Genomic DNA, 72,089 nt, shown 5'->3' with positions numbered 1-72,089 from the left:
GGGTCATCTCTTAGAATTTTCCAATTTTTATGTATGATGTGCTTGAGTTTTTTGTGATGATTACCATATTGACTAATAAAGGACCATTCTAGTTTGGTGTTTTTTGCATTATTTACAATCTTTTCTTTTTCAATCAGAAGAGAACTTCTCTCTACTTTTTCCAATTCTTTTTCAGCAGTTTCAAGGGTTTGTTCTTGATATCCCTTTTGTCTGAAACGATTTTTCGTGCCATTTATTTCACCTTCTAGGATGGCTGGATTGGCACAATTTATTTAACCATTTAAATTGCCCTAGAGGTATATTCTCAAAAAGTTTCCAAATTAGTCTTGTCCCCTCCCCAAATAAAAAAAGATATCATCAATAAAATACCACCAACACACCAGGTTTGCCCCACATGATCTAAAACCATCAATAGCACCTGTTTACCAGTACGCCATAAATAAATTGGCATAGCTTGTGGCAAACCTGGGGCCCATGCCGGTCCCCCTTATTTGAAAATAAAAAAAAAAAACATTAAAAAAAATTATTGGTTAGGATTCATTTAATACCCTCCATTTTTTTTAGTTCCACAGAATATTCACTTTTATCTAAAAAGCATGTGACAGCTTCAAGGCTTTTTCACTTTCTATTATAGTATAGTAAAGTGTACTCACATCAGCCGTAGCAAGATGGAGTGAGGGTTCCCATTTACAAGTTCCCAGTTTTCTGAGAATATCACCCTTGTCTTTAAATGGGAAGTCAGGAGTAAGGAAGAAACCCGCCTGGCTTTTTTTCTGCGGGGACTTCATTCTTAGATACCACGATATATCACTTCCGGCCTTAGGCGGAAGCAGAAGTGTTCCCAGATGCAGGGGATTTCACCTAATTGAAAGGGTTTATAAGCCCTAACCTTCAGAGTGATGGCATTCACATCAGAAGAAGGATTTATTCATTCAGAAACATGTTATGAGGATGCCATTACGCTGATGGGAGGACTTGATACCATCTGTTTCCACCTTTATTCAAGCCTGTGCTGTGGTGCATTGCACCTAGCCTACTGCTCCCACCCTAAATGGTGAGATACACGTTTGGACACCCCCTGTCTTCAATGTCATTTTTGCATGAGATTGTCCTTGTTGTTTGCACTTCCACTTTTATGTGCAATATATTTGAATATTTTTATTCTAATAAAAAAAAATTATCTGGTAAACTAAGTCCCTCATATGGGTCCAGATTGTTAAGCCATATCATCTGTGGGTTCTGTGCGCAATTTTGCTGACCACTTTCCTGTTTGTAGAAATGTTAATTGGTGTAGACAAGACTCTCAGTGAAATGGTACAGCACTGACAATATAAGACGTTCATTTTATTAGAGATGAGCTGTTCAGATTTCGAATTCCGAACTGTGGGATCTCGCATCACTTTAAAAATGCCCCATTAAAATCAATGGGCACCTGTTGATTAGCTAAGATGACGCCTGTCACGGCTCTCAGCCAATCATTGGTTCCCTATTTACTTTAATGTGGTACCGTGAGGAAGATGACGCCCCCCCCCCCCCACTCTCACTGGAACCTCCGTGAAGCCAGCAGCCCTGCACTGACACAGTCAGATGCCTGCTCTGAGGACACTGCCTCCCCCCCCACACACACACAATGCCGACATAGCTGGCAAACCCGTACTGAGGACACTGCCGACACTCCTGCACTGCTGACACAGCCAGACCACCACTCTGAGAACAAAACTGCCCCCCACACTGTCAACACAGCAGGCAACCCCGCATTAAGGACATTACTGCCACTCCTACACAGCTGGCACCCCTGCTCTGAGAATACCATTGGCACCCCTGCATTGCCACCCCCCTGCATTGCCACCCCCCCCTGCATTGCCCCCCCCCCCCCTTGCTCTGAGGTCACTGCCGGCACCTCCACACTGCAGACACAGCCAGCAGCCCTGCTCTGAGGTCACTGCCGGAACCCCAACACTGCTGACACAGCCGGCAACAGGGGGGAGAACATTCACAGTCACTCACCACTGCATGGTTTTCCTCATCTGTAGCTCCAAGTAAGTATAGATTTACTCTGCAATCACAGTGAGGTGATGGAGACCACTGCTGACATCAGCAGTCCTCCCTCACCACGACCGAGCCCAACTGCATTTTAGGCGGCAAGCCAAGAAAACACCTGAGTTCCTACCAATTCCCCCCCAGCTGTCAATCACCTTGCAAACAGGCAGCGATGGCTATCCATTGATCGCTGTGATCGTGCCCATGCGCGGTCCTCCAATAATCGTTCTGGCTGCATCCCAGCAAATGGGATTGAATTAGCCCCTATAACCAGTCCGCACTGTATCCAATCCACACAGTATCCCACACTGTATCCAACCCACACTGTACCCAACCTGCAGTATGGGTACAGCTGCGAATTTGCACAGTCAGTGTTCAGTGAAGATGCCACCCCGCTATAGTGAAATTGCACCTTGTGAATCAATGTTCTCCCTGTACGAATGGATGTGTAATAGACCCACCATCAAATGATTTTTAGACTAGCCACAAGTCATCGCAGGTGATGTGTAGCCTTGGACTTACTCGGCAGCTGCTATGAAACCAGTCGTATCCGGCCTGTTGCTGGCGTCGCACCCGCCCACCTCTCACAGCTTGACCCGAACCTTCCCCACCAATGCCAAAATCTTACCCCTGTACCCCACTGCCTATCCCTAATCCCCTTTTCTAAGTGCCTAATTCTAACCCCACTCCAGTGATGGAACTTATGCACGGCAGTCCCAGGTGCAAGTATATCATTTGGGCCCCTCCTCTAACCTAAAGTAAGAAGTCATTGCTGGCCTGGGACGCAATGGGTTCCTCAACCTCAGGGGCCCCAGTGCAATGCACAGGTACTTCCACCTCTGCCCTCCCCTCCCGCAACCTAGCCATAACCTTCCCTTCCCCACAGCCTAACCCTAAGACCCCCCCCCCCCACTAATGCATAAACCTAATCCCCCCTTCCCAGCCTGACCATAACCCGTCCCGGCACACTTACTGTACGTTTGGAATTCCTGCTGTCGGGATGCTGGTGTTGGCACCATGATGTTTTCAATGTTCTAGCACCAGGGTTCTGACTGTGTGGGATTCCAGAGTAGGTATATGCTGGCATCCTGACTTCCGTATATTGGGACCATGCTAACCCCGTCATAATATTTCCATTGGAAAAGCAATTTATCCTTTTGACATCTTAATGTATTTAAGTCAATTTTCCTTATAGTTCAGCATTTAAGTCTCCTCCAAATGTCCTTTATTTTATTTTTTTATACTAGAGAGATTTTTGGTGCAATTCCTTAATGTAATCGAGCAGCGTTGTCTCCTTGCAGGCAGTCCTATGCCTGAAACTCTTCTGTGAAGATGTCAAGCCTGTCATCTCCATTCCCTGCCATCACTCTCAGAGACGTATGATCACGTTTGTAGGTCAGTTTTTGGTGATTCATTATTTTTACTACTTTAAATGGTAGAATATTGCAGCTTAGACAGTTCTTTCTTATCCCATAAAATGTGTCAGTTTAGCTGCACTGCCTTTTAGCGTTCCTCTTCCAAACTGTAAGATAATCAAGCGTGTTTCAGAGTCCCATTCATCGGTGTGTGCCCGCGATTCAATTACACCAACTGGAAGGAAACCATCTTCATCACCTACTGCATACCGTTAGACAGTAGAGCTTGATCAAATGTGTTTGCATGTGTGTTTGGGGGGGTGAGGTTAAAGGGGCACAAACTGTAGTCCCCTAGAAACTTTTTCTGGTCATTTTAAAGCACAAAATGTACTTACATTCTGGACCATTTGGGAATCTGACCATCAAGATCCCGCTGTTCAGTGGCATATTTATAATGGGTCCAGTGTGGGGGATGCACACAGGCCCCAGAGTCCCAGGGGGGCCTGCGCTGCACAATTTTTTTTTATAATTATCCACCAGAGTCCCTTGACAGCGGAAGCACAGCTGCAGAAGTCACCAAAAAAATGGCCATCAGGCCATTTAACAGATGATCTGCTCATGGTCAGAAGAGTCTTAGAACTCCAGTGCTCAGAATCCACAGCGCTGCAATCAGCAGAAATGCGCGCCACCAGAAACATGTCCACCACACCATTTTTCTGGAGATCTGCACATGTTGCACATGCAGAGTAGGGTCTGTGCACTCTAGCTTTCAGACACTACAATGCTGAGGTAATGCCAGGAGAGAGGAGGATGCACACTGGCCTCCTCTCCCTGCACCTAGTCCATCCCCCAGCCTGTATCAGTAACAGGGCTGGGTCATCCAGTGGGCAATCTACAATGCTGCCATAATCAGGGGTGGTACTAGACATAAAGGGGTTAACACAATACTGATCTGGCTAATAAGCCAGAGAACTTTCTTCAAAACACTTGTGTGTATATACATGCCCGACAGTGCCAGCCTGCGCACATGCCCTACAGTGCCAGGCTGCGCACATGCCCTACAGTGCCAGGCTGCGCACATGCCCTACAGTGCCAGGCTGCGTACATGCCCTATAGTGCCCAACTGCACTCATGGCCTATAGTGTCCAACTGCACTCATGGCCTATAGCGCCCAACTGCACTCATGTCCTACAGTGTCCAACTGCACTCATGTCCTATAGTGCCCAGCTGCACTCATGTCCTATAGTTCCCAACTGCACTCATGTCCTGTAGTGCCCAACTGCACAAATGTCCTGTAGTGCCCAACTGCACTCATGTCCTATAGTGCCCAGCTGCACTCATGTCCTATAGTGCCCAACTGCACTCATGTCCTGTAGTGCCTAACTGCACACATGTCCTGTAGTGCCCAACTGCACAAATGCCCTGTAGTGCCCAACTGCACTCATGTCCTATAGTGCCCAGCTGCACTCATGTCCTATAGTGCCCAACTGCACTCATGTCCTGTAGTGCCTAACTGCACACATGTCCTGTAGTGCCCAACTGCACTCATGTCCTATAGTGCCCAGCTGCACTCATGTCCTATAGTGCCCAACTGCACTCATGTCCTGTAGTGCCTAACTGCACACATGTCCTGTAGTGCCCAACTGCACAAATGCCCTGTAGTGCCCAACTGCACTCATATACCATAGTGCCCAACTGCACTTATGTCCTGTAGTGCCCAGCGGCACACTTGCCCTATAGTGCCCGACTGCACACATGTCCTATAGTGCCCAGCTACAAACATGCCCTATAGTGCCCAACTGCTCAGCTTTCCTTGGAGTATTTTAATAAAGACACCCTCTGATCTATGTAAACTCATTGCAAAGAGAGGACAATGGCCAATGGGCCTTATTCTAGTTCACTCTTAGAGGCAAATTCCTTCTCAAATGGACAAAACCATGTGCACTGCAGGCGAGACAGATGTTACTTGTGCAGATTGAGAGCAAGATGCCCTTCGCTGACATAATTATCGCATATGCTCTAACATATGCAAACATATGCAAATACCCGGAAGAGGATTTTCAGTGCAGGGAGGAGGAGGTCACAGGTCCTGGCAGCACAGCGCTGTGCTTCCCGGACACAGATGAGGGGGGGGGAGGGGTCGGTGGGGGTCTGTGCGGGGTGGCAGGGGTCCCTTCGGGATGGCAGTGGGTCGCGGTAGAAGCCCATAGGCTTCTATGGGGCATCGCCAGCTTCTGTAACCCGGTAACCCGGCGCGGGACTTTAGTGCATCCCACAATGTGGTAAAAACCCTGATAACAGGGTTTTTACAGTATTTTTGGTTTAGAGAATTCCGCCCAGAATTAGATTTGGGTGGGGTTTTTCTTCAAAGTGAGATCTATATTGCAGTGTAGAAATAAAGCAGCCAGTATGTGTGCATGGCTCAGATGTAGTCATAATTATATGCAGATGAAACCTATCACTTACAACAACAGTACTAGCATTATATACTTGCAGAGCCTCTTCCCGGTGACATGAGAGGTGACGGAGCACTTTACCTTAGCTGACTCCCGTGTCCCTGTAGCTGCGGTATATCATTCATATTGCTGATGAAATCTCCAGTTTCCTGACAGGTTATCCTGTAACAGAAAGTACAAAACAAGCATCTTCCCTGAGCCGCCAGCACCCGGTCCTCCATCAGCTCTGCTTCCAAGCCACAGTCATAGGCCCTTATTCTGATTGGTGCGGATATTCCCGCATTCTTACGGAGCGGTCCGCACGCCACGGTGTTCTGCCGCGTGCGGCCATCGTCCGTAGAAACGCCCACGGGTCCTCCGCATTCGGACGGACTCACTCTTTAAGAACAGGGCGTGTTTACGGACGACATACAAACCATGCGTGTGCGGGAGAAACACTCCGATTCTGCACGGTATTACAGAGTATTACAGAGTATGCTCGGGAATACCGCATCCGAACGGGAGCCAAGCGGTGCTACCGCACGTAAGCGGAGTTTTTACGCCAAACAACCCACTATTATGTATCTTCTGCAATACATCACATGACCCACTTATTCAATTACCTATCCTCATAAAAAACTTCTTATTTGGAATTGGAATCAATTAGATGCCAATATATCCTTACAAGCATGCCTAACACATGCATTGCACACATTAACCCTTACAGCAATTGAAGTGCAATGGTTTCAATTAAAGCACTGACAAGCGTCCTATTAGTGAGTAATGAGTAAAGGAGTCGATTCTATTGGGTTCAGGTGTTAATGCTTGTAGTCATTAGGCGTACGTTCGCCTACCGCATGAACGAGTGGTGTCCGCAAAGCAATAGTACACTTGTGGACACCGCACATTTCTTCCCTTTTTGATCGCGTGCATTCGGAGTGGTATCCGAATGTACGCCCCCCAACATAAGTGTACTCCCCCGTGTCCGCCCATGTTTCCGCCCCGTTTTGCCCACTTTGAAACTACGCCCATGTGTCATTCCGCATGACGCCCATAATACGCCCATATTTCCCGACTGATTGCGGGGAACAGTTTTGGACGGGATTTGGCCGAACAGGTACGGAGTCAAGGCGTGGCACATGCGCGTTGCGTTCTCCACGCATGCGCAGACGCCGTAAAGACGCGATCCGAAAGTATGCGGTAAAGTACGCGTCAATCAGAATAAGGGCCATAGTGTGGATATACAGGGGACACGGCCGCTACGCCGACTCTACCAAGGTCTGTACATTAGGTCAACCACTAACGGTCTACAGGGCTACAGGTAGACACATGAAATAGGTTGACATGGCTAAGGTTGGCAGGGTCGGCAGGTCGACACGAGCATTAGGTCGACAATGGGATGGTCGACAGATTGACATGACTTTTTCATGATTTTTTCCAAGACAGGTGCTATTTCATACCCTACCATCCACTAGGGCAGGGATCGGAAAACCTTTCAATTCATATGCCAGCATGCAGGGCTGCCATCCGAAATTGTGGGGTCGAGGACTGACAAAATAGGAAGCCCCCCCCCCCCCATTGTTAAAAAAAAATACATATATTTTAGTCAGATATTTTGGCCAAATATTATCAAGCCTGCCACCTAGTCAAGGTGGACTCTCTAGACAGGTCTCTATTATTTATATTTTTGTATGCCCACTGCCACCAATGTTTATTTATTTAGACACCACAACCCACCAATGTTAATAATAGGCGGTAACATATTCATTGCTGGCCTGCACCAGTAATCTATATGTTACCACCTATTATTAATAAACATTGGTGGGCAGTGGTGTTTAAATATATATACATTGATAGCAGTGGGCATATAAATATATAAATATTGATGGGCAGTGGGCATATAAAAATATATCATTGGTGGACAGTGGGTGTATACATATATAAACATTGGTGGGCAGTGGGCATATAAAAATATATACATTGGTGGGCAGTGGACATATAAAAATTCATAATTGGTGGACAGTGGATGTATACATATATAAACATTGATGGGCAGTGGGCACACATTCCCCTCCCCCCCCCCCAACCCCCGCCCTCTGCTGGGAACTTTTAATGAATTAAGTTTTAGTACCTTCAATTCTCATTTCTCAGTTTAGAGACTCTCCAGTCCAGTCCATGCAGGGGGGGCTGGGGTGGGCTGGGGTGGCTGGCAGCTCCTCTCTCTCCAGGCAGCAGCATGCAGCAAGGCTCGTGACTGCTGCGCTGCTCCTTGTTTGTCACTCCACGCGGTGTGGGCTTCCGGTGTGGAGGCTCCGAGTTCCTGCAGGATGTCACAATGTGCCGCGGCCCGCAATGAACTCAGAGCCGGGCGGGTTCACTGCCATGCAGCCTGCACACTGGACGGCGGATCATGAATAAGGGGACGGTGGATCATGAATGAGGGGACGGCGGATCATGAATGAGGGGGCTTCACTGCTACCACTGCTGGTCCCAACCACCGGTGCCTGTGCCCACTGGTCCCGATCGCCAGTTCCGACGCCTTTGCAGCTGCGGAACTGGCGCATGTGGAGTAGTTTCTTCAGGTTCTTCGAGTTGTCCCCCAGCCTCTATGAGCTGCTTTGGTAGCAGTCCATAGTAACATATTCATGGTCCTGGGTCCGGCGAATGCACAGTATTGTCCTCGGTACTGCACATGCGCAGAACCCATTTTTGTGGGCTGCACCCGCAGCAGCCCATAGAGCAGTGATTTTCAAACCTTTTACCTTGTGGCACACTAAATAAGATTTTAAAATTGCCAAGGCACACCATGAGATCCCCACAGGGCAAAACACATTGGCCCCCACAGGGGAAAAAAACAAACCTATTGGCCCCCATATATAAAAAAAAAAAATCAAACTGTTCCCCACAGGTAACAAAAATAAAATACATTGGCCTGAATACATGAAAAGTAGAGACCAGTAAATAACACTTGAACTGGTGGAGGCTGTAAACTGGTTTGGGCATATCTAGTTCTGGGGGCACATTGAGAACAGCTCAAGGCACACTAGTGTGCCATGGCACAGTGGTTGAAAAACAGAGGGAGGGAACACCTCCCAATGGACTGCTTTGGGTGACTGGCAGGTCGGACTTCCAATAGGAATTCACTGCCAGTCACAGTAAAGCCAGTGCTTTACCTGGGGGGCTGCAAGCCCTGCAGCCCATAGGTCAAACCCGCCACTGTTCAGATGGCAAGGTACAGGAGTTAGGCACTAGCAGTAGGGGGTTATGATTAGGCAGCAGAGAGGATGGGGGGGGGGGGGGGGTTAGTGTTTGGCTGTCAGGAAGGAGATTTGGGGGCGAGAGGGGGAAGGTAAGTGTGCTTACCTGACACCTGTCAGTATTCCCTCCATTGGGATGCCGATGTTGGTATTCGGACTGCAAAAGCGTAATATTAATATCACTGTACCTGGCAGACTTCATTGTAATTCAGTAAGCATAGTGTAGCTCCAAACCAAATTATACTTGTAGAGAAGAACAACAAGAAGATAAGTTACATCTTGTGTGCAGCTCTACAAACCTCTCCTCCGACTGCACAGCACACTACGTCCCCTCGTTTCAGCACTTCAAATAACCTTTCAGCTAATTTGGTACCATTCTGTTTTTGGTATAAATTCTAATTAATAACATTTTCTCTTCAGTTTTATTCAATAAAAGCAGCTTTTCTACAAATACAGTATCACAGACCATTATGCTGTAGGCATTTGTTTCATAAAAATAAATTCGGAGATGCACATTGCCAGCGCGGAAAGAGATTAGAGTGCAGCCATATGTAGATTAGCAGTGTAAATTTACGGCTGGGGGCTAGATATTTCCTGATTTTATTTATACGAGGCAGATGGGTACTGGAAAACATTTCCTCTGGGGGAATATTTATATGCAGTGATGATAATTGGAACATACAAGCAGATACATACAGTACTTGCAAACTTATTTTACATGCTTATAATGCAACTGCAGTAAGAAAAAAAAAGCAGGTTTAGGACAAAATGCATTCTGCCAATACAGAGAACGGCTACCAAATCTAGGATCATTGGAACACACTGCACAGGAAGATTAAACAGACTGGTGTAACAGATTGAAAATAACTTGCTTTTTTTTATCGCACAAGTTGCATTTTAAAATTCAGGTCAGTGTCAGCTGCCGAGGTATGTGCGTCATGTAGATGTTGTAGCACAGTTCAACTAAATTGCTGTCCTGTACTAGTAACCCCATAAGTGACAAATGTACAGTGTGTGTGTGTATACTGTGTGTGTATATATATATATATATATATATATATATATATATATATATATATATCAGGTTTGTATTTCCCTTGAGAGGAAAAGAAATCTGCACACCACAATGCATAAAACGCTTTCAATGCATCTTTATGAAAAAATACTCTGCATGAGAGGTTGTAAACACATGGCTATATATTGCATGAAAAAAACTGGGGTACTTATCCAAACCGGGTAGGTGACAGAGTGCCCGTGGACCCCCATTCTGGTCCCTTCACGATCAAGCTTGATGGTGAAGGGACCAGAATGGGGATCCACGGGCACTCTGTCACCTACCCGGTTTGGATAAGTACCCCAGTTTTTTTCATGCAATATATAGCCATGTGTTTACAACCTCTCATGCAGAGTATTTTTTCATAAAGATGCATTGAAAGCGTTTTATGCATTGTGGTGTGCAGATTTCTTTTCCTCTCAAGGGAAATACAAACCTGATGTAATTGATTTATATGGGATCTAGCACCCGCCCACTATCTATGTAAGTGGTGTGCGGATTTTCTTCTTCCATCTATATATATATATATATATATATATATATATATATATATATATATATAATCTGTCATGGCTGAAAGACCTGTGTGAGGTCGTCTTCATTGGTTGTATGCGAGTGCCGGGCAGAGGGAGTCACATCCCATGACAGATTGTATAGGACCAGCCAAGGCACCCCTTTTTCCTGCAGCTGAAGTGGAGTACCGGATCGCCCCTTGGAAGTGTATATATATATATATATATATATATATATATATATATATATATATATATATATATATATATATATATATATATATATATATAGTATGTATATATATATATATATATATATATATATATATAATATATATATATATATATATATAATATAGACAGTGGGATGGCGGCACTCTACTTGAAATAACAGGACACAGGAGACCTTGTAGTTCCCGACATTTTAAGCCTGTAGCAGGCTTTTTATCAAGGTGCAAGAGACCTTGATAAAAAGCCTGCTACAGGCTTGAAGCGTCGGGAACTACAAGGTCTCCTGTGTCCTGTTATTTCAAGTAGAGTGCCGCCATCCCACTGTCTATGTCCACAGCCCGTCTGGTACCGGCTGTGTCTTACGGAGGGCACCTTATCTTTCAGCTTGGGTTGCTAACTTGGAGTGCTGCCCGTATGCAATTGTCTATATATATATATATATACATATACTAAAAAAGATGAGAAGACAGCGCTCTCTAGTGTGTCTAGTGTGGTAAGTGGGTCTCCACAATTGAAATCAATATATATTATGTGTACCATTTAGATATCCTGTCCTTGCGGGTTGCCTGGGCATATCGATTTGGCCTCTCAGGGCAGGGTGCCCATAGGTTCAGGTAGGGTCCAAACATCAGTGTCACGTAGTGATATGGAAGGAAAAACTCCAATTACAATTTTTAAAGTGGAGTTTAATAAAGTGCATAAGGGGAAAATAAAATAAATATAGCTTACATAAAAAAGGTGCTGTAGTAGATAACAGATAGCTCTCAACGCGTTTCGTCGCTCATCGCCTATTCCATAGGCTGGACTTCATCAGGAGTGTATCAGATAAAGTCCAGCCTATGGAATAGGTTGTGAGCGGTGAAACACGTTGAGAGCTATCTGTTATATCTGAGAGCTATATTTATTTCATTTTCACCTTATGCACTTTATTAAACTCCACTTTAAAAATTGTAATTGGAGTTTTTCCTTCCATATCACTACGTGACACTGATGTTTGGACCCTACCTGAACCTATGGGAACCCTGCCCTAAGAGGCCAAATGCACCTTCCTCAAAGGGAAAAGGGAAAAATCTGTCTGGCAGACAGATTTTTCCCTTTGAAGAAGGTGCATGTGGCAAAAAAACGGTCCTTGCAGATTGCACTTTACACTCTTGTATGCTTTGGCAAAGGAGCGCTGTAGCCCCAGGGTATGGCACTCCAATCGACCTGTTGTGAAGTGGGTCGGTGCCTTCACAGCAATCTCCAATTGCAATATATAGACCCAAAGGTGCGGCACTCGTAACTGCTTTATAAAGAATGTGATCCGGGAACCGGTTACTTTATCAACGTTTCAGATTTTATTTCATTTGTCATTAGGATAAAAAACAATACACACTGACCTCAATATATACCCCCACACCACGAGGAAGACACTCCGGACTGGTCGGGACAAACACCCGCCCTTCCGTCGTCAATGTCTGACGTCATCAAGACGTTCAGAAAGGATAGCGTCCCGTCACCATGGAAACCCCATAGTATAAACTATCAAAGGAAGAGGCCTGTCAAGAGAATATAGAGCATCATAAATATCATGTAGAAAAAGAGAACATGGTAGACATCATAGCAGTACTGATCAAACTCAAGCAGATTATCTAAAAACAGAAAAAGACATCTGTTCATTCAACCCACGGGGAGACATTACGTCTAATCGGTGTATCCACAGTTTTTCTTTCTGAAGCAACAGGGGAGACCTGTCGCCTCCTCTTTTGGTAAGAGGGACACAGCCTATCATCCTATACCTAATCGATGGCTTGGCGGATAGAATAACGGTGCTGGGTCATCCGTTCTTTAAATTTGCATTCGGTTTTGCCGATGTAGCTCAAGCTACAAGGGCATATTATTTGGTAGATGACATATGAGGAATTGCAAGTAAATTTATGCTCAATTTTAAACAGTTTCCCAGAATGCGGATGTGTAAAGTTGTCACCTGTTAGGAGAAATTGACAGGTGACACACATGCATCTGGAGCACCCCAGTCGTTGATCATTCAACCAGGAGGTAGATTTATCAGTTTTCACTGAAATGTCAGTTTTTACCAATAACTGTTTAAGGTTGCGACCCCTGGAGAAGCACGGCATCAGTCGCTGATTGGCGAATGGCAAAGATTTGTCACTTTGGAGAATGGGCCAATTGCGTTTAACAGTGGTGATGATGTTATTGGATGCCGTATTGAAACGGGTTGCCCAGGAAAGAGTATTTGGGAAGAGGCTGTCTTTCTTAGATTTACTCAATAGGGAATTGAGGTCCAATTTGAGGACTCAATCTTTACACCTTATCAATTCTGTCCTATTATAACCTCTCTGTAAAAGATTCTCTATGAATTCATCCAATTGCTGATAGCATACAATGTCACTGCTATTGATACGTCTGTAGCGTATCATTTGCGAGTAGGGTAAACTGTTATTGAGTTTTTTTGGGTGGCAGCTCTGGGGTTGTAACATTGTGTTACGATCTGTTTCTTTTATAAACACACTAGTTACCAATTCACTATTTTGCCAACTTATTTTGACGTCCAAGAAATGGACGCTATGAAAGTCGATTTCAAAAGTGAACTTGATTGCATGTGGAATTGTATGCTTCAATAATATTTTTAAGTATCAACTGATCCACCCGCCACAACACAAACAGGTGACCTGTTCGTGTTGTGGCGGGGGGATCAGTTGATACTTAAAAATATCATTGACCCCCCCGGAGCAGCGGATATGCCCCCCTCCCCCCCCACTTGGAGCAGCGGGTATGCCCACTCTCCATCATAGCGGCGGTTCTGCACGCAGGGGGGTCAGTCCCGCCGCTCCAGGTGGAGGCAGGCATACCCACTGATCCAGCAAGGGGGGGTGCGGGCATATATGCTGCTCCAGCGAGAAGGGGAGGGGTGCGGGCATACCCACTACTGCGGCGGGGGGGTTGGTGGGGGGGGTGCAGGCAGACCCGCTAATGCAGTGGGTGGGGGGCATGCTCGCAGACCCGCTGCCCAGGGGGAGGGAAGGGGGGCAGGCAGCGTTTTTGGCAGACCTGCGGCTCCAGTGGGGGGGTGCAGGCAGGCCCGCTGATCCAGGAGGGGTGGTATGCGCGCAGACCTGCTGCTCGGGTGGGGGGGGCGTGCTCGCAGAGCCGCTGCCCAGGGGGAGGGAAGGGGGGCAGGCAGCGTTTTTGGCAGACCTGCGGCTCCAGTGGGGGGGTGCAGGCAGACCCGCTGATCAGGGGAGGGTGCAGGCAGACCCGCTGATCCAGGAAGGGTGGTATGCGCGCAGACCTGCTGCTCGGGTGGGGGGGGGGCGTGCAGACCTGCGGCTCCAGTGGGGGGGTGCAGGCAGACCCGCTGATCAGGGGAGGGTGGAGGCAGGCCCGCTGATCCAGGAGGGGTGGTATGTGCGCAGACCCATTTGCGGGGGGTGGTGTGCAGGCAGACCCGCTCAGGGGGGTTCATGTAGACCAGCTTGCAGGGGGGCATGCAGACCCGCTGGTGGGGGAGGGTGTGCAGACCCGCTGCTCGTGGGGGGGGTGGGGTTGAAGGCAGACTTGCTGCTCGCGGGGTGGGGGGGTTGCAGGCAGACCCGCTGATCGAGGGGGGGTGGTATGCGCGCATACTCGCTGCTCGCTTTAGTGGTGTGCAGGCAGACCTGCACATGAGGGAGTGGGGGGGGGGCGGCAGACCCGCCCACGGGGGGGAGGGGCAGACCCGCCGATGGGGGGTTCTGCAGACCTGCACATGCGGGAGTGGGGGTTTGGGGGGTGGGCAGATCCGCTTGGGGGGTGCGGGCAGACCCGCTCGCGGGGGTGGGGTGTGGACATACCCGCTCGCGGGGGGGGGGGGTGCGTTTTAGACACGCTCATGAGGTGGTTTGTGTGTGTGTGCGTCTTAGACCCGTTCGCGTGGGGGGGGTGCATTTTAGACCCACTGGCGGGGGGCTTGCGGGCAGACACACTTGCGAGGGGTGGGGTGCGGGCATACCCGCTTGCGAGGGGGGGGTACATTTTAGACACACTCCGGGAGAGTGCGTTATAGACCCACTCACGGGGGGAGGAGGGTTGCGTTTTAGATCTGCTCACAGGGATGCGGGCAGACCCGCTAGCGGAGGGGGGATGCATTTTAGACCCGCTCGCGGGGGGGGTGCGGGCATTCCCGCTCACGGGGGAAGTGGGGTGGCGGACAGACCCACTCACGCGGGGGAGGTGTTTTCCAAGGTGGTGGGGATGTGTATAACGCTGGTCTTTTCCCTAGGTGGGGGGCGGGTTTATATATATATATATATATATATACACACATACATATAATTACAAGCTTATTCCATGGATATCCGTTAGATAATTCAACATTGTCTAGGCCAATAGTCAACAAGTCAACATCATATTGTCAACATGGATGATAAAGTAAAGGTTGACACGATCAAAAGGTCAATGTGGCAGTGGTCGATACATTAAAATGGTTGACATCATCTTTTTTATATTTGTTTTCCATCCAAGTGGACTCCGAATGAGCGACGTGACTCATGCGAGGGGACACAATGAGGTACATCTGCAAATTGACACAAAAAACATGAAAAATGAATGTTGACCTTTTAACGTGTCTAACATTTCCATATCAACATTATGTCTATGTCGACCATGTCTGCGTCACCATTTAGTTTCGACCAATTGACTGTTGACCTAGAAACCATCAACCCTTTAAACCCTAACCTATTTCTTGTTGTTCCTATAAAACTACAGAATTGCATACGGCATTTGATACATACCATGTCAGTATATATACATATAATATTTGTTTGGAAAATAGACATTACTTATTCCCTAAAATAAGCCATTTAAGTCTGAATTGATTACAGGAGTAAATGTCATCTTCACCACATGAGGGCGCCCGTCTCATGAGAATGAGGCCCACTGATACACAAGGAGCCAATGACCTCACTTATGTCGTACAGTATACCGCTTTAGTGTAATGAATTCGCCCATTGTATATAGATGACAGGTTAAATTAGTTACAGTGAATCCATTCCTGTCAATTGACAATGCAAGATCTCCCTTTAAAATGCTAACAAACATATATATTGAGGTCCACATTTATTATCTTGACAGAATAAAGATGTTTCCCATTCTATTTACATATGATGGATTACTCAAGAGTAATGGGGAAGCTATTGTTCTCTGTTACCAGTCATTTTATACATAATATTAGTGCAGGCTTCAAAGATATATATTAATGCAGCACTCGCAAGCAGTTACGTTATTTGCACATGCACAGACACCAAATATCACTTGCCCGTGCCAATGTGCGGGGGAGCATACGGCCCTCCCTCCCAATGGCAGGGGTATGCCTGCATTTTCTGGGGCACTCCCAGAAAATGTTGCGTTACCTCCCTCAAATGCCCACAGGGTGTCAATCACCCTGCAAACAGCTAGCGAAGGTGTTCGGAGAGAGGCCTTTGCTCATGCGCGCTGCATACCATGTGCCTGCGCGGTCATTCCATAATCGCCCAGGCTTCAAATTGGTAGCCCAGTAAATGGGTCTGAATCGGGCCCCACATGTAGTGTATAGGGTGCAGCAGTCAAATGCAAATATTTGCAGCAACTTTTATTAGCAAGTGAGTAATACGCCTTCCACACGATTATCCCAGGTCTGACCTGTGTTACTGATCATGGTTTTCTGCTGTGGCCAGCTGCATACAACTGTGTTCTATAGTATACCAGGCTGGAACAGGGTTACTGCTGGGTCCTCCCCGTGCCAACGCCGGTGGTCAAGCTCTCTGCATACTTGTAGCATGCCCCGGGTTGGATGATCTGGGTCCTGATTTCACACTGAAGACTACCTGGGTCAGTCCCAGGTTCAACCCTGGAATTCGATTAGGGTTGTATTCCCAGGGCAACGAACCTAGGTAGTCCCATTTACTAAAAAGCTATTTCCCAGGTTATCACCATGATGACCTGGGTTAGGCCTCAGTGTAAATAGCCTCCCAACCGCAGCGTTGCGACACCCCCAATTTGAAGGACGGCATTGGTCACTGACCTCATTCTGCCTCACCATCCTTACTGCATGACAGGGGGCTGCAAGTGACATTGCAAGACCCATTTCTCAAATGTGCTGCTACGCAGTACGGCTCTTGCTCCTTCAAAGACCCCCAAACATCGAATTTGTTTGCAAACTATCCGGTTTGCTTAGGAAAATGAATTACACCACTGGTCAGTAAGATGCTATCTTTACCTTGGCTGCATTCGTGCTGTGATGCATCCTGTGAGCCTAATTGTTATTTCATATTGAGAACCAAATGTAATAGGGTGTGTTAATCAGAAAGTTAGAGATTTTGGGTGAGTTTTCCCATTTTTTTAAAGTGGCAATCATTTACATGGCAAAATCAACCCGGTTTTTCAGTGTAAATGATTGCCTCTTTAAAAAAAAATGGGAAAACCCTCCCAATGGGCCAGATGTATCAAGCTTCAAAAAGTGATAAAGTGGAGAGTAATAAACAGCCAGCCAATCAGCTCTTACCTGTTATTTTTCAAACCCAGCCTATGACATGGCAGGTAGGAGCTGATTGGCTGACTGCTTATCACTCTCCATTTTATCACTTTTGAAGCTGTATACACCTGGCCCAAAATCTCTCACGTTCCGATTCTTACACAGGGTTGCCGACTTTTGTAGTCTCCTCTCCAGAAGAAGACTTTCAGTAGGACTTTGGGGGCGGGGCTTGAGTGTGACGTCATTAAGCCCCGCCCCCATGATGATAAATGGCCGATTTGCTGAGCTCCGTGGATGGAGCAGGGCTAAAATGACATGTTATGACACTTTAGCCCCGGACCCTCATCGGAGATCAGTAGATAGGGTTATTTAAATGCCGTGGTCAGGCAGAGGAAGCCGCGATCAGGGGGCAGAGCGGGGGGTCCCCCAGATTCTGGGAGGGTTTCCCACCTTTCCAGGGGGATGGGACATGATTTTCGGTACCCTCTTGGGCTTTCTGGGAGGGTAGGTAACCCTGTACTTACACCCTGTTACATTTGGTGCTACAGTATATATTTGTGTCCAGCCCTACCTCGCACTCGCCGTGTTTATGTAATCTGCAGCCCCCAGCACATTAACATACGGTACCTGCTCCTATACCAGGAATAATACAGCAGATGAGCACGTTCTGCTGCCCAGCTATACTGAGACACTGGGGGGTATTCTGGTTCACTTGGAAAGGCGCAATCACTCTCTAATGGACAAAACCATGTGCACTGCAGGTGGGGCGGATGTAACATGTGCAGAGAGAGTAAGATTTGGGTGGGGTGTGTACTTCAAACTGATACCTATATTGCAGTGTAAAAATAAAGCAGCCAGTGTTTACCCTGCACAGAAACAATACAACACCCAAATCTCACACTCTGCACATGTTACATCAGCCCACCTGCAGTACAGCATAGTTTTGTCCGTCAGAGAGTGATTGTACCTTTTCGAATAACTCCCACTGTACAGTCCATAATAACATATCACACTGAAAGCAACCCCAAAACTGTTGACTCATTGAGACTTGGCAATGAACGGCCTAAGCCGGGCTGCGTGCATCACTGTCCGTCCCATCCTGATTGCAGCTAGCAGTTATATATCCCCCCCCCCCCCCCCCACATGCCTCATGTTCCAGTCTCTATACAGCATTCCAACGCTACAGCTGATTCCTGGCAGCCTCTCAACTCCCCAATTATAGCCGTTTCTGGCCAGGGTCCAGTACTGATCATTGGGCGTCTGCCAGGCCTACATAGTTGTCCATCATTATAATATGCATTGTGCTACATTTATCTACAGTGTCTTTTCATCCTCAGCATTGGCCTGGGGAACTCATTGAGGTACAAGACAGGTTCTTATGACTGCTGGTAACAGATTCCTATTCCTGGCCGAGGTGCTGGTGTATTATTGGAACCTGTTTGACTTGCCTGCTCTGATCGGTTCAGCCCATTCATAACGGAAACACCATTACACCTGTGCTAAAGCAGGGGATGGTTGGCTTTCCTTATAAGCCAGCGGCCTGGTTCATCAGTGCAGACTAGAAGTATTTATAGCATGGTTCTAGCTGCCTGCTGTCATCGTTAGGGAACGTCGTTTGCTTGTGAGTTGGAGGGAATGTATCATTAATCTGATATTCTGTAGTGATTAGATACAGCTGTGATTCTGCTCCCACTTCCTGTAATCACTCCTCGCCGCCTTCTGCCGGCTTTGGGGCCGATTCAGACATCGAATGATTTCTCTCAAGTTCACTCGTTCCCGTTAGGGAACACATCACCTCACATAATGGTAATAGGATTTGGGTGCCGAGGGGGGGGGGGGGGGACGACGACTGCTCAATACACCTCAAAAGTGTTTATAAGACGATATCTTCATTGTTTTACATATTGTATTTTTTTGGTTAAATGGAGGTTTGCTGATAAGATATTACCGGACCTCAAGAGACTTATAGGTATCAGTACAATAATGTACTGTAAGTGGTATTTCTGCATTATGTGGTAGTGCAAGGAAATAGCCTGCAATTTGCTTGTTATATTCAGAGTGTAGAAAACTATTGAAGAGAATTCTACACAATTATCTGTAAAAATAAAAATAAAAATATTACTTGAGTGTTTAGAACAGAGATGTGCGCCAGACCGATTTTGCTGGTTTTGTATTTTTTTTCTTTAAATATATCAACGCAGCTCAACAGAATTTGGGCCTTTTTTTTTGTTTCTACGGTACTCCGGATCACAATTTTGTTTCCCCAAAACTGGCCAAAGGCTGGATAAAAAGAGATAGAGCTGTGGGAAAATTACACACCACTTTAAAATAATATAGTCCAACTACAGTAGTGCTCAATATTCATATTGCAATGCCCATTAGTGTCATTTATTCACATTACACCACACAGTAGTGTCCAATTTTTGACATTACACCCTGCAGCAGTGTCCATTATTCACATTACATTGCACATAAATGACTGTTATTCACTTAACATTGCTCAGTAGTGTCCATTATTTACCTTACACTGCTTAGTAATGTACGTTATTCACATTACACCACGCAGTATTGTCCGTTACTCACATTACACTGGACAGTAGTGTCTGTTATTCACATTACACTGCACAGTATTGTCCATTATTCACATTACATAGCACAGTAGTGCCCATTATTCACATTAAACCACACAGTAGTGCCCATTATTCACATTAAACCACACAATAGTGTCAGTTATTCACATTACACACCACAGTAGTGTCCATTATTCACATTACTCAACACAGTTGTGCCCATTATTCACATTATACCACACAATAGTGTCCATTATTCACATTATACCACACAATAGTGTCCATTATTCACATTAAACCACACAGTAGTGTCCATTATTCACATTACACTGCAGAATAGTGTCCATTATTCACATTACTTTTATTCTTTTGAACTACCGGGTGTTTGTGTGTCTGCAGTGCTGCTTTGTTTAGGCAGACAGCCTTTGGACAACATAGTTGAAAACTCTATAGTGAGATAGTCAACATTTACTGCAAATGACTGGAAAATAAAGTTAGTGAGGTTAAAATACTGCATAAACGGGCAAATTATGTGATTAAAACATTTCTTAAAATATTACAAAACCAAAACCGGCGAGGCAGTATTGGCAAAGCCAAGACTCAACGACAACTTAGAACCAAAACCAAAACCAGCAAAACTGCTCTGGCGTAATTCTCTGGTTCATCCTAGCTGTAAAATCAATGTATAAGGTTTCATTACTGCATGACAGCTACATTAATATTGCAAGCTATTGCCTTTACTACAGCATGGGGTATAGTAACGGAATCCTATTTGGATGCAGAATGAGTAGTTGGGGAAGAAAATGTCCTGTTTCAAAAGTGCTGTTCAGGATCCCGTCCTAATACCACTTGAAACATTGGCTTCCCCTTGATTGATAGCGGAGAATGTGCTGAAGGAACATTACGGAGTCTAGAACACTTATGTACTCCCAAGTTTGATGTAACATTTAATTTTTGCTGCGGCACTTACGAGACATCCTACATGATCACCATCATTTGAATCCACATATTACAGTATTAAATGATTATAGAATGCCATAAAAAGTAACACATTTTTTTATGGCCAATGCATGCTATTTATTGGTGGAGCTATAGGCAGACTTTTTGGAAGTTTATGATGTTTTCTCGGAATTACTTTGCACAACAAATTACAGCGGTAATTGATGGGATGAAATATTGCATTTGCTGTACTTTATAGGATCCTCCTTCGTTCCTTCGGATGCCTGAGATGACTACAGATTCCAATTTAGTATCCTGCATTCTGTATGCCTAGTAATTTGGCAGAGAGCATTCAAAATGGGGTCAATTGTGTGTGAAAAACAAGATACATCATGTTCTGACACATCCAGTTCAAGCAGTACACATGATGCATGCTTCATTATCCAAAATCATAAAATGTGAAATCAGACACACTGTATACAATGGAAAATAAAACTATTTAAGTTATAACATTAAAAGGTTATATATATATGTATATATATATATATATATATATATATATATATATATATATATATAGAATGTTTTGTAAATATTAGACTTTTAGATAATCAGATATTTGACTAATCCACCCTCCCGTTATCTGGATGGATTGACATATGAAGCTGGAAATTTTGTAGACAGTATATAGATTCTATTGTTAGGCTAAATTATACTGACCGTATCTCGACATTACTCCAAAGACCATGGCAAGGGTCCTCAGGCGTGGCTCGGTTAGGTCTCTAGCCCAATGTGTTGAATCATGGAACTCGTAGAACTAGGGAGCTGATTTATCGATGTGTTTTGTCATCTATGCAACCAGTTTTAAAAATCAATGTGACAGATTTAATTGTCATATTGCACCCGATATACCTTCTAAAGGCAATTGATTTTTTTTTCTTCATGCTGATCACGCTCATTAATAATGGATACTACAGTGTGGTGTAATGTGAATAATGGACACTACTGGTGTAAAGTGAAAAAAAAAGGACACTACTGTGTGGTGTAAAGTGATAACAGGCACTATTGTGCTGTGTAATGTGCTGTGTAATGTGCTGTGTAATGTGAATAATGGAACCTAAGGGTAAAGTATAATGTGAATAAGGACACTACTGTGGGTATAACGTGAATAAGGGGCACTACTGTGTGGTGTTATGTGAATAACGGACACTGCTGTGTTGAAGAGATCTTGCCAACGATAAGACCTGGGACATGGCCAAAGACACCTGAAGCATCAGAGACATACAAAAGAGCCTTTTTCTTGCTCCATGCACCATTTGTGTGTATGTGTTGAAGGGGGGCAGTAGGTGCCGGCTTAGAGCCCCCTTGAGTCCTTCCATTTATTTTACAAAATGGGGAGAGGACTACCTAACTGTTATATAAATATGACAGACAAGCCCCTCAAAAATACAAGCACACAAATAAAAACAAAAAATGCCAAGTTATTATTATTATTATAATAAACAGTTTCTTATGTAGCGCACACATATTCTGCAGCATTCACATCAGTCCCTGCCCCAGTGGAGCTTACAATCAATCTATATTCCCTACCACATGTACACGCAAACACAGACATTCTAGGGTTGATTTTTCAGGAATACCCGAAATCCACGCAAGCATGGGAGAACATACATAATCTGCACAGTTAGGGCCATGGTGGGAATTGAACCCATGACCTCAGCGCTATGAGGCAGTAATGCTAACCATTACACCATCCGTACTGCCCCATATACAGTATATAACACATGGTGGGGATAGAACCCATGACCTCAGCGCTATGAGGCAGTAATGCTAACCATTACACCATCCGTACTGCCCCATATACAGTATATAACACATGGTGGGGATAGAACCCAGGACCTCAGTGTTGTGAGGCAGTAATGTAACCATTACACCATCCTTACTGCCCTATATATATAACACACAGTGGGGATAGAACCCAGGACCTCAGTGCTGTGAGGCAGTAATGCTAACCATTACACCATCCGTACTGCCCCGTATATATAACACAGTGGGGATAGAACCCATGACCTCAGTGCTGTGAGGCAGTAATGCTAACCATTACACCATCCGTACTGCCCCGTATATATAACACATGGTGGGGATAGAACCCAGGACCTTAGTGCTGTGAGGCAGTAATGCTAACCATTACACCATCCGTACTGCCCCGTATATATAACACAGTGGGGATAGAACCCATGACCTCAGTGCTGTGAGGCAGTAATGCTAACCATTACACCATCCGTACTGCCCCGAATATATAACACATGGTCCGGATTACATGATTTTTTTCAAAAGCTAAAAACTGCTAAATTATGTAATTTGGGCCTATTTTTTGTTCCTTCAGTATTATTTAACCTAATACCATTATTTCCATTCATTTTCAGTCAATTTTGACCACCTCACTGCTCAAAATATTGTTTTCATTCAGTTTAGGCCAAAAGTTTGCATCATGCTAAATGGCGGAGTTTATGATAAGTGACAGGAGAGGGCAGCAGGCAACATAAACGAATGGCAGTGCAAACATGACACATCTAGGCAACAGAGTATCTCTCCGCTGGTAGACAGAATGGCAGCTTAATAAACTATATGACACCATAGGAAGCAACCAAGAATGTTTTCATTAATCAACAACCAGATCGGAGCCCTGGGGGAGGTGGAGTAGAAGGCAGGTAAAGGTAAAAAATCATTTGTAAATTAATTTAATTGTTTATCCCAAAAATGTAATTAAAGGGAGCTTGGGAGACAGTATTCATGATGAGACATTAGTTTCTTCTTTTATGGCCTTTTCTCTCCCCAGTTGCTGTAAAAGTATGAAGGATTAGTTAGTTAGTTGGTGAGTTAGTTATATGAATTGTTTGATTGGCTAAGAGAATTTATTGGGGAGGACAGGAGTAGTATGGCCAGTAGGCCATCAATACATTGATTTTGGACAGTATCCCTGCTTCCAAATTTCATCTCATCTCCATTTTACCAGAAGAGCAATTTATCGTCCATATTGGATGGATGAAAAACAAAGGTACTTATGTAATATCTGGGCTCCCGTTTTTCTTATGAGACCGCGTCCCCTCACGGGGCTCGCTGCGCTCGCCACGCTTCGGGTACGGTGGCTCGCTGCGCTCGCCACACTATATAAAATCAACTCCATGCGTAGTTGGATAGTAGGGGTATGAAAAAATGGGGTGCATTTAACATGGGAGCCCAGATAATACATAAGTACCAAAACAAATTATTGGTCTTGAAAATGCAATTGTACCCACTATTCACGGATATGTTTATAAGTGGTACTGTTCAAACTAATGATTACATGATTGTGGCAGCCCACTGAGTGGGTGTATCACCTTCACCAGCAGCAATATTTAACACACCATGCCAGCTCATTCGAAGGCAGGTGGATTCGCTGTTCTACTGGCTTCATTAAGAGGCATCCCAGTGTCAACCTGATAGAAAGAATCATAGCTGCCATAGTTTACACTGCTAGTGCTCTCTTATGGATTTTTAATTTCGAAAATGCATGTGACATTGTGAAAGTTCTCCACGGATAAATTGTCACACAGGAGTACCAGCCCAGTGAAATCCCGCCTATGGCGGTCAAAAGACCAACCCTGGGCCCCACAGGTACCTATCTCTCACTCTCTACCCCCTAACCCTTCCAACTAGCAGCCTATCCCTACCCTAATCCCCCATCCTCGGCTGCACACTAGCCCACCCTGCATACTATGATTGGGATGCTGGCTGACAGTATTCCTGCCTCAGCATCCTTATGTTTGTGATGTTCCTGTGCCAGCTTCCTAAATCACAAACTGGACCACTTCTCACTGATCTCATGAACACACAAGAACTCATTGCAGAATGATATTTGTTGAATATATCACCTGGCGCAGGGAAGGATAAGGTCTCAGAAAGGAGCCTGTCCCTGCTACTGTATGTTCTTACTGGTGCCGGATAGGCTATACATGCATGTTCACAATGACAGACATGCACAGTGGACTTTTGCTGATCCGGCTGTAGGTGGGAATGGAGGGATTGCGGCAGATATTGGAGATATCTTCGGCAGTCCCTCCTTCATGCAAGTCGCAGCTCCCAATGTTTCCCCTGTTGTAATGCTCAGCAAATAAATATTAAAATAATACGCCACAGGGGGAACAGGCATACCCCATACCGACGCCCACCCACCCAGGCTGCATCCTCCTGCCTACAGCCCAACTCCACCACCCACCCATCCGGCCACACCGCACCTGTAAGTAAATATGCGGGCGGCCGGGGCGGGTTTTTGTATAAGGGAAGCCAGCATTTTTCAATCCCGATTTCCGGGATTAAAAAAAATGCCCCGGGATTGGCATCCCTAAATATAAGGTGCACAGGGCAGCATATTAACAGCGCTTCCAATTCCAGCTATACAATGATCTCCAACACCCAAGGTCGTAACTACAATAGGTGCAGGGGGTGCAGCTGCTATGGGGCCCAGAGCTGAGAGGGGCCCTCTTAGCCTATCAAAGTATCATGTGCTGTATATATTTTTCAGCATTAGCTGATAAATAGGGGCCCTTACAAACTTTTGCTATGGGGCCCACATGTATCCAGTTACGCCACTGTCAACACCACAGAGTCTCTCCAAACACAATCCTGGCTCTATTTCTGTGTCACTATGTCTGTGTCATCACATATTTGGAACCCCCTTCCCCCTGGGAAATCCTGCGTTTGCCCCTTGCTAATGAAACCATTTGAAGTAGCCACTAATGAAAATTGAAAAAAAAGGGCTCATGTTTGAACTACAAACCTTTGATATCCTACGTAACAAAGTTCAGAAACTTCTGTTAAGGTGGATTCCAATGTTGTCAATATGATATTTTTTGTCAGTAAATTGTCACTTTATGTTTTTTTTATTTAGCATTGTAAAATATTGTTTTGATTTTAAGTCCCTTTCCTAAACCCTCTATTCCCTTGAGCTCTGGCTTTAGCTGATGTTGAAGTACTATTTACTAATATCACAATCATCATGATTCACAGCAGCTACACTAGTACTTTGTTGCTGCTTCTGCACTTTTATCAATTGATTGCAATGAATATTGTGCTTATATTTATTAAGGCAGTGGGGCATGGCACTTACTGGGCTTTATTGAACACAAATACATTTTTTAAAAATTGCTATAGGACTTATGCTGGCCTATATGGAACTCTGGGCTGCAGTTGTACTGTTGGCAAGGGTTAATGCTCAGCATGAGTGTGACACACTTAGGGTTACAAATAGTACCGATGTTACACACTTGAGGTGCCCATACACTAGTCTGACTTTGGACAATTTCACACGATCCCAACGGATCGGGTCAAAAAAATTGGGGCCAAATCGGATGTGTTTGACATCCCCCTGCTGGAGGTCGGACCTGCTGCCCGTCCGACCTCCGACTTGATAAATAAAATAATATCAATGTTTTGATAAGTACCTAAATGATAACCTAGCTAGCCACTTACCACCGGAGGGACTTATATTGAATCCATAACTTGCAGGATCTGACACAGAGAATGTGCCAATTCGCATAATTTTGGATGCATCATTTTGGGACGGGGTGGCAACTTGGCGATGAGTTGGTGACGCTGCATCATCAGAGTGTCAGCGACCCTGCACCTCGCTAACAGCTTTTTTACAGAAACTTTTGCGATTCTTTAAACTGAGATCACATTGCGAAAAATGCAACCGCAGTCTAAGGAATGACGGTGGTGTCAACTCAGGTGTCAATGCAGCAATATCTGGGTGTCAACTTAGCATTGCGATGACCTTTTTTGGGGGGAGGGGCATCACACACAGGTACTGCTACCGAAAAGATAGTGGTCCTGCGCCTAGCTTCACAGCTAGGCTGCCCAACCAGGAGCTCCTGTGTAGCGGTGAAACCTAAACATTTTACAGTTGCATCGCAGGGTCAGACTTGGCATGCAAGGCCACTTGCCCTGTGCTGGTCGGCCCGACGCATGCTAATGCTGGCAGTTGTAGTTTTGCATGTCACTAAGGGGATCACCTAGTGTGTATGGGACATAACACTGTTTCTCTTGACTGTTCTCCTACATGTACAATTAATATATATTATACATATACAGTATATGTCAACATATGACATAACTACTAAGAAAGGATGGTGGTTTTTCCTTAACATTTTGAATGCCAACATCTCTGTTAGAGATATGCAAAATATCAGCTAAATATGCCAGCATTGTACACACTTGTTATATAAATTTAAATAGAAAATGTTTTATAAAAAAAAAATATATTTCCTATATAAGGCAATATTACAGGTCATTATAATGAATAAGTGTTTGCTTGGCAATTTTCATACCTATTTGACAAATTCACTTGGCGCTAAAAGTGAATGTCTTTAATACACTTGTGCGGAATAACAGAACCTCTCTCAGTTTTTTTGTCATAATAGTAATAATCTGTATATACGAAAGGCTAAATACTCCTCACCTCTGAGATGAAGTACTGTCAGTGACCACTAGAGGCCACTCAACAGACCAAATTACTCTGTAACAGAAAGTAAAAGCAAAATGATCTGTTTCAAACTTGCTGGCTATGGAAATAGAGACAGAGATTGGAGGTGGGAGCAGATAGGCTTTTAGACAGGATTTTAACAAGTAGTAATACAAATAATAATAATAATAATAATAATAATAATAATAATAAATTATACATTAACTGCAGCCTTCAGATTTGGATTTCATGTTACAAAATGGTGTTTTCCAAGCTTAATAATAATAATAATAACAAAAATATTTTAGCACTAACAGCTGTCTTATTCATTTACCGCCATGCTGGTTACAGTCCAATTTCAGCGCACCAGATAGTAGGAGTTTTTGTAAAAAAAAATATATGAAATATTGAAAAACTTGCAAAAACATTTTTTTACAAAAATGTAAAGTGTAATTTAGCCGAACTCTGTAAATCATTTTATCTGCTCATTGCTTTTGTGACCCACAGTTAAATAACAACATACCGTAGGCACATATTGCCTTTTATTCATAAATCAGTGGGCTATACTTTATAGCGATCGTCTTCTACAAATAAGAATGGAATGACTCGCATTCAAGGGCAGCGTCTCTCAGAGTCTTCCTCCTGACTTATATAGAATTCATATCAAGCAGCGAGCAGAGCCCAAAGTGCTTTGCCCTTGACAGTTGCACTTTCTCACATTGTCTGACAGCGTGCAGCTAACTGGGATGAGTTTATCTTGGAAAGCTAAAAACGCAGCTGACAAAGGACCACTCAGCGCTTATCGGCAGCGTTTACAGTATGCTAAGTATGCGAAATAAATAATAACTCCAATACAATAGGCTATCGTTCCGAAAGAGTCAAACGTGACAGCTAATTGGTTTTCTGGGAGGCAAAAGACATACAGTACATTGGGGCAAGCCTCATACTGCCATCAGAGTAGGGAACCGTACACAGCTTTTCTGCAATACTTTAGGAGGGGGGATTTCCAAATGTTTGATGTGAGGGCCTCATTCAGAAACGATCTCTAGGCTGCAAATTTGCATCGTGAGCAATTATGGAATGACTGCTCCTGCATGCGGTCAGGGCCGGCGCCACCATTAGGCAGGACTAGGCATTTGCCTAGGGCGCCGGCCACTGGAGGGCGGTACTGAACCGCCGAGGTACCATAGAGAGGGAGCAGGGAGCAGGTGAGTATGTCATCCTCCTCCCTCTCCCTTTCCCGACCCCCATCCCACCCGTTAATTAACGCTGCCCCCTCCGCGCCGCCCGCTTCCTGCTCCCCGCTGGGGGGATTTCAGTGCGGCAGTATCGCCCGCACACACTCCCCCCCGTGCCGTAACGCACCCGCCGAACCAACACCCCCCCACTATCGCCCGCACACACTCCTGCCTCCGTGCCGTAACGCACCCGCCGAACCCCCCCCGCAGTATCGTCCGCCGGGCGGCACGGGGGGGCTTTGCCTGGGGCAGCGGGGGGCTTGCACCGGCCCTGCATGCGGTACACAGTGCCCATCCCCCTGCAAATGATGTGAGTGATGGATTGCCATCGCTGGTCGTTTGCAAGGTGATTGACCGCCGGTGGCTGTTTGTGGGAGTACACCTAAAAACGCAGAAGGACCCCGGCCGATAGGAGGGAGGGCCGATGACAGCAGATGCGGCCTCCCTCTCCTCACATCCATCACAGCACAGAGGAAGTCTAGACTTACTCAGCTGCTGGGAAGACCATTCAGTGTGCACGGCTGGGAGCGTATTTGCAGTAATGGGAGAGGGAGAGACTGGCAAGGCAGCGTTTACCTGGTTGCTGGCTCCGCAATGAGATCTGAATCAGGCCCTTGGAGAAATTGTAACCAGCCGATAAAAGTTATATAGTTTGCATTTAGCAAGCTATAGTCTGCCCCGAATACTGGGCCTGATTCAGAGTTGATCGCTCATCTGCAAAAGGTTCGCTGTTCACCTAAAAATCCTTAATGATTTCCTTGTCCGTGAAAATGTCTGACCCTACCGCTCATCTGTGATTGAGACAGGCTAATCAAGGCCGGCACTGATGTCACAGACCACCCTTAAAATGCCTGGGCACGCCTGTGTTTTTTCTGACACTTACAGACACGGATGGTTACCACCCACAAACACCAGCTTCCTGTCAGTCCAACTGCAGGAGGAAGGGGGGGGGGGGGGGGGTTGGTGGTTACGAGCCATACTCTTTTCTGTTGCTATTTCCCCTCTCACATGTGCAATGCGTACATTATGCATGCGCAGTCATTCGAAATATGCTTGATAAGCTAATTCCCATTTCAGTACCATTATGTAAACAGTAGGTCAGACCTGTGCAGGCCCAAGGATCACGGTAAGCCACGTTCCAGATTCTCTCTCTGATTGAGCATTCAGATCCACCGACACACATAAATTTTGACATTCTCATGTGGACATAATGAATGTCAATGTCAGTGGCGTAGCTAGAAATGTTTCTCCCCCCTGCCCAAAAAAATTCCAGCGCCCTCACCCCCAAGAAGGGGCGAAGCGATGGACTACAGGCGCCGCTGGCTGATCTGACAGGCGACTAAAGCAGCAGTGAGAGATGAGTTGGTCCCGCTCTGTGCATATCTAATGAGCGGGGACCCACAGTTAATATGCACTGCACTGGGTCCCTGCTCATTAGATATGTACAGGGCGGGACCAGCTCAGCGCTCACTGCTGCCTGGGTTGCCTGTCAGTTAAGCCAGTGGTGCCCACCACAGACCCCATTGGTGCCACTCCCCCAAGCCAACACGGAGTCTGCCACATATGTAGATATGCCACTGGTCAACGTGGTCACTGCCAGCAAAATATACTGAAACTGTTACAGTGGCGTAACTTTTGCGCCCCCCCGCTAAATTTCGGCATCACAAAACGGACCATCACAAAATGTCCACCCCCATACAACAGACAGTTTTCTGCTGTATGGGGTGGACATTTTGTGATGGTCTGTTTAGATTAGAAGCTGTAGTAGCCAGGAGCGGACAGGGGAGCTGGGACCACAGAGGTACAGCTGTACTAATACAGCGGCTTTTGGAGTTAGAAGCAGAAGCTGGTCTTGGGCTCCGGCCACCGGCCACAGATGCGGCAGTTGAGCTCACAGCAGGTGGCAGTGGCAGCGGCATTACAATAGCCCCACAGACCCCTGGCGCCCACACCTATACAGCGCCTCCCTACCACCTCAGGGTCTGTGGGGCTATTAATACGCCACTGAACTGTTAAAGTATTTAATTCAATATGCCAACAGACCACTCTTCTGTGTAATAGTAATATGCCTTACACTTTGTGTAACGAGTTAGATGGATGAGCATTTTGCTTGAATTAGACCTTTGCACTAGGCTGGCTGTCAGCCATTTTGCAAAAGCCCCAGCGAGTAAAAAACTCTCTGAAGGCGTTCCCTCAGGGGATTTTCAAATGCACACGAGGACTATGCGCATGCACACGTGCACATTCCCACCAGAACAGGTTCTTCAGGGATCCTGCATCAGGAGTGAAGGAGCATCATGGCGGGACAGGGAACCCAAGATGGCGGGCCAACAGGATAGATGAACTTGGATACATCTGTATTTTAATTTTTTGGGGGACTTTTTCATACTCTGTTTATTTTATAAGTGATTTATTAAACAAAACTAGAACTTAAAAAAACTAGAAATGACTGTTTTATTATTGTTGCAATTAATTTACTTGGAAATAATCCAAACTCTTTGCAAATGGATCAAAGCCAAACTTTACAAATGTTTAAATAGTTTGTTTCCTGTGTTTTGTTTGCTGATGCCAGAAGGAGAGTTTATAAGCGCGAAGGGTAAGTGTGTTTATGTTCTGTGTATCCTATTGGAAGCACATCGATATACTATACTGTAACAAGCAAACACATCGTTTACTGTTGACTGCCTTCATATCACATTGGATGTTTTGATCACAGTTTTTAATGTTACAGCACATATCTAAATATAGGAGCTGTTAATGGCTTAGTTCTGTATGTTTAATGGTGACTATCAGCAGAAACGGCAGGAAAAGGTAATGTAGTATTTACAGAAGAACATTCCACTATACTGCGGATTTTGATTGTGATCTTTTATGTTTCCCATATCCAATAAAAATAAAAATAATGACTGTAGCTGCTGTACCCATTTTCAGTCTGTCAAAGGTTTGCTGGGCAGAACATTAGGAGTAAAACATTTTTTTTTTTTAGGTTTGACAGCCGCGCACTTCTGGTCAGTGTACTTCCGATATGGGACACATACCGACACTGTCCTGTAGTCATACAGTCCTTCTAAGCCTTAGGACACCCAGGACACTGCTTTTTACACTTATGGAATGCGTTGGCTTCTACATTGACTTAGGACCAAAGGAGAAACTTTTTTGGGCCTTGCAGGGTTCATTACTGGACTGCACTCTGCTTCATAACATCCACTCAGGCTCCAAAACACATTCTGGGTAAGACTGCCTCCCAACATCTAAGAAGTTTTCCTCTTTTTTTCATTTTTTTATGTCTTTTAACAATAAAAAAAATAATTATATACTGAGCTCGTGTGTCCTGTCACCAACTTGCATCTTTACCGTTAGAAAAATACCTACTTAGTTGGAGGCTACAAATAACTGTCACAGTTTCCAGACCACCCAGCAGGTACATGTTCCAGGTCACCCAGCAGGTGCACAGAGAGAGTTCACCAACTGTCACATTTTCCAGAGCTCAATGGGGATGGCATCATTGAAAGAAGTCACTCATAAAAGTCTACTAAGAATACATTGTTACTGCTAGAATATTAATGGCGGTGCTTATATTTCTATCTTATTTAATACTAGCTGACCCGCCCGGCGTTGCCCGGGAAAACCTTGGGGTTTCTTTATTTCCAAAATTGCTGAAAAATGTCATCTTACAGTATGCTGTGCCAAGGACCTAAGATTGTAATTTGTTAAAGATTCCACCATAATGTTAGAATGTGTTTGCATTGATACTCAATGACGGCAATGAAATCAGGTGTGGTGTTGTTTGATACACAACGCTCCTGAGTTGATAACTTGTATGTGTTGATGAATTCCACATCCACTCCTTAGATTTAGCACCTACTGTATGACATATCCTCCAACATCTGAGGGTCAGAAATCGGTACAAAATCAGAAAGGGACGTGGCCACACCTCCATTTCTATACTTTGTACTTATAATTGTACAGTTTCTAGGGTGTGTAATTACAGGCACTGAGTGCGAAGGGACCGGGGTGGGCGTTACTTACCCCGCCATAATTAATTAAAAATTCACTGCTCCCTGCCACTGCCACTCCCCTCACCGAACCTGCCTGCAGCAGTCTCTGAGGTCTGGGGATCTGTAAAGCACATGCACCGGGCATCTCTACCAAACAGAGGGGCAGCCCCTGAGTGTGGGAGCAGGTCCGCGGGCCTGGCCACATGATGTCATGACGCGACGCACACTATGCGCACCACTGTAATGCACCACTGGGAATGGGTGCAATGGGCCAAATTCTTCCCTACACCCACCGGGCCAATCCACTGATCCAGCCATCACAATCATCAATGGGTGCATTGATAAGGTTTAAATGTAAGAAGTTGAAGAATAAGACTGAGAAAAAGAATTGCCATGTTACAAAGTGTACAATTTACTCAATAAATCGTGAAAAAAATGTAAGTGTACATAGAAGTACATTCAAGAAATGAAAGTAGGATTAAAAAATAAGTTCTGATTCAAACTGATAATTGTTTGGATGGAGTGGATTGTGAAACAAATCTATAGGTGGGGGTATGGATATTGTGGGCATAATTGGTGTTTGTTACACCTACAGGGGGCCCTCAATTGATGGGATTTTCACTACAGTGTCACGGTCACAGTGTCACCATAGGGGGATTCCCAATTGGGGTCCAGGTGGTCTTTTAGGGAACCTTTACAATCCTGTAGGTCTCTTCTCCTTGAGCTTACGGTCTCCCTTAATGATAGTCAATCACTGAGGGAGACCGTAGGCTCCAGGAGAAGAGACCAACGGGATTGTAAAGGGGTCCCTAAAAGACCACCTGAACCCCAATTGGAAATCCCCCTACGATGACACTGTAGTGAAAATTTCTCATCAACTGGGGACCCCCTGTAGGTGTACCAAACACCAATTATGCCCACAATATCCATACGCCCTCCACCTATAGATTTGTTTTGCAACCCACCGCCATCCAAACAATTATCAGTTTGAATCAGAATTTATTTTTAATCCTACTTTCATTTCTTGATTGTACTTCTTGGTCATTACATAGGCTGTGGCCGAATAGGCTGTGTGCATGGTTTAGCTGTGTGCATAATAGTTTTGAAGTGCATCATTTTTAAAGTGCGGCATAATTTAAATATAACTGTGGCGTTATACTGGCGTTCAGCTTATCCTGAATGAACTGACTTCTCTTCTCATCTCTTTTCATCAAGGTAACCAGCTTTCTACATACTTGGTCTGGCTGGGCTGCAGATGATTCTACCCTCTGTCCTAGATTGATTGATATTGTCATAGGTAACCAGCTTTCTACATACTTGGTCTGGCTGGGCTGCAGATGATTCTACCCTCTGTCCTAGATTGATTGATATTGTCATAGGTAACCAGCTTTCTACATACTTGGTCTGGCTGGGCTGCAGATGATTCTACCCTCTGTCCTAGATTGATTGATATTGTCATAGGTAACCAGCTTTCTACATACTTGGTCTGGCTGGGCTGCAGATGATTCTACCCTCTGTCCTAGATTGATTGATATTGTCATAGGTAACCAGCTTTCTACATACTTGGTCTGGCTGGGCTGCAGATGATTCTACCCTCTGTCCTAGATTGATTGATATTGTCATAGGTAACCAGCTTTCTACATACTTGGTCTGGCTGGGCTGCAGATGATTCTACCCTCTGTCCTAGATTGATTGATATTGTCATAGGTAACCAGCTTTCTACATACTTGGTCTGGCTGGGCTGCAGATGATTCTACCCTCTGTCCTAGATTGATTGATATTGTCATAGGTAACCAGCTTTCTACATACTTGGTCTGGCTGGGCTGCAGATGATTCTACCCTCTGTCCTAGATTGATTGATATTGTCATAGGTAACCAGCTTTCTACATACTTGGTCTGGCTGGGCTGCAGATGATTCTACCCTCTGTCCTAGATTGATTGATATTGTCATAGGTAACCAGCTTTCTACATACTTGGTCTGGCTGGGCTGCAGATGATTCTACCCTCTGTCCTAGATTGATTGATATTGTCATAGGTAACCAGCTTTCTACATACTTGGTCTGGCTGGGCTGCAGATGATTCTACCCTCTGTCCTAGATTGATTGATATTGTCATAGGTAACCAGCTTTCTACATACTTGGTCTGGCTGGGCTGCAGATGATTCTACCCTCTGTCCTAGATTGATTGATATTGTCATAGGTAACCAGCTTTCTACATACTTGGTCTGGCTGGGCTGCAGATGATTCTACCCTCTGTCCTAGATTGATTGATATTGTCATAGGTAACCAGCTTTCTACATACTTGGTCTGGCTGGGCTGCAGATGATTACACACCTCAGGTGCTGGATGTATTTAAATGCTTTGGTAATTGATCATTCTGCACACTGCTTTAGATATCAGAAATGTGCTTTTGACAAACTTAATTTTGCAAGTTAAAAAGCAAATCTCTGTTACCTATGTGAAGGGAGGAATATCTTATAACTCTTAATGACACATGCTATCTTGGAATGCATGGATGTTTATGTAAGCCCCTTTTATTACCATTCATTGTAGTAGGGGGGGTTGGGATTGGGTGGGGAAAGTTCAATTAATGAGTGCAGATGCATTTAATGGTCATTACATAGGCTGTGGCCGAATAGGCTGTGTGCATGGTTTAGCTGTGTGCATAATAGTTTTGAAGTGCATCATTTTTAAAGTGCGGCATAATTTAAATATAACTGTGGCGTTATACTGGCGTTACACTGAAGTGAAACAGAAGGACAGAAGCAACAACTGAGAAAACCAAAGACTGCTTTGAGTGAGTTTAATTTCTTCTCACAACATACTACCTGTGGCTGCTTAATCTGGCAATTCAACCATAATATCATCATTTTTACATCTGCAAACAACTTTTACTATCACTGTTAATGCTTGTATTTGCACTGTCAGTTTTGAAAATGCCAAGCTGTACCTCTAATGCCCTCACCTCTCCTGCTCTTCCATTGATTTTAGGTGTCCCCCAAAATTTTATTCTTGGCCCTCTTCTTCACTATCTGTATACGTCCTCTCTGGCTGAGCTTATTTGCTCACTCGACTTCCACTATCACATCTATGCTGATAACACTGAAATCTACCGCTCCTTTCCTGATCGCTCTCCCTCTATCCTCACTCATATCTCCAACTGTCTCTCTGCTGTCTACTCCTGGATGACCCAGCTCTTTTTTAGACTTAAAATATCAAGGACTAAGCTGACCTCTTCCCACCCTCCTACATAAAACCCGACCATCTCTCATCCTAACCTGTTTATGCTCACCTCTTTCCCTTCTGTGTCACCCCTGTCTGTCTAACCCTCCCTTTTTAGAATGTAAGCTCTCACGAGCAGGGCCCTCTCTCCTCATGTGCCTTTCTTAGAATATATAAACCACTGCCACCCTGATGCTTGCTTCAGTGTCCTGTCCCCTGGCGCAACTATCCATATTAACCATATACTTGTGCTGTAATTTGTTATGTGTTTTTGCTAATAACTATGCTCTGTAAAGCGCTGCGGAATCTGTATGCGCTATATAAGAAACTGTTAATAAATAAATAAATAAAATATGTACACATATTTTTTTTCACAATTTATTGAGTAAATTGTACACTATAACGTGACAAATCTTCATCTCAGTCTGATTCTTCAACTTCTTACACTCATAACATTCAAACAAATGCATGCAGCGCTCATGCCCATCGACCAAACATTATCTATGAACCAAAAGAGTCTGGGAAACCCTTAAGGCAGAGCAGTGCCTGATATCCAACTGACTAACAGGGTGAGTGCAGTGTACGTATATACAGTGTGCTATGTACTGTATATACAGTATGTGTGTGTTGTGTCTTTGTGTATCTGTGCAATGTTTAAGTGTGTGTTTTGTGTGTGTTGTACTGTTTTTTGGGTGTGTGTGGTGAATGTGGGTGTGTGTTGTGCTGTTAGAGGTATGTTATGTGTGTGTGTGTTGTGTATATCTGCCCTATATGTAAGTGTGTAAGGTGTGCTATGTATAAATCTGTTTGTGTGTAGTGTGCTGTGTGTATCTGTGCAATGTTTAAGTGTGTGTGTTCTGTGTATTGTACTGTTTTTGGGTGTGTGTTGTAGTGAATGTGGGTGTGTGTTGTACTGTGAGTGGTGTGTTATGTATGTGTGTTGTGTTGTGTGTATCTACCAAAAGTGTAAGTTTGTGAGGTGTGCTACATATGTATGTGTGTGTAGTGTGCTGTGCGTACCCTGGCAATGTTTAAGTGTGTGTGTTCTGTGTGTTTGTTGTACTGTTTTGGGGTGTGTGTTGTAGTGTGTATGGATTTGTATTGTACTGCATGTGGTGTGTTTTGTGTGTGTGTATCTGTCCAATGTGTAAGTGTGTGAGGTGCTCTACGTATAAATGTGTGTGTTGTGTGCTATGTGTGCGTATGTGGTGTACTGTGTGTGTGTGTGCGTGTACAATGTGTACGTGTGTGTGTGTTATGTGTGGTCTATGTATATCCTCAATTATTTCCTAATTGTTTAAAGCCTTCACCATAATGTTAGAATGTGTCATTCATACGCAATGGCAGCAATGAAATTAGGTGTGGTTGTTCCTTCATCAACGGTTTCCCAGATCGTCGATCTTTTCCCCAAAACATCAATGAAGGAAAATTAAAACTTGGTGTTTTTTAAATTTCTAAGTGAAATTTCCCAAAAACGGCTGCGAGGTGCACACCACCAGGTCCAGAGGTATCTTGTTGCTGAATTTGGTGTCTCTGAGTGCCACGGTGTTTCCGCAATGCGACGGACACGCACACACACACACACACGCACACAGACTCTTCAACTTATTATATAGATCACACCAAAAGGTCGACATTCACAAGATTGACACTGGAAAAAGGTTGACGGATGAAAATGTCAGAATGAGTTTTTCAAATTTTTGGTGTCAATGTCGACATCTGAACATGTGGACCCCAAATTAGTGTACCCCATCCCCTTGAATGGCGCGCTTTTCTCTCAATGCTTTAGGCCTCTTTACCGTTCCCAATCGGAGTCCATGTAGATGGTAAAGTTTTAATTTAAAAAAATATATATGTATGCTACAATTCTGAAAAACTAATTTTGACATTTTTACGTGTAGACCATTGCCATTTTGTATGTACTTGCAAGTTACTTGCATTGGCCCTCGGCTTGTCTATAAGCTGACAATTACCAGCATTGGGAGTATTCAATTATAGCTCCCTAAAATGGACAAACAAGATGGGTTTACAGAGATATACAACATTTCCATCTCATACTCAGGTAGTAGTTTGGGGTAGTAGCGGGGGAGCAGTAACTGAAGTGCGCAAGTGCCGCTACCAGTTTTGGGACATTTGTCAACCTGCGACTGCAGTTCTGTATATAATAAATGAAAATAACTCAGACATCTTACTTAGAATGATTTCCATTCTATTTTTTATTTGTTTTTTTAGTGCGCAACCATTGCTCAATTTTTATTCTTATTTTTATTCTAATTGAGTTTTTAGATATTCATGAATTAAATGTATTAAATTTCACTACATGCCCCGAGCCTGATATCAATTCTTAGCGCAATTACCCACTTCCTGATCCTTTTTTATCTTACTTCCTTTGCCCATGCTGTGTAAATACACTATTAATATTTTCGTAATACAATTAAAAAAGCCAGTTTATTTTTCAGAGTTAGAATTTGATAGCTCCCAACTGTCCCTCTATTGTGGACTGTTCCATCTCTCTAGGACTGTACCGCTGTCTCAACTGTGGGGTGCAGTGTTCCACGGTGGGAGGAGGGGGGAGCACACACCACTGCCCTGCAAATTGGGTAAGTGCAGGCAAATTAGCTATTTATTAATTTATAATTATCATCATCATCTTCTTCCATTGTACTTGGGTCGGCCTTTTGCTTGTGTCAACATTGTCTATATCGACCTTATGGTGTTGACTTCTTAACTGTTGACCTAGACACTATCTATAGGATACCTGCTAGGACCAATACAAGTACCGTATGTCTGGGTTGGTAAAATTGGACATTTCATCATAAAGTAACAATGTTTAAAGTTGAGAGTCTGTTTCCTGGGCCTTGAATTCCCACACCTTGCCATAATGGCCCTAATTCAAGCACATGATATGCCGCCCCCTGCCTGGCCGAATACCCACCCCTCGCCGCCAAATCCCCTTGGTACCATGCATGGGGATGTGTATGAGAACAACTCCTCGTATGCCTCAGCTAGCAGGAGAAATGATTTTTCCTGCCTTTGCAAATAAAAGTCGGTGAAAACTGACTTTTTTGTACGAGACGAAGACGGGGCAGACAGCTGGCGTCAGCCGCCCACCACTGAAAGGCATTGGACCGCCCGCGTACCCATAGGAACACCCAGATTTTTCACGGGTATGCCTATAAAATGCTGGGTATTCCCATGGTCCAGCGATGTCACCGCCCCCATCAGCCCTAGGTCCTCCTTCCCTGCAACAACGGCCCGGCGAGTGTGTTATTGCTCATGTGCAGATGCCAAAACATCGGAGCGGGACCAAATTTATTCCCATTCCGAGTGAACATGAATCAGGGTCAAGATCCGTAACCACGGTCATTAGAACGGTCCGATTTTAACTATTTTATCATTTTCAAAATGTATGTATGATTTCACGCAGGAACATTTGTACAATATCTATTAAAAATGAATTCCAAAGCGCGATTAAGTTGCCCTGTAAATTTCGTGATTGTAGCAATAAAAGTATCTTACTGTACATAAAAGTAATTTATTTTCCATTAATGGCTGCAAGTTACCTGTTTACTATGTAAAGAGTATAGCGCAGCTTTTAGCTACAATCCCATTGATACCGATTACTGCTATTCACCCGCTTATTGCAGAGGTATTTTATTAATCCACCGATATCCCTGCAATAAACCCAACGTCCTCAAACTTCATCGCCAGTATCCTGTGAAATCTGTAATAAAAATCCCTCATCCCTCACATTCCGATCCTCTGTTGTCTTGTACTGGAGATTGCTGAAACAATCTCAACTCAACAGTCAAAACACTGTTCTCTTCAATGCTATTACCCTGAAATACTATTCTCTTGCATTTAAGGAAGCAAAAAAGACAAATAGCGCTGGACGGTTTGTATGACAAGTACTTGACATACCAAAACGAGACACATTTTACACTTCATCGAAAAGAATATTGATTTTTGTTCTCCTGTAAAAATGAGTCAGAGTGAAAGCAAAAAAATAATATATATATATATATATATATATATATATATATATATATATATATATATATATATATATCCAAGGGAAAGACCGGCACCCAGGACTTATATTGAGTCCAGATGGGTAGCTTGCCCTGGTGCCACCCTAAGGGCTTAGCAGCCCGTGAAGACACAAATTGGAGAAAGAAGGGCACTCAGGGACTAGATGCTGGTGAACGTAGGACAAATTTATTGCCTGGTGGTCTACATTTCGGGGTTTCCCCCGTCGTCAGGACAAAACAATAATGTCCTGACGACGGGGGAGATCCCGAAACGTAGACCACCAGGCAATAAATTTGTCCTACGTTCACCAGCATCTAGTCCCTGAGTGCCCTTCTTTCTCCAATATATATATATATATATATATATATATATATATATATATACACATACACTAATAAGCCCACTCAAAGCAAATGCTTCGAAAGTTTGTGATCGCCTCTGTGTTTGTGCATGTGTGAGAGAGAAAGAGATATAATTTCACTCGCTGCCAACAGACGGCAGTGTTTCACACAGGTCCTGTTTGTCTTTGAACGAGGCGGTCATGATTAAGGCCACGTTCTGTGGCCGAAACGTCGACCTGACTTTATGCCTGTAAAAACTTCACAGCAAACACGTCATCAAAGGACTGCCCCAACGTGTTTCGTCATTGGATGACTTCGTCATGAGGCGTATCACAGGATAATTATGGCAAGGCTTATATACCTTCTGGGAAGAGAGAGAGAGAGAGAAGGGGTCACATCAGCTGAAGCATCTCCTGTATATCTCCGATGTTATATTACTATAGTCTGCATACTTTACACTAGAATACTTCACATCTAGAGGACTACACAGCCAGAAGGATATATATATATATATATATATATATATATATATATATGAAGTAGGAGCGTAGAGGGCGCTAATAAAAGTACCACCACCTTTAAGTGATTCTTTTAGGTGAATAATGATACAATGATATACAATTTGATAACATTTCTTAAAAATGAAAAGACATCCGTTTGATTCCAATTCAATTGATGGATAACCGCAAGGACAGAACCCAACGCGTTTCGTCTCCAAAGAGACTTCCTCAGGGGTATACAAGATGAGCGGTATGTCGATCTAATAGATTCTTTAAAATTCATTAAAAAATTGGTGTCTCTATAGAGAGCTGTGGAATTTTAACCCAAAAAAAATGTATATGCTTCTAAAAACGAGGTAGTGGACAGACGAGGAGGAGAGTGCAAGGAAATGGATGAAAAATATTGATTACATACCCGATAAGAAAGAGCATCTATAACGACACTTGAAAAAAGTGGGGGATTTGAACCAGCGTCCAATTGAACCTAGTGAGTCCTCCAGCTTCTAATCAGAAGTGATTTTATATATATATATATATATATATATATATATATATATATATATATAAAGTACATACTATAATATCATTTATATAATGATAACAATAATAATAATTATAGTCCTCTAACGTCTCCATATCGTAGCGATATCCAGCTGAAAAAGCCTCAGATTAAAGCTGGAAGGTGGAGAAACGCGTTTTGGACCCCACGCAGCCCGTTACTGCCAGTTGCTATTTACCAGCAGTCTCCTGGATCCAGTCATACGGGGCCTTGTAATATAGACACCAGCACCTGGAGCTTGTCCTTATGCTGAAAGGAGGACTGTAACTTACTAAAAAGGAATATAATTTACAGCTCAGAGAAAGGAAATCGTGTCCACTTACATGTATAAAGGAGACCCACATACTAATTTATGGGACTGGTAAATATCATTCACATTACTGCCTCAATAGAACAATAATTGGCAAAGAACTGCATCATTACAGTCGTCAGGATAAGAAAAAACATAAATGAGAATTTTATTTATATATAAAAATAAATAATTATTGTACCTAGTGTTCCCCATTGTCGCACCCATTTCTCGCTTTTTTCTGTGTCACTTCCTAATGCATTATGTAGACATTTTTTATGTATAAATAAAATTCTCATTTATGTTTTTTCTTATCTTGACGGCTGTCATGTCATTATAAGATACAATATACCGTAGTACACTTTTAGAGGTACGTTCTTAGGTGCCTGTTTTCTCCCCCACTCTGCTCACAAAAACACCCACCCGATAGACCAAGTCGGCCTTCAGAGAATTGTGCTGCCATCTCACAGACTAACCAAAGTCATATAGATATTATATAAGTGCAGTATAAAACAGATTGTTTTCTTGGGTCAAGAAATTGATCTTCACCCTACACACACACTGGTAGATTTGTGCGCCCGTGTCCTATAGCTATTGTTCTAAATATATATATATATATATATATATATATATATATATATATATATATATATATATATATACTGGTCCAATCCCTGCAGGGAAATAACGGCACTCAGGAGACGTTTCTTATGCAATAAAAATTGTAATGGATGATAGGGGAACGTTTCGGGGGTTTAATCCCGTCTTCAGCCCCACACCTACAGCAAAGAACATTACAACCAGAACACATTTTATACTTACCAGGTCCCAGGTGTTCCGCTCAGACGCCGGCTGCACGCATCCCGCTACCGGAAGTGAACTGCGTACCACATCCGGTGAGTGACGACGCCGACCAGTTACCAGGCAACCTCCGACGTGCGTCTCATCCACCTGGAAGTCGTGCGTTCCACGCACCTCACGGAGCTTGAATGCTATGCGCCTGTACTAAGCGGGCACCCAGGACTGGCACAATATAACAAAAAAGAAACCACATACCATACTGATCCAACTCCAGCCGCCTGGAGGGAAAATGGATAGCCAAAAGTTAGGAAGGTCCTACCAGGAACACAGCCTCAGGTCATGCATCCAACTGCAGGAAAACCTCCATTCCATGACAACCATATCTCTCGAAGGCATGCTGGGCCATTTGACCAGTGGGTGGAATCTACAAGAAAATTACAAAACAATGTAGACGGGATTAAACCCCCGAAACGTTCCCCTATCATCCATTACAATTTTTATTGCATAAGAAACGTCTCCTGAGTGCCGTTATTTCCCTGCGGGGATTGGACCAGTATTTCTTCACTTTTCTGGCACCTGGGGCAAGTTGATCACGAATATCGAGTGCCGGCTGCATTGGACTATATATATATATATATATATATATATATATATATATATATATATATATATATAGAGAGAGAGAGAGAGTGTATATATATATATATATATATATATATATATATATATATATATACTCTGTATAAATACCTGCTTCAGACTCTGAGAGAACAGGTCCTACTTTATGAGGTCAATGTGAAGGCCTTTTTTTCATTTTTTTACACTCATTACCCCTATGAACTTTGTTTGCCCATATGGGAAAAGGGATTACTTTTATTTGACATTTCCCAACAATATAACTAAATACGGCATCTTACAATAAAGCTAACATCAAAGAAACTGTTACCCCTGGTGAAGTCCTATTAAAGTGGAAACATGTTGGGTACCTCTTCTTGACTGTGAAAAACTGTTGAAGAACCTGTTGGCTTGTGCCAGTTTATATTTAAGACTTTTTAATAAAACACACAAAAAAACTACACAATTTACATTGGCAACCATTATAGACATTTATTACTAGGGCACATTTATTACTAGGGCCAATACACTACTGTTTTGCATATATACTGTATATATATATATATATATATATATATATATATATATACATATATATATATATATATATATATATATATACATACTCTGTATAAATAGCTCATGAAAAGCCTGTGTTTGTCACTCTTTACCTTACTCTGTAGGAGCCCTGACATGCTCAGCGCTGCCTCTGATTAAAAACCCGCCCATGATGAGTCCGCTGCTGCTGTCCTCCGTGGGCCTGAGAAGCTACTGTCCTTTTGGACAAAATCGCATGGGACTTCGTCAACTCCCAATAATGCACAGCACACTTGGTGCTGAGCCTTGGCTCCTGATGCTCAGCGCCATTTATCATTGTCACAGTGGAAGATAGGTGAAGCTGCAGCAGTAGCCCACTCCCATTTACAAAACTTTTAACTAAAAAAAAAATGTTTTTTCAAAAAAAATACACGCCAACCACAGAGACCCCCTGTGTCCCCCTTTAATCCAGCCCTGCCCCCAGCAGCTCTTACTGCTAGGGAGATTGGCCAGACCCTAACTACTGTCCTAGATGCACCCAATAGCTGGGCACCAACAATTGTGTCGATGCCTGTTTGGGTTGTCTGATGTTACATGATGCCAGCATCCGCCCTGAATTCGGAGGACAGCTGCCACTACAAAAGTCAGTCTATGCTGACTTTTCTGCGAACATTTGCAGCCTAGTGAACAGGTCTGAATTGGGCCCACAAACTACTGTGGTGCCTTGTCTGGTTTGAAATTGAAAAAAAAAAAAGTTCATGCATGACATATAATGATGACCATGTGATTCCTTTACACTTGGGACTGCTTCTAGTCATGTATACCTTCAGATGATGCTGGTCTTTCGAAGCTCACGTTTCATTGTTTGTTCTTATATACTGACACCTGGTGGCAGACGCTTGTATATAAATAATTAGAAAAAAATAAACATAAACTTGCCGAAGATTCCTGCTCATATTCCAGCAGCAGCAAAACATAAAGGGACATTTCTTATTTGTCACTTTGGCAGTTTTGAGTGCAGGCAATTTGCTTGGTTCATTAACAAGAGTAATCACAGCGCTGACCAAACAACCTTCATATGCAGTAAATGCATAAAGCTCTGCATATTGGGAATTCAGCGTCCCAGTATACATGCAATAAAATACCATCGCTATGAAAAGAGCAGTATATACTGTACAGTACAAAGGGCTAAAAAGGAACAGCTTGAAAACATGACGATTTATAAACGTGTGGCGCTTAAAGATACTGTAGGAGGAAAGCCAAACTGTAGATCTGTTACTACCTGTGATAGTTATAGCCATATACACACACAGTATATATATATATATATATATATATATATATATATATATATATAATTATATGTATCATAATTTTTTTTAAAGAAATGCAAAAATTTAAAAAAATTGCATAAAACTACAGCAGTTCCGAAACATTTCAAATTCATAGATGATATAAACGAATGTAACGTGATTATGCTGCGTCGGAACCTTTCTCGGCATTTATAACATCTGCGTTCTGATAGATAAGGCGTCTTTCCTACTTGACATCTGCGCTCGTTCCTCCGTTGACCTCCCTTCCCATCCTAAGGCCGCCTTCCTTCTCACAAACAACTTTTGCTTATATGCTGACGTTGAGATTTATAAACGTCTGCGGCAGGTGACACTAATCCAGCTAAAATATTTGTCAGCACTTAAAGAATATATTCGATTTTTTTCTGCAATGATGTAAAACTTGAACATTTTTTTATAACTTAGAAATCAATTTTCACTTGGTGAACATTTATAACAAGTTTCTGTTGATTATAGATAATCGTATATACTCTACAGCATGGTTTTAATAATTATCCACTTCAAACAGATGACTGGCGGTTGGGATGCCCGTGGTAGGAATACCGATGTTGGCTTCCCGATGGAAGGAAGCCCAATAGGGGTCCGGTAAGTATACTTGCCTTACCCCTGCCTCCCCCTAGCAATTACTGCCTACATATTAACCGTCTCTCCAGCGTGGTAATCTGAATCCTCCCTGCTATTACAACCAACCAAATGATTGAACGTTGATCATGTGACCTTAATTGTCTTTCCACCACAGCTGTTTTATAAGGGATCCTCACTTATTAGAATGTATATCATTTTAGAAACCGGATGATATAGTTGTATTATTTAAGTTTGATTTGTATTATTAAACAATCTACCAGTGCTTTTTTGGGAGATCTTTCTAAGCCTAACCCTTGTACCCCTCCACCTAAACCTAACACAGACTTACCCTAACCTCCATTTCTAAATGCATAACACTTACCCTCCCTCCACACAGCCTTAGGATGACCTCAGCTCTGCAGCCTAACCTTAAGTTCCCCACTAGTGCCTATTCCTAACCCCCCCTCCCCCAACCCCTCAGTCTAACCCTAATCCACTACAGATACTTATGTTCCGGATGCCGGCAGTCGCCAGCTTTGGCATCCTCTAATGTAAGCAGTCTCCTCTCCAACCTTTTCATTTATTCTTGATTCTTTTAAATATATATTCTTGGTGAATTATAATATCTTTTTATTCTATGGGCAAGTACGCATTATCTTCTATATTTCATACTGATTTACCCGGATTATCAGAATTAGCCTTAGTAGCTTCCAACAATTGAGCTGGGAAGATGGTGAAAAGGATACTTACACTAGAGGGAGGAAGGCAATAAGCATAGCCTCAGACATGTTGAGTTTAAGAATGTCAGGTACAGATGGAGCCGGCCTACCTCTTGCTGGCGAATTGCCAGATTGTCTCCGCTGGCGATCCGCCAGCGGCGAGGCGCTCCATCTAACTGAGACGCGCGTGCGTCTCACACGCACACGCGTCTCAGTTTCCGGGCGGCGGGTCGACGGAAACCCTGTCCGTTTCCACTTCAGGGTGAGGTGGGAGAGCGGGGCGGTGGTGGGGACCAGGGGGAAGCGCCGTCGGAAGGGGAAGCGCGCGCATCTCATGCGCGCGCTTTCACCTTTCGCAGATCAGATGGCGGATGGCAAATCTTACGCCATCCCCTGCAAGAGTGAGGCCGGCTCCATCTGTATATCTTAGAGGAGAGACAAATGAGGATTGTGAGATAAGATGGAGGGCAGTGTCAGACTGAGGCATGAAGGGCCCAATGGGGGAATGCAGCAGTAGGGGCCCATGTGTAGGGGTGTGATTAGCTTACTGAGAGGGTGTTGCCAGACACTACAGAGTTGATCTGTTAACCTTGATGCTGCTGTGCAGTAGCACAGTGTAAGTTATGTATAATGTGTCATTTGAAAGCTGGGCACGTCCTCATAGTAACGAACATGTGGGCATGGCTCGTGGTTGTAGTATTATTATGAGGCCACCCCCTATTTCTAGAGGCCACATCCCCTTTTCAGACACCATGCGAGAGTCCAGATTCACCCAACATTAAAGTTAGGAGTTATGCATAGAAAAGAATGTGCCTTGTATGCATCGTTTTATATCCACAAACCTAATTGGTTAGAGACAAAGATGACATTGCTTGGTAGGGGGTTCCAGTCACTGGTTAGACAGTGCAGAGGGGAACAGTGTGGGCTGATTCAGAGTAACAGTAGGGGGAGATTCAAATAATAATAAAACTAATTATCATGGTAATAATAATAATTGTTGTTATTATAATAATTTATTTAAATACAGATGTTTCGCCTCTCGTCTAGCCGGGGGATGGCGGTCGGATCGCCAACCACCAGCTCTTTCCAGCCACTGGAAGGGGACACACTTGCACGGGATGCTCGTGCATCCCCTTCCGACAGAGCCGACCGTCGCCATCCACCGCCTCCTTGCCGCTCTCCTGTCAGTGCCCGCAGCCCCCTCGGACCACCCCTAACCCTGCCCCTGAAATACTTTGACTTTTTACCTAAGTCTTTAATGGTTCAAGAAAGTGTATTTTCATTGTTGAATTTTTAATTGTCTCTTTCTTAGCAACTATCAGAATATTTTCTGTAAATAGCAGAATGTAAATGGCTAAAGTAAAAACACAATTTCCAATGCATTTCTTTACTGTTATTGGTTTATTATAGAATCAAAATATTGGTTTATGGATCTTTCATTACTACTGTAGTTCACAGCCCATTACAATAATTTCAAACATTTATAAGAATTTGTAAATAAATGATTTTATAAAGTAGAATGCACCTTCAATTAAAAAAAAAAAAAAAAAACTAATACTTTGAGGAATAATTGTATTCCAAATTCTAATATTATTTTTTTCTGATGAAACTTGTTGAAACCTGCCAAAAATGTTGCTCATCTCTGCCGGTTTCTTTGGAGTAATTTATGTTTACTTATATCAAGCTGCGAAGCTCCGTAGAATCTAGTGCCTACCGTACGTAACTCAACTGTTTGAGGATTGCATCCTAGACTTGACTAAGTTTCAGTCTGCTGAGAAATCCAGCTGTGAACACCAATAACTTCTAGTTGGAGGATAAGTGTTGTGGATAAACGTCCTTTTTTTATCTTCCATGAAAGATATTTTCTCTTTTCTTCTGCTGGCATGAAGAATTAATATAGCATTTATGTATGATTATTGAATGCACAGAGGTGCAGTTGAACGAAAAATGGAGTTACAGTACCTTTCAATCTGTGTTTATTCTTGAACAAAGGATTACTTAGCTTTGATAATAGTTTATATATTATAGTCAACAGTCGCTGAGTAGTCACATTATTTAGAAGTCACGTCCGAACTCCAGGGCATTTAAAGCTCTTTCTATAATCACGAGCTTACCTTTCTTTTTGTGAGTTAGTTATGGCTCCTTTTTGCAGCTTTTTTTCTATAAGGATATATAGTTTTGTCACTCTCAGGATTAATTCAGAAATACTAAAGAGTTTCTTAAAACTAATATATTTAACTCAGTGGGGGTATTTTATAAAAACATCAGGAATTGTTCTTAAAAAAGCTTTGTCATAGAATAACTATAGAATTTGAGTCCATGTTTTATGGAAAAGTATTTTGTTAGTTTTATTGGCCCTTTATTTTTACTATTCCTTCCCCAAATAAAATAGATATTTTCTTCTCCACTCTTACCCTTTTTTAAATGGGTTGTTGATTGGAACATTTTTGAGATTATATTTATTAAATTACTAATCTGATAGAATGATTCACTTAAATAAAAGATTGCTAAATCCTTCTATTTCGTGTGTCCTGATATTTTAATTGTTACTATATTTAGAGTTTCATAATAGTATGTGCAGGATAACTCATCAGCTCGGACACTATAAAGAGGTTATTTTCTACTATGTAAGGACGAAACATGACACATATGTGGTTATATTATATTGCTTGTATTTATTGTCCTGTTGTACCCAATCTGTATGATTATACATGTTTCAAAAGTATGTAATGACTTTATTTCTCTTGAAAAAAACTAAATAAAGAATATGTATAATATTGCTAAATTGTTGTTCATTGCATTGTCCTGATGAGGTTTTATACATGTAAAAAAGATGAGGCGTCAGTCAGTTTAGCTGCTGTGACATCACTATATTCTAACTTGAGTATGCGTTATGCCATGTTCCAGACAGACGAACCTTTACTCAAAGTCTTACCTTGCGCAATGTCCAATAATGGATACCACTGCCTTTTAACCTGTTTGTTTCTTCTCTTTCCTGGACAGAGAGACAAGAAGAACCCCACCTTTCCCAATTCAAAACATGTCAAATTGTAGCCCAGATTTTATTGAAACCATATTTTACTCAATAATTAAATACAGTCAACTATAGCCAATGTTGCTCCACAAATAAAGTACAGTGTATTCATCGAGGGGGGGGGGGGTCCCTTTCTTTTATTTGCATTCCTTTGATATCCTATATATGTTTCACCTTATACCAATCACACAACAACATAACACTGTTAAACACAACTTCATACATAAATTAAACTAAGTTGTCACGGGTGGAGGGCTGGGTTGGATCGTGTGGTGCTCAGGAATCACTTTAGGACCAGATGGAGTAGGGTTAAAGCGAGCTGGTTTTATTATAGATGGTTTCATAAATGAAAATAAATCACTTATTCAAATAACGGCTTTGACATAAGGAAAACAAGGAAAGTCCCAAATAACGTCTTTGAGCAAAAGTCTTTAGAAACAATGGAAATAATAATAAAAGGCAATATGGCTTGCAAAACTCACCAAGTGGCCGGTGAGACTGAGGGAGATCCAATACACGGGAAAGAGCTTTGATGGTGGAGTGAAGGTTTTATGGCAAAGACAGGCAATGATGGAAATGAATAACAGTCCAGGCAAGGTCACGGGAAAGAAGTATGTGATGATCCTGGAGGTACGGAGAAGACTGTAAGTGGGTGGTTTTCCAGGCTGCAGGATACACCAGGAGGCGATGTCACTTTGTGGGGTGCAGATGGACTTCGGGGTACCGGCAGGAGGCCACGGGCAAGTAGCACTGGTATCACCGGCAAACAAGCAGGAAGGCACGGAGAGGTCAGGATTCCCAGAGTCAGTAACAGGGCGGACTAAGGTGGACAGGAGTAGCCAGGAGTCTCCAACTGCACAAGGCTAGGAAACCTTTGCACTGACACCAGTTCACCAGGACAGATCCCCTAAATACATAGTGGGCAGCTGTCATTGGTTTAGACGGTGCAGGAGGGCAGGAAACCTGAACCTGGCGTCCAATCTGCTTTTTGCCCACATCCAAGATGGCAGCACCGGCCTCCCGGCACCTCCTCAGTCACAACTCCCCTGAGACTCACAGGGACCCGCTCCCAACACACAGTGCCTTCTGGCCGGCCAGGACACAGCAGCACGCCCGCACCAGAGCCCCAGAACGGACAGGCGGCGGGCACGGAGGGGTGAGTACCAGACCCGCCGTGCCCCGCCACGGCCATCCGTGACATAAGTATTACCATAAATTACACTGAGAGAAAAATATAACACTTATAAGAAGCTATTAAGCCTTTATTGACATACTTACAATTGCCATTGCTAGGGTTTTCGGCACCCCCTGCAAACTATAAATTTGTGCCCTACCTCCCATACTTTATAAAGGGAAAGTGGTCACACAATAGTACCACCAAATTATGCTATACAGTACCACAAAACACAGCATGTAGTGCCTGAATCATATTACACCACATTTTAGTGCCTCTTATTCAACTTATGACACATAGTAGTGCTCCTGATTCACTTTTGCTAAACAGTAGCAAAACAAGATATACTATGGAGTGCTATGTTGGAGGTGGAATTAGTTGTACCAACCATTACATCATTTTTAGAACCAGCATAGGCTCAAAGAGCCCCAGGCGGGTTATGCATAGGAGGGGGATGGGACATACACCATTTTTATTTTAGTTTTAACTCTTTATTTTACATTTTATACACTAAAGCATCACGTGGATCCATGCAGACTTCATGTTCGGCATCCAAACACGAATCACTTCACCATTGGAAAACACGAACCCAAAGAACACAGGAGCTTAGTAAATTACCCCCAAAAATATTCAAACCCATGTCTATTCGTAACCAGCCGAGTAACAACTTGGGGGGCGCCACAAATCTTTTGGCAGGGGGGAGCAACATTTATAGTTATGCCACTGACCCCACTCTAAATATATTTTGAACCTTATCGAGCTTCCCCATAGAACTGCATTAACTTTGGTGTTCCAAACTATCAGAACCAAGCCTTTCCTATGTAACTTATACCTATTGCCGTCCTTCTTCAAAAAATATATTTTTTAAATAATAATAATGTATTGTGTGATTATATTACAAAGTTACAAGGAAGGAATAATGCTGTCACTTAACTATCGGTGACAAGAATAGTTTCTTTGTGAGTGCATCACTTTTACAGTGACAGTTGCACAATATGCTGCGATAATGCATTCAAAGAAATGTTTTTTACGAAATAGAACTCCTTTAATAATTAAATGAAATGTATATTCATTTTTATGTATTTTAAGTTCAGAAGTTGAATTTGGCAAAAAAACAAGCAAAGAACACATTTGATGTGTGCTTAGTCACTTGGCTGAAACATGTAAATCACAGACTTAATGTATGTACATCAGTATATGTTATGTGGGTTAGTAGAAAATATGTGAACTCAAGCTGGACATACACTTGACCGATTTGGCCACTTTTTATCTGATTAGGATGGATCGGGCCAAAAAAATTAGGTGGAAAGAGGCCAAATCGGGGTGAGATGTAATGGGATGCGATTTTTAGTAAGGTTCTGAGATCGCACAAAATCATTATTTCCAAATTCGGTAGTTTTTGGGGAAAAAAAAAACAAATTATTTAATTTGCGGCCAAAAAATTTGGAAATGAATGCACATGTGCGATTTGTGTAAAAAAATATTTTTAAATGGTGTGGGGTCCCCCTCCTGAGCATAACCAGCCCTGGGCTCATAGAACCGGTCCTGGTTTCAGAAATTCAGAGGATAAAAAACATGGGGGATCCCCAGGATTTCTAAAACCCGCACCAGGCTCAAGGGCCGGTCCTGGATCCCAAAATACAGGGGGGGGGGAACAAAATGACTAGGGGTCCCCCGTATTTTGACAACCAGCACTGCACCCAAACAGTAAACAGGGTAATGTCACAGCCGGGGAAATTTTTTACATAAGTTCCCCCGGCCAAAGCATTAATCTGTGGCTGGTCAGACCAGGCAGGGACCCTGGAGGAGTGGGGGGTCCAGAGTGACCCCTGCACAGGCTAAAGCCCAGGGCTATCCCGATGCCTGGTCTGATAAATGGTGAAAAATAGAACGAGTGTGTATTGCTGTGGAACTACAAGTCCCAGCAAGCCTGCACCGCATGCAGAGACTTGGAGAACCACAAGTCCCAGCATGCGGGGCATTAAATGGCCCTCTAGGACTTGTAGTCCCATAACAGTACAAATAGTTAAAAAACACACATCATTCACTCACTTGCTCCCCGCTCCTGTACCCTGCTGGGATGTACTGCTACCATCCTTGGCAGTTTTCTACAGCACCTGCTCTCCTCCGTGGCTCAATACTGCCCTCCAGTGGCCGGCGCCCTAGGCAAATGCCTACAGCTGCCTAGTGGTGGCACCGGCCCTGAGCCTATACTCTAAACATTAAGTAAATATATAATATTCAGGGGGTATTGGCCATAGACCTTACAGGGAAGATTCCCAGTAGGTGGATGCACCTACGAGGCCACCTGTTTATCAGTGACTTATTTTTGTAAGATGTGTCTCTGCCCAGAGTAGTGGTCCCATCCCCTTCTGTCTCCCACACAAACAATCTTTGCAGGTTCACAGGTACCCAACACTGCAAATAAATATCTAAGTCAGTCGCCCATTTATATCCTTTGTGACATCTCTTTTTTTTTTTTTTTTTTATATTAAATTTTTATTGATTTTACAAATTCAAATAAAGAGTACAAATCAAACAACAAAAACAAAGGGAAAAGAAAAGAAATAATTGCATACGAAAAGAAAAAAAATAATATATAAATATATATATACATATACAAATGCACATAGGTGTTACGACATAACAGGTATCAACTGTAGACTAGGGCATGTCAGGTTGACTAGAGTATATTGAATAAAGGCGAAGAATAAGTAAAGGGACTCTATTATAGGACACAGGTTATGCAGAAAACAGGGAAAGGACCGGTTCGGGTTGCTCACAGCAATTAATGATCAGAACTGGGATTTTGCCCAGGCGAATCCAGTATAGATAGGTCTATAAGGGCCTTACGGGTACATGGCTGGCCTCTTCTTTCCCTGTATTCCCTCCAACTGTTCCATTTGAAGTGGATGGAAGATGCCTTGGAGGAATATACCACATCTGATGTCTCAAAGAGGAAGTGTTTATGAATCTTGTTTTCTTTTTTTTTTTTTTTTTTTTTCAAAACTTTTTTATTGAAGAACTGTTCATTACATAATTGTCATGCTCTTGTCATACATTGTCTTTTAAGATCATTAGTATACATTTTTACACAAGTAATACAAGAAACCATCTAATAAATGACTTTGCTTTTACAACATTAACAATGTGTCGTGTGTTTCCTGCTGTGGTATAGACATCTTACGTTATAGTGGGTCATTTTCGCACCATTTTGTGGCAACAAGCCATGGTATGCACATTTAAGGGTGTTTACAATAACAAGTGAGGGATCCTTCAAAAGGGGGGTGTATTATGTTGTAGTAACATTAGATTATACCATGATGTTAGTTGGACAGCTTTCCTAAGGTTTATTTTTGTCGGTTCTGGTAAGGATTTTATATATGGCAACCAGATTGCAAAAATTTTTTTAGCCTTTGTGTCCTTATTTAATGACATCTCCAGCCAGTCCATCTGGAAAAGATGGGATATCCGGGGCACCAATAGGGGTATAGACAGAGTGTTAGATTGTATCCATTGCGATAAAATGGTTTTACGTGCTGCTGCGGCTATTTTAGATAGGAATATTCGTTGCCCCGCTGTTTGGCGGATGTTATTGGGTACTGGATATATGTCCCATATTGCCCATTCAGGGGTGGCGGTGAAAGTGATATTATATTGCGATTTGATATATGTACATACATTGCCCCAGAAGTTCTGGACCTCCGGACAACTCCACATACAATGCAGAGTGTTTGCTTCAGGCATTTTACATTTAAAGCAACAAGAGTCTTCTGCAGTACCCATCTGTAACATTCGTTTTGGAGTGTAATATGTTCTATGTAGTAACTTGTACTGCATTTCCATGTATGAGGCCGATATCAATGTTTTATTTAACCTTACAAAGGCAGACAAAAGGGAGGGTAATGTTATGTTGGGCAGGTCTACGGTCCATTTTGCCATACCTGATTTTAACGTGTCTACATCCAAGCGCCTTTTTATGTGTAAATATAATAGAGAGGTGGTACATGGTCTATTATGAGCATGTTTGATCATAATGTCTATGCCAGCATTCTTGTCAGTTGCCGGGATTCTTTTAACCTGGCTGGATACATAACTTCTCAGTTGGTAATATACAAAGATGGGTAGATTCACCTCTGGATATTTTTCACATATTTGTTGGTAAGACATTATGGGGTCATCTCCATCTCCTATAAACTGGTACAATAATCTAAGACCTTTTGCTTCACAGCATTTGATCAATTTGGTGTTTTGTATTATCTGCCTGTTAGTATTAGTGTTATAAAGGACTGAGTTGAATATCGTGGCATGTGTGGACAGCTTGAGTCTAGAGCGTGTCATTCTCCATGCTTTACACGTCGTGGTGAACAATAGATTCCCTGCAATTTCAGGTGGATAGTCCGATGGTCTCATGTGGAGGAGACTCGGCAGAGGTATCTGTGGGCTCATTGCTTGCTCAAGCCCTGTGTCAGCATAGTAGTTTGTGGAGTGTATCCAGTCAATTGCGTATCTGAAGTTAGCTGCCAACATATAGCTTTTTATGCACGGTAAATTAATGCCTCCCAATGACACATGTTGTGACAATTTAAACATGGAAATTCTGGGCTTTTTTCCATCCCAAATAAATTTGCTAATTGCCGAGTTTATATTACGTAAATCAGCCTCTGTTATCAAAAGAGGGAGCATTTGGATGGTATACAATATCCTTGGAAAGGTGATCATTTTGATCATGTGACATCTTCCCAGGTAGGATAGAGGCAAGGACTTCCAGGATTTTAGGTCTGCCAACAACTTTGTTATGAGTGGTGGGTAATTTACCGTGTATAGTTGGGTTGGGTCTACTGGTATTTCAAGTCCTAAATACGTTAACGAGCTATCTGCCCACATGAATGGGAACTCATTATACCATCCTGATTTGGCCCCTCTGTGCAGTGCCAGTGCTTTGGTTTTTGTTTTATTTATTATAAAGTCTGAAATGTCTTCAAATTCTTTTAATGTTTTTAAGAATCTTGGAAACGCTTCTTGGGGGTTAGTAAAATAAAGTAGTAAGTCATCGGCGTATGCCGAGACTTTTAATTCCGTTCCTCCACATTTTATTCCCTGCCAATCATCTTGTTGGTGAAATAGCCTAATCAGGGGATCAATGGCCAGATTAAATAACAGCGGGGAAAGTGGGCATCCCTGCCTGGTGCCTCGAGCTAGTACAAAGCTTGTTGTGTTTAGGCCATTTACAGTGAGGACTGCTGTGGGACTATTGTAAAGTTTGCGGAAAAAGGATATAAAATTTACCCCAAATTGTTGGGTGTGAAACACTCTTAGGAGATGAGGCCAGGACACCCTGTCAAATGCTTTATCTGCATCGCAGCTTACTAATAGAGAGCCCCTCTGTTTTGCTGACAGGGATTTAGTTAGGGCCGCCACTACTTGCCTAATATTATGTACGGATGATCTACCTTTAACGAAGCCTGTTTGGGATGGATGAAGTAGTTTCGGTAAAACCATTTGCAATCTGCGGGCCATTATGGTGGTCAGTATTTTTAAATCTTGGTTTAATAAGGAAATTGGGCGATAAGAGCCAACCAGAGTAGGATCTTTACCTGGTTTTGGTAGTAATATAATCCTTGCCTGGTTAAAGTCTGGGGGTGCGGCATGTCCAGCTAATATAGAGTTATAGAGTGACAGTAAATGTGTTTTGAGATGTGGTAGTATAATTTTGTAATAATCCGCTCCTAGGCCATCTGGGCCCGGCGATTTCCCCTTTGGGAGACCTTTTATGGTCGATTCTAATTCCAGATCCGTGATAGGTGTTGTTAAAGCTTCTCTTTCAGTTTGAGTTAATATTGGGAGCGACGCCCTCTTAAGGAAATCCATCCCTAATGCTGGATGGTCTGTAGGGGGGGAGTATAGATTTGTGTAATAATTTAAGAAGGAGTCTGCTATGTCTGTTGTTTCAGTGAGTTGCCTCTGGTCTACGGTTATCTTATTGACGTGGTGTTGTGGGCGCTGTCCACGGGCAATGGTAGCTAACAGTTTGCCGGATTTATTTCCCCATCTGAAATATCGCTGTTTTTGAAAGTCCAATGTGCACTGTGCTTTTTCAGTACATAGACTGTTGTATAATGCTTTGGCGTCGGTGTAGCATTGTCTGTTGGTTAAGGAGTCGTCTCTTAACATAGCTTCATATGCGTCTGAAACAGCTGTGCTCAGTTCTAAGAATCTAGCATTTAGTTTTTTCTTCTTGGTTGAGGTGTATGATATTACATGTCCGCGTATCACTGGTTTGGACGCTGCCCAGAATAGATTAATGTCGTCTATGTGTTGAATGTTGTCATCGACATAATTTAGGAAATGCTGTTTTAATTCTAGTTGAAAGTCGGGGGAATCTGCTAGATACGAGGGAAACCTCCAGTTGTAGGAATGTCGTGTAGGTGTGGTTAGAGCCAATTCAAACCATGTAGGAGCGTGGTCTGAGATCAGTATGGGTTCAATGCGGGCATTTTTAACCCTGTTTAGCATGTGTGTGGGTAGTAACCAAAAGTCTATTCTCGAGGAGGTGTGGTGAGGGTGAGAGTAGAAAGTGTAATCTCTCTCGACCGGATGTAAGTAACGCCAAGGGTCTGCAATGTCCAGAGAGCTCATCAATAAGCCTAGAGCACGGGGTGGCATGTCACCACTTGCATTGTTATTTCTATCTAGTGACTGTTTTTGCGTGGCATTAAAATCACCTCCTAGGATTACATGACCCTCAGCCCAGCCCTGTAATTGAACAAACAGATTTGTGTAGAAAACAGTATTGGGACCGTTGGGGGCATATAGTGTTGCTAGGGTGAACAGCTCACCTTCTATCTTTAGTTTCAAAAACACATAGCGTCCCTCAGGGTCTTTCTGGGTGTCTATCACTTCATGTCTCAGGGATTTGTTAATGATGATGAGAACTCCCCTTCTCTTACTCGTATAGGAGGCTGCATAAAATTCCGTGAACCAGGTGTCCCTAAGGGTATTTCGGTCACCCTCCCTCCAATGTGTTTCCTGCAACACTGCCACATCCGGTTTCAGACGTTTCAAGTGCTGCAGGACCTTTTTCCTCTTGAGAGGGGTATTTAAACCCTCTATATTCCATGATAGGAATCGTATGTGCGTGCGTGTGACAAGCCTATCAGCGGTTTGTGTGCTCATTTAACCAATACCTGTTAAGGGAATCATGTCAAATAGTGTAAACGTTTGTTCCGTGGGGACCCCAGTCCCAGTGAGCTGGGGCCTGTCCACGAAACTAGTTTTGTGGCTAATCCTATAGTGTGACCCACTATGCCTTTGTTGAAAATATCTAACAGTTCTTACAATATTTTTATTTTTACGAACCCAGTGATCAGGCCAACCTTGCCTGTTGTGACCGGTACTGTAACAATTGACTAGATGACAGTTTAAGGGGGGGGGAACTTTGTGTCCTTTTGACACTAACTGGATAATGCGCCCTTGGAGGGCAACTAGACTAAGTGTCACAATTTGAATCCAATAATACTGTAACCAAAACAACATTTTAACGCTATTTCAATGGGTATATACTTGCAAACATATGTCATCGATCATCAGTCAGCGTCCGACATGTGGGAAGCATCATTCACAATAGAGTCCAGAAAGTTCTGTGCCGAGGTAACTGTGTCAAAGATATGTTGCTTTCCATCACGCTGCACACGTAACTTTGCTGGGTACAGCAGTGCGAACCTGATACCCGCCTCGAACAATGATGTGCATATGGGGGCGAATTCTCTTCTCTTCATCGCTACTTGATAGGAGAAGTCCTGGAATAGTAGCAGACGTTCTCCTTGGTACTGTAGGTCTCCTATTTTACGATATGCTTCCATCACAGTTATCTTGTCCAGATAGTTGAGGAATTTGAAAATAACCGGTCTCGGTCTTCTCCTTTTGTCCTGATTGTCGGGGCCTATGCGGTGTGCCCTCTCGATTTGTATTACACTCGCAGGTGGCAGGCATTTGAGTTCCTCTGTTAGCCATTTTGAAACCAGCTGTAGTAGCTCACGGTGTTTAACTGATTCTGGTAGGCCAATGAGGCGTAGGTTATTCCTACGATTCCTGTTTTCCATATCTTCCAATTTCTCCTGGATGGCTAGTATAGTGGATTCCTGTGATGCTATCGTATTCTTTGCAGCGATGAGGTCATCTTCCACGTTTGAGATGCGTTGTTCCGCTTCATCGAATCGTGAGCCGTATTCACCCAATTGCGAGACCACTGATTCTATGGCTTCCTTTATACCAGATAGTTTCTCGTCAAGTAGAGGTGAGAGTATGGCTGCAATTTCCTGTGCACGTAGCGTGGGGGAAGTGCTCTCTGTGGGGGGATCTATTTCCCGTGACGCTCTTTTGTCGGCCGGCGATGCTGGAGGGGTAGACTCATGCGTGGGCGAGGATCTTTTATCTTTATTTCTCACCGTAGGTGCGTTTCTCCCACCTCTCGGCGTTTTTCCAACGTATTTATCCATTGCTGACATGTGTGTTCAGTCTCGGAGGCTGTGATAGCTTTCTTTCCTTAATATCAACTTGGATGGAGTAAATGACAGATGTGTTGTTTCACCACTTTTCCACAGGGAGGCAGTGTTGGCTTGTTTTAAAGATTTGTGGCTTACTTCAAGTTTAGCACTGAAGTGCTGTTTCTTGTCTTCTGGGGCTGTTATAATAATCGATGTGAGAGCCTGTGCACTTTTCCCCTGGTTGTTTGCTTCAGGGCTGCTCTGAGGTTAATGCTCAGTCTTCTGCGTGTCAGGTCTCTTTTTTTTTTTTTTTGCTGTAGTTTGGTCTGATGAAGCACTGCCTCCCCCTAGTTATGCAGGGTTTATTATGCTTGATATGAGCTTTATGCTTGTGCAGGGTGCTTGGGGTGAGCCTTCTTATTACTTATGCGGAGTCTTTTACAGCTTTTTTTCTCCTTGTCAGGTGCTGTCTGTGTGTGCGCCTGCACCAAGATGGCGTCTGGTGCACTTTTGATTCTGCTCTCTGTGGGCAGTTTTCGTGAGCCTTATGTGGGTTTGGGAGGGTTAGGGCAGATGTAGGGTCTGGTGAGGGGTATTTGGGAAGCCCAGCCCGCTGAGGTGTCCCTGTTCCCCCTCCTCAGGTCACTTGCCTGCCGCTGCGTGTAACTCCGCTGCCGCCTGCCACATCCAATATGGCGCCCGCGATCTGGAGGCGCTCGGTCTCCTGTTCTCCGCTGCTCTGTCTCTTCTCCCCGTGTGATGAGGTCCCCGCTCGGGTCCCCGGCGGTCTCCTGTTCTGGTCAGCTGGATTCACCCGGGCAGTGTTCTGGCGGTGAGTAGCCGGCGGGGGTGATCAGCGCGCTTTCAAGATGGCGCCCGCTCTCCTGTATCACGCCGATTCAGGCGCCGATTCCGGGGTATTTTGTGTGGTGGGGAGCCGGGTACCTGCCTCTTGCCCACCTCTATCTCCTAGTCGGGGGTCCACAGAGCCCTGGGACTCCTCCGCTGTATTTTTCTTGCCCTTGTAGATGATTATATGTATCTGGGGCTGGAGAGCTCCTTAAGATGCGACCATCAGCTAGGTCCGCCCACCGGAAGTATGAATCTTGTTTTCAATCATATGGATGTTTGGTATGTCGGGTGATTTCCAGAACTGGGCGATAGAGGCTTTAGCCGCGATCAGAATATGGCCAAGGAGGTAATTATCGCTGCTAGAAAGCACCCCTGGGCAGTAGTGGAAGAGAGCAATAAGAGGGTCCATATGTACAGAGTGTTTTAATACATTGGAGATAAGGAGAAATATTTCCTTCCATAAGGAATGTAAAACTGGGCACGACCAAAAAACATGCAGAATGTCTCCAACTGAGCCACAACCTCTCCAACACTGGGCGGAGACGGAAGGCCAAAACTGATGCAGTCGGTCTGGGGTAAGATAGGCCCTATGGACCAATTTATAGTACATCTCCACGTGGTTGATGCATTTAGAAATCTTGAAGCATGAGTGGAAAACAAATTTCCATACCTCATCTGAAAAGACGTTTGGCAAGTCCCTCTCCCATCGGTGTTGAGAAGGGAACTTACTTTTCAGACAGTTGGAAATCAGATATTTATACCAGCGGGTGATACCACCTTTTGTGGCTGAGGTTTCAATGAGAGCTAATAGTATTTTAGGTACCGAAAGCTGGGCGGGGGGTTTGGGAAGGCAGCTACTAAGCCAATGCCTAATCTGTAAGTACTTATAGAAGTCCTGTTTTGGGACATGGTATTGTGATTGTAGACGGGAAAAGGGAACTACTGTTCCATCGTCGAGAATGTCATTCAGAGATAATAATCCTAGGGCCCCCCAAGAGTCTACACTGAGGTCTGGGATTAGATTTGCGATGGTTTTCAATGCTAACTGAGGAGATGGCAGTGAGATGTTGGCACTAGAGGCTGCCAACCTATGCCATATGAGGAGTGTAGTATGAACAGCTTTACACGTACTACTTTTAGATGTGGCAGCTGTTGGAGGCAGTCTAAATAATTCAGGGAGGTCAAGAGGATACACAGCGGCTTTCAACTGCCACCCAGGGTTTGACGCAATTCCTCATGTGCCAATCCCTCGCTTGATTCAATATACACGCAGAGTGATATTTTTCTAGATTTGGGTATGCTAGGCCACCGTCTATTTTCGAGAAGGATAGGGTGGTTTTCGCTATTTTGGGTTTAGCTCCTCTCCAGATATAGGAGGACAGTAATTTATTGAATTTGCTACATATCGCAGATGGAAAGGGTCGAGGAATAGTCCGAAACAAATACATTAACTTGGGTAGGAGTACCATTTTTGCTGCAGCTATTCGACCAACCCAAGACACCTCCTGCATCATCCATTCTTTAGTAAGGGTGTTGAAAGCGCGTAACAGAGGGTCATAATTTAGGTTTATAATGTCACAGTCCCTAGCCAAATTAATCCCAAGGTATTTAATCGATTTGTCTTTCCAGATCCAATTTCATGCGGATATGTGGCGATCCGCATGAAATTGGACGGGGATACGCCTCCTCCGTCTTGGGAGCAGCCCCTGCATTCGATGGTCGCCGAACATCGAATGCAGGGCCGCACGCTCCACCAGGTCCCGCAACACAAGACCACACGGACACTTGTCCGTGTGAAATCATGTATGGGGGCGGGCAGCTGACATCCGGCGATGTCAGATGCCCGCCCCGTACCCACGCGTCACGGCCTCATTACCATGCATACGCCCCGCGTTTGCATGGGAACGCCCTTGAAACGCGGGGCGTATGCATAGGGTAATGAGGCTAAGTAGCCCCTCACGCCCCTCTACGCCCCCTGTGCGGCGTATAAAGAATCCGTGCGGCGAAATCGCCTGCACATGCGCAGAGTGACCTCTGCACATGCGCAGACGATCAACATCGGCGGTCCGTCCGCATGCGGGAATATCCGCACCGATCAGAATAAGGGCCACTGTCTGGCACGTTAAGAGGAAAAGATTCGGTCTTGGTGGTGTTCAATTTGTAGTAGGAGATTTTAGTGTAAGCATCAAGAACGTTATGTAAGTGGGGAAGAGAGGATTCAGGATCCTCAAGACAAACTAGCACGTCATCCGCAAATAAGCTGATTTTGTGGTCGACCCCCCCTATGAGAGGACCTTGGATATGGGCTTGGGAACGTATACACTCAGCCAGGGGCTCTATTGCTAACGCAAAAATTAGAGGGGAGAGGGGGCAGCCCTGACGGGTGCCGTTTGTAATATCGAATTGGGAGGAGGGACATCCATTCGTAAACACTCTGGCATTTGGGAGGGAATACAGGGCCAAGATAGAGCTAAGTATTCTACCCGAGAAACCAAAATGATGTAAAGTGGAGCGCAAGTAGCACCAGTGAAGCCTGTCGAAAGCTTTTTCTGCATCGAGGGTGTTTACGGGTGTGGCAGAATTCTATGACATTTTTTGTGACATCTCTTAAAGGAACAGGAGTGGGTGCTATCTGGGGGTTATTAAAATTTCTGGAGTATTTGTAGTAGTCAGGGAATAATGGTAATTAATTCATTGGCTGCTTCATTGATTAGGGTCTTAGGTCAGTCTCAGTGGGGTGGGGGGTGGTGAGGTGGGGGTTTATGTGAAATGTGAATGTTGAAGTTTGAGGTTTGTCACAGCAGCAGCTTAAAAGTCTAGGGCCACTAGACTACCAAGCATATTGAACAGATGTAGCAATGCATTTATCCTGCCTATTTTGGTGTTCCACCTACATTTGATTTGGTTCCACCCATGCAAGGCCATTACTACAATTTTTTCAATTTTTTTTTTTTTTTTTACCAAGACGTTGAGTTAGCTGGTTGCAGTGCAGGGGGGATATCATACTGTAAGCCATAAAACTTTACTACGATGGATCAGCTCTCATTAGAGCTATTCCTGGTGATCGAATTGCCAGCCGCCAGAAGGTGGCACACGCGCACGTGACGCTCGCACGTCCTGTTCTGATAGAGCCACCTGCTGCAGCTCCCCCGATGCCCCCAGCGCTCCCCTAACCGTGTCCTCTCCCTGAAGCAGAGACAGGAAGGGAAAGTGCTCCCCGCAGCCATGTTGATGAGGACACGCATGCGTGTGAGACACTCGCGCGTACCCATCAGATGGAGTGCCTCTCGTGATTCCCAGCGCTGACTGATAGGCACTCCATCTGTACAATAGTATATTGAGTTGCACACTGCCATCCATTTATTTGATGTTCACGGTTCATATTTGCAACTTTCCAACTTTGGGAGCAGAGCATTAAATCCGGGTACAGTATTCTTAGTAAAAGAAAGTTATTCGGTGTCTGGAAATGACAGATGACTTGAGTTGCATGAAGGATGCATTTTTGCTTTAAGGCATTAGCGAGCCCAGGGCAATCATTACCTTACATAGCTCTATCACTGATAGCAAAAAACTGTATCAAGATTCTTCTAATAAGAAGAAGAACATGAAGAAGAAACTTTAAGAAATCTGGGATAGTTGTATACAAGGGGCTTAGGGTTACATTTAATAAGCTCCAATGTTTGCGCCAAGTTGTTACTCGGCTGGTTACGAATAGACATGGGTTTGAATATTTTTGGGGGTAATTTACTAAGCTCCTGTGTTCTTTGGGTTCGTGTTTTCCAATGGTGAAGTGATTCGTGTTTGGATGCCGAACATGAAGTCTGCATGGATCCGCGTGATGCTTTAGAGTATAAAATGTAAAATAAAGAGTTAAAACTAAAATAAAAATGGTGTATGTCCCATCCCCCTCCTATGCATAACCAGCCCGGGGCTCTTTGAGCCGATGCTGGTTCTAAAAATACCGGGGAAAATTTGCAAAGCGTTCCCTGTACTTAAAGAACCAGCATCAGGCTCTTGAGCCAGTACTGGTTCCAAAAAAATGGGGGAAATCAGCACTGGCCTCCACTATACAGTATGTTAATGCCACAGCCAGGGGACATATTTATAGTGGTCTCTGTAGCCGTAGCATTTTAACCCCAAACTAGTCATCCATGGCTGGGGTTCCTGGAAACCCCTCTCCAGGGCATCCAAGGGCCAGGGCTGATGCTTGGGGCTATTCCCAGAACCCCTGGGTGGTAGGTACCAAGTAGATAGCAATCCAATGTAAAAAAAATAGAATTAATATTATGATTTACATGTGGAACCAAAGCTCCCAGCAAGCCTCCCTGTATGCTGGTACTTGGAGAACTGATAATACCAGCAAGCATGTCATTAAATGGGCCCTGTAAAACAAATATTAGAATAAAGACAGAACACATGTGCCATGATAGTAAATGTTTCTTAAACATGCCTGCACACTCATATACATACATACATACATACATGTACCTACATCCCACATCCTCTTCTCCAGTAGGATCCGTAGGGTTACCTGGAAAATATAAATACTCACCTAATCTAGTATAGATCGGTCCGCATCGGTCCAAGGGGTTAAAAAATAACCAACCGCAAAGTTTCTGAACTGAAGACAACCTGTGTATACAGATGGGTTCTCTTCCCCCGACTGCCAAGCCTCCGAGTGACCTCTGTTCCTTGGAGATGCAGAAGCCAATCAGGGAGGGCCACATAGTAGTGGCACTGTTTCTTGAGTCTCTTTATTAAAGACTTTGTAGATGAAAGGAAGGTGTACTGTATATGAGACTGAGCTATTTACAATTAAAACAAAGCAGGGGGCTACAGAAAAGGTTCACCCAGGCAATAAAAGGACAGATTTAATTTATTTTAATTATTGCAAATATAGTATAGACCAGGGCTGTTCAACCCGTTAATTGAGATTGACCAAGAGTTATATTTTTTAGACCACTTAGATGGTGCACAGTGCATTCATTCCTAGCTGTCACATATTTTCAAACATGTGCTGCATTCATTCCTAACCGACACATTCTAAAGATCCACAGGTTGCCCGTTTGACCGCCTCAAGGATCGATTTGACCACACCTGACATAGACCCTGATAATAGATAATGGGCAGAGAGCCCCGCTAGAGGACGCGAAAAAGGAGCCCGAAGTGTGGCGAGTGCAGCGAGCCCCACGAGGGGACGTGGATTACTTGGTGTGTATTCCACGTCTGCTCGCCATGCTTCGGGCTCGTTTTGCACGTCCCTCGCTGTGCTCGCTACGTTTGCCACGCTTCGGGCTTGTTTTAGGCGTCCCCTCGCAGGGCTCATTTTGCTTTCCACGCTTTGGGCTCTGTGGCTCACTGCGCTTGCCACACTTTATAAAATCAACTCCACGCTGACATGGATAGTGGGGGTATGAAGAGAACGGGAGGACGCGTACCATGTGCGCTCGCCGGGCTTCGGGCTGACGTGGATAGTGGGGGATTAAAATGGAGGCATTTGCCAGTATGTAACACGGAGCACTTGCAAATGTATCCTTTATTGTGCATGAGATGCAATTGCGCCCACATAACCCCTTTGTGCACGAGACACACGCATGAATGAAGCCCTAACCCTGACCGTATCCCTGAAGCAGACACGGGCACGGTTGCCGTACCCTGATGTACAAATTACTGAGATGCACTTGAGTATGAGATGCTCGTGCGTCCCGGGCAAATGGAGTGCTTCTACGCTGGTCCCGGCATGATAGCCTCTCCACCGGCGTCCACCAGCGCAGGGGATCTGGTGGTTCCCGGCGATGTGGGCGAGGCGCTCACTAGGCTTGCCAGGGATTCTGGGGACAGAGCTGCAGCTTGCAGGGACAGTACAGTGACTACGCTGCCTGACAGGGACACTACGCAGGGTTGCCGCTGGGACACTACGTTGACTACGCTAGGCTACCGTTGGCCTATGCTGACAGCGTAGCATAAGGTGGCACCGTGAAACTACACAAGTACTATTAAATCTGTGCCAGTATTTCCAACAGGGGGAAATACCGAAACTCACCTATTCAATGCTGCCGATTCTGACAGCATTGAAGGTGCCGCTAGCACCAAGGTCAGGAGGATCAAAGCACGGATCCACCTACACTGTTACTACCAGAATTAGGCTTTGCCAGCCAGTCCTGATTATACTCCATTGGGTTATCCTTATTTTGCCAAATCGTTTATATGCTGGTCATCATGGATCTGTATTCTTTAGGAGGAATGAAAAAGCTGGTAGCCCCCCCAGCGAGACACATCAGGTCGCAGCACCCATACTTTATCCTCCATTGTGGACTGTGGAATACAACTACTGGGTTGCAACCCATCCACCGGGGACTCAGAATCGGAACAGGATACCAACTGGGGACATCTAAAGGAGAAAAACTGACAGCAAATCATCTTACGGGGGCCACCTAAATACAGCTTGGATCAAGTGGATACAATGCCAGATATGTGAGTGACATTGACTGTCCCCCCCCCCCCATTAACACTGTCCGTGGAGTCAAGTACCGACAAGATCCACATATAATAGGAAAAGTGAGGTGCATTATTCAAACAAACCGTGCCCACAATCAAAATGAAAGATTCTGTTACTAGCCAGGGCCGGCGCCACCACTAGGCAGAGCTAGGCATTTGCCTAGGGTGCCGGCCACTGGAGGGCGGTAATGAGCCGCCTAGGAGAGGTACCATAGAGGTACCATAGAAAGCTGGGAGCAGGACAGGTAAGACAGTGGGCTTCCCTTTCCCTCCCCCATCCCGCCCGTGAATCAACGCTATCCTCCCCCCCCTGCGGGCACCCATCGCAGTATAGCCCGCACACCCCCCTGGAGCACAGGCGCCCGTTGCAGTATCGCCTGCAATCCCCCCCCCCCCCCCCAAGCGATGGCTGCAGTATCGCCCGGACCCCCCCTCCTCCCGGAGCGTGGCCGCCCGCCGCAGTATCGCTCGCTCCCCCCCCCCCCCCGGAGCGCGCGGGGTGGTGCATTGGGCGGCGGGCGGAGGATTTGCCTGGGGCGGGGAGGGGGGAGGCTTGCACCGACCCGGTTACTAGCAGTTTATGCTTTAATCGCTTGCCTAATAATGGTATTTTAGCACCATTTTATATAAATCTGTGTACACATTAATTGTGTTTATAGTAATAATTTTATTTCATTTATATATTAAAAAAAGTGTATTAAAATTGTTGGGAATTAATTTCTTCCTCAATCAAGCGCAGTTATCAAACCTTTTTTCTCTACATACAGTAGTTTTGGGGACTGACTATCCCTTGCCTATAACTGCTGCTTCATTTAGAAATAAGAGCCCTACACAGCGCCTGGGTATTACCCTAGTGGTAACACACAACTGTATTTTTAGGAGGAATGAGCCCACAAAATTAATGTGAGGTCGCCCATTCCAGGATAACCAGAACCATGCTTTTAGAATGGTAGCCGGACGGCAGATTGACGTGGTGTAGGTCGACAATATCATGGTCGACCACTAGAGGTCGATGGCAACTATTAAGACGCCTATAATTGGTGGTCCACATTTAGACAGTGATGGTTACAGTGACAGGAGATCGATGGGAACCTGATTGACAATAGCAAGGTCGTTATTTTTTTATCTTGTTTTGGTGCTGATCTACTAGGTTCCTACTCTACAATCCAAGTAGGAAAATAATAGTGTTCCAAGTGTAGCTAGAGCAGCGAGGGGACACTGTGCACATAAAAAGTATCCACGGGCACCCCTCTGACATTCTGCACCAAAAAAAGGTGAAAAACCCAGGTTCCCTTCGATGCTTACATTACGTCGATAATCCCATCACTTTCTTTCTAAATGCATGCCACCAAGTATAGACGTCTAACTAGACAATGTCGAACTCTAGTGGTCGACCATGGTATTGTCAACCTAAATATGGTTGATTCTATATACAGTACCATAACCATTAGAACTAGGGTTATTCCCATCATGCTGGGGTAATAGGTATTGAGTTTAAGTGTGTAATAAATAAAGTAAATCTCATTCATTTCTGACACACTCCTGGGCCCAGCATCTTTAAAGATTGGAAATGGTTTTGTACGTGGAACCATACCTATAACGGCCAGGGTCTGCTGTCTTGTTTTGTGCCAATTGTGCCTTTTCAGTGCATGTAGACATCCAACAACTTTGTTTAAATAAACATATAAGACAATGCTAAATGCAGTTTATGGAACACTGTCACAAGTGGCAACCCACTTGAAACCACTGTTATAGACCATGGGTTTCTCCACAGTGGTTCACTGTAGACCTACAGCATTAAATACTGTTACACTATTAGGGTCACTGAATGCCATAGGCAAATTTATTAAATCATAGAAAAAGAGGAGTGGCAGATCCAGAGGAGGGACTGGAGACGTACCAACTGCCAGTGTGGTTCCCTTATATTTATTTCAGAAACCCCCCCACCCCCACCTCTAGATCCTCCACTGATTGAGAGAATAGTAGGTGACTGCTACTCTACAATCTATGCAAAATTGTGCAGTTTTAAACAGTATATTTGCCTAAATATTTGGTATAAATTGCAGGCATCATAGAATTACTATTGTGTCCTAGCACATCACATCTTGAATATTAAGTATGTTTTTGTCACTTCACTGAAACAAAGAGAAGTGGACATGGTTCAGTGGCTGGAAAACTCATCAATAAACATTACGTAAGGATTGAAATACTGTATAAAGAGTTTTTAAAAACTTGGCTTGCGTATACTTGGAGAAAAAACTGCCTAACCGACGACCTGATTAAAGTATGTTTGAGGTCAGCAAAAAGAAAGGTCTAGTTAACTTTTTTGGACAAACAACTATATAGAGGGCAAGGGACCATGGGTTGGTATCAACAGAAAGCAGGCTCCAATAATAAAAGGAAGATGTGGTGCCCTACTGTAAGGGAGATTCATTATCAACAGCCCTTAAGCCCAGGGAAGGGGGGGGGGGGTGAAGACACTATTATACTATTATGGTACTCTTTACCTAGAAGGGCGCCCATCGCGGGCATCGCGGGTACATTTATGTCTGGCCGCGACGCGACCGACGCGATGCCCGCGATTTCCCATTGAAACCCATGTTAAACATGGAAATCTCGTCGGTCGCGTCGCGGCCGGCCATAAATGTACCCGCGATGCCCGCGACGCGATGCTCCCGATTTCCCATAGCAATCAATGTTAAATGGCCCGACCGACGCGATTTTACTGTTAAATGCCTCAATGGACCCGATGTGGCCATAGGAAACAATGTTAAATGGGCCTTAGAGCCCAAATAGTTACCCTGAACTCTGAAATGGCCCCCCCAATTGTTTACGCCACCCCACGATCAACGTCAACCCGAAGCGTGGCGAGCGCAGCGAGCCCGCGAGGGGCGGCGGTACGCGTCCTCCGACCTTTTCATACCCCCACTATCCACGTCGGCGTGGAGTTGAGAATAGAATAGTGTGGCGAGCGCAGCGAGCCACCGAGCCCGAAGCGTGGCGAGCGCAGCGAGCCCCGCGAGGGGACGCGGATACCTTCACAGCTATACGCGTCCCCTCGCGGGCTTCACAGGTGTCCATGGCGACGCGGACACCTGTGAAGCCCGCGAAGGGACGCGTTTACCTGTGAAGGTATCCGCGTCCCCTCGCGGGGCTCGCTGCGCTCGCCATGCTTCGGGCTCGGTGGCTCGCTGCGCTCGCCACACTATTCTATTCTCAACTCCACGCCGACGTGGATAGTGGGGGTATGAAAAGGTCGGAGGACGCGTACCGCCGCCCCTCGCGGGCTCGCTGCGCTCGCCACGCTTCGGGTTGACGTTGATCGTGGGGTGGCGTAAACAATTGGGGGGGCCATTTCAGAGTTCAGGGTAACTATTTGGGCTCTAAGGCCCATTTAACATTGTTTCCTATGGTAAAATCGGGTCCATTCAGCCATTTAACATGAAAATCGTGTCCATCGGGCCTTTTAACATTGATTCCTATGGCAAATCGTGGGCATCGCGTCGCGGCCATCGTGTGCACATTTATGGCCGGCCGCGACGCGACCGACACGATGTCCATGTTTAACATGGTTTTCAATGGGGAAATCGTGGACATCGCGTCGGTCGCGTCGCGTCCGGCCATCTTTAGCCCGCATACGACGCGACCGACGCGATTTTTTACCTCACGATGCCCACGATCAAAATCGTGGGCGCCCTTCTAGGTAAAGAGTACCACTATTATTATAACTACAGATGAGCGCCGGGGCTGAAGATTTGGATTTGGGATTTGGCTTTGTCAAACAGCGGTGAAAGGCTTTGGATTTGGATTTTTTGAAAAATGGTCAAAAACGCCCAAATCGCATAATTTTTGCAGTTTTATTGTTATAATAATATTAGTAACATTGACCTGAAAAACATTCATTTTCAGCCTTTTCCAGACAATTTTGACCACTTCTCACCTCTCACAATGTTGTTTTCATTCAATTTAGGCCAAGGTCTGCAGCAAGCTGGCTGATTATTAACACATGGAACTTCTGACAGTATCAGTATGGTGTATTGGGGTGCAGTACACACAAACAATGAATAAAGAAGAGAAAAATTGATTCGGATATTTTACATTTTATTTGTTTTTAATGCGCAGGTTGTATACTGCTGCTTGAAGGCCTCACAGACACACACCCACCTTCTGACAGTATGTACTATGGGTGCAGTACACAAAAAGAATGACTAAAGACGAGAAAAATTGATTTGGATTTTTTAAATTAAATTTGGTTTTAATGCGCAGATTGTATAACGCTGCGTGAAGGCCGAACAATCACACACACACCTTCTGACAGTATATACTATGGGTGCAATACACACAAAGAATAAACAAAGACGAGAAAAATTGCTTAGGATTTCTTGAATTTAATTATTTTGAATGCGCAGCTTGTATAGCGCTACGTGGACGCAGAACAATCACACACGGAACTTGTGTATACTATTAGGGTGCAGTATACAGCAAAAAAAATAAAGAACAGCAACATTTATTTTTCTACTGCATTTTTTTTCATGGACGGGCCTTGGATAACACTGCGTGGACCGTGGAGGCAGAACTATCACACACGGAACTTGTTCTGCTTCTGACAGTAGTACTGTATATACTGTATGTATGGTGTATTGGATTGCAGTGCAGCATACCTCAGTGACCACACACCACAATGCAAAAAAAATTACCAATGAAATGCTGACTGACAGTCTGCCTGTGTACTTCTGTACCCCACTACACTGACTGACAGCCTGACTAACACAATTAATTACTACATTAAATATATAACCCAGCACACAAACCCCTCTGCAGTCTGCACAGCACAAACCCCACTGCACAACATAAACCCCTCTGCACTGCACAACACCCATCTACACACTACACAAACCCCTCTAGTCAGGGCCGCCGACAGGGGGGTGCCCTTGGTACAGCTGTCCACAGCCCCTCCCCCCCGCACACCACCTCCCCCACCTGGCGCCAATGGCGAGGCACGCACAATACACAGTGCAGTATGCAGAGTGCAGAGCCTAGGACACCGAGGGGCTCAGCGCTCTGCATGCTGCACTGTGCACTCCGGACCTGACCATGGAGGCTGAAAGAGCCGGAGGATGATGCCATAACGTGGGTGATGGTAAGTAATCATAATGGGGATGGGGTAGGGGGAGGCGGGGTGCTGGCAGGCGGGGGTGGGCGCGCGGGAGGGGGGGCGGAGATATGGCACTGTGCGCCTGTGGCCCCGACTATAGGTCAGTCCCGGGCCCCAACATTTCTAGTGGCAGCCCTGCCTCTAGTATGCACTGCACAATACCCATCTGCACTGCACACTACCCCTCTGAGTTTGCACTGCACAACACCCCTCTGTCTGCACTGCACAACACCCCTGTGAGTCTGCACAGCACAAACCCCTCAAGTCTGCACTGCACAACACCCCTCTGCACTGTACAACACCCCTCTGAGTCTGCACAGCACAAACCCCTCTGCAGTTTGCACTGCACAACACCCCTCTGAGTCTGCACAACACAAACCTCCTCTGTCGGCACTCTGCACTGCACCCCTCTGCACAACACCCCTCTGCACACTAAATGAATTTATGTGACTGACAACAACAAGTGATTGATGATTACTGCACCCCAGGCTCATGCACACAGCACAAGTTCCACTACCGCCAGGCACGAGCAGAGCTGTGCGCAGCTGGAAGCGTGAGGGTGAAATGGTGACAAATTCTCAGGACGCCGAGCATTAATAGACTCGATGTCTCACGAGAATCCAACGCCAGATTCCCGCATTTGACCACGCTCGGGTTTCCGAACAAAGCCGGAAACTTGCGAGCGCGTCCGTGGAATCCGAACCGTTCATCTCTAATTATAACCAAATTTCAAAATTGA

This window comes from Crinia signifera, chromosome 5 (genome assembly GCF_055691185.1).
Source record: "Crinia signifera chromosome 5, ASM5569118v1, whole genome shotgun sequence".
Taxonomy (NCBI): domain Eukaryota; kingdom Metazoa; phylum Chordata; class Amphibia; order Anura; family Myobatrachidae; genus Crinia; species Crinia signifera.
This window is presented reverse-complemented; position numbering follows the sequence as displayed.